The sequence below is a fragment of the Triticum aestivum genome, chromosome 2D (assembly GCF_018294505.1).
Source record: "Triticum aestivum cultivar Chinese Spring chromosome 2D, IWGSC CS RefSeq v2.1, whole genome shotgun sequence".
NCBI classification, from domain to species: Eukaryota; Viridiplantae; Streptophyta; class Magnoliopsida; order Poales; family Poaceae; genus Triticum; species Triticum aestivum.
In genome coordinates, this window is record NC_057799.1 from 541,144,850 (window position 1) to 541,216,938 (window position 72,089).

General features: G+C 43.4%; 2 protein-coding genes across 3 annotated transcripts; both read left to right on the plus strand.

Moving 5' to 3' along the window:
- Positions 1 to 29,537: 29,537 nt before the first annotated feature.
- On the plus strand, positions 29,538 to 34,454 carry LOC123054351 (uncharacterized). 2 transcript variants are annotated; one of them, XM_044478112.1, is made up of 6 exons: positions 29,538 to 30,032; positions 30,240 to 32,204; positions 32,275 to 32,478; positions 32,851 to 32,943; positions 33,030 to 33,489; positions 34,193 to 34,454. In XM_044478112.1, the coding sequence occupies exons 1-5, from the start codon at positions 29,625 to 29,627 to the stop codon at positions 33,459 to 33,461; spliced, it is 3,102 nt and encodes a 1,033-aa protein (XP_044334047.1). In that variant the 5' UTR covers positions 29,538 to 29,624; the 3' UTR covers positions 33,462 to 33,489; positions 34,193 to 34,454. The 2 variants fall into 2 exon arrangements, with proteins under 2 accessions (XP_044334047.1, XP_044334048.1); XM_044478113.1 differs by lacking the exon at positions 34,193 to 34,454 and adding an exon at positions 33,596 to 33,621.
- Positions 34,455 to 37,042: 2,588 nt separating this feature from the next.
- Positions 37,043 to 39,225, plus strand: LOC123049861 (dimethylnonatriene synthase-like). The gene is made up of 2 exons (XM_044472727.1): positions 37,043 to 38,256; positions 38,468 to 39,225. The coding sequence occupies exons 1-2, from the start codon at positions 37,243 to 37,245 to the stop codon at positions 39,101 to 39,103; spliced, it is 1,650 nt and encodes a 549-aa protein (XP_044328662.1). The 5' UTR covers positions 37,043 to 37,242; the 3' UTR covers positions 39,104 to 39,225.
- The last annotated feature ends 32,864 nt before the right edge of the window (positions 39,226 to 72,089 follow it).

Genomic DNA, 72,089 nt, shown 5'->3' on the forward strand with positions numbered 1-72,089 from the left:
AACGTCTGCATCTGCTCCTGCAATAGGTCTGTCACCTAGCGGTGCATCAAGGACATAATTTTTCTGTGCAGCAATGAGGATAATCCTCAGATCACGGATCCAATCCGCATCTTTGCTACTAACATCTTTCAACATAATTTTCTCTAGGAACATATCAAAAATAAACATGGGGAAGCAACAAAGCGAGCTATTGATCTACAACATAATTTGCAAAATACTATCAGGACTAAGTTCATGATAAATTTAAGTTCAATTAATCATATTACTTTAAGAACTCCCACTTAGATAGACATCCCTCTAATCCTCTAAGTGATCACGTGATCCATATCAACTAAACCATGTCCGATCATCACGTGAGATGGAGTAGTTTCAATGGTGAACATCACTATGTTGATCATATCTACTATATGATTCACGCTCGACCTTTCGGTCTCCGTGTTCCGAGGCCATATCTATTATATGCTAGGCTCGTCAAGTTTAACCTGAGTATTCCGTGTGTGCAACTGTTTTGCACCCGTTGTATTTGAACGTAGAGCCTATCACACCCGATCATCACGTGGTGTCTCAGCACGAAGAACTTTCGCAACGGTGCATACTCAGGGAGAACACTTATACTTTGATAATTTAGTGAAGGATCATCTTATAGTGCTACCGTCAAACAAAGCAAGATAAGATGCATAAAGGATTAACATCACATGCAATCAATATAAGTGATATGATATGGCCATCATCATCTTGTGCTTGTGATCTCCATCTCCGAAGCACCGTCATCATCACCATCGTCACCGGCACGACACCTTGATCTCCATCGTAGCATCGTTGTCGTCTCGCCAACTTATGGCTTTTACGACTATCGCTACCGCTTAGTGATAAAGTAAAACTATTACATGGCGATTGCATCTCATACAATAAAGCGACAACCATATGGCTCCTGCCAGTTGCCGATAACTCGGTTACAAAACATGATCATCTCATACAACACATTATATCACATCATGTCTTGACCATATCACATCACAACATGCCCTGCAAAAACAAGTTAGACGTCCTCTACTTTGTTGTTGCATATTTTACGTGGCTGCTACGGGCTTAGCAAGAACCGTTCTTACCTACGCATCAAAACCACAACGATAGTTTGTCAAGTTGGTGCTGTTTTAACCTTCGCAAGGACCGGGCGTAGCCACACTCGGTTCAACTAAAGTGAGAGAGACAGACACCCGCCGGTCACCTTTAAGCAACGAGTGCTCGCAACGGTGAAACCAGTCTCGCGTAAGCGTACGCGTAATGTCGGTCCGGGCCGCTTCATCTCACAATACCGCTGAACCAAAGTATGACATGCTGGTAAGCAGTATGACTTATATCGCCCACAACTCACTTGTGTTCTACTCGTGCATAGCATCAACGCATAAAACCAGGCTCGGATGCCACTGTTGGGGAACGTAGTAATTTCAAAAAAAATCCTACGCACACGCAAGATCATGGTGATGCATAGCAACGAGAGGGGAGAGTGTTTTCCACGTACCCTCGTAGACCGACAGCGGAAGCGTTATCACAACGCGGTTGATGTAGTCGTACGTCTTCACGATCCGACCGATCAAGTACCGAACGTACGGCACCTCCGAGTTCTACACACATTCAGCTCGATGACGTCCCTCGAACTCCGATCCAGCCGAGTGTTGAGGGAGAGTTTCGTCAGCACGATGGCGTGGTGACGATGATGATGTTCCGCCGACGCAGGGCTTCGCCTAAGCTCCACAACGGTATTATCGAGGTGTAATATGGTGGAGGGGGGCACCGCACACGGCTAAGAGATCTCAAGGATCAATTGTTGTGTCTCTGGGGTGCCCCCCTGCCCCCGTATATAAAGGAGCAAGGGGGAGGAGGCCGGCCCTAGGAGGGGGCGCACCAAGTGTGGAGTCCTACTAGGACTCCCTAGTCCTAGTAGGATTCCACCTCCCATATGGAATAGGAAAAGAGGAAGGGAAAAAGAGAAGGAAGGAAGGGGGCGCCCCCCTTCCCTAGTCCAATTCGGACCAGACCAAGGGGAGGGGTGCGGCCACCCTTGAGGCCCTTTTCCTTCTTTCCCGTATGGCCCAATAAGGCCCAATACGTATTCCCGTAACTCTCCGGTACTCCGAAAAATACCCGAATCACTCGGAACCTTTCCGAAGTCCGAATATAGTCGTCCAATATATCGATCTTTACGTCTCGACCATTTAGAGACTCCTCGTCATGTCCCCGATCATATCCGGGACTCCGAACTCCTTCGGTACATCAACATACATAAACTCATAATAAAACTGTCATCGTAACTTTAAGCGTGCGGACCCTACGGGTTCGAGAACTATGTAGACATGACCGAGACACGTCTCCGGTCAATAACCAATAGCGGGACCTGGATGCCCATATTGGCTCCCACATATTTACGAAGATCTTTATCGGTCAGACCGCATAACAACATACGTTGTTCCCTTTGTCATCGGTATGTTACTTGCCCGAGATTCGATCGTCGGTATCTCGATACCTAGTTCAATCTCGTTACCGGCAAGTCTCTTTACTCGTTCCGTAACACATCATCCCGCAACTAACTCATTAGTCACAATGCTTGCAAGGCTTATAGTGATGTGCATTACCGAGTGGGCCCAGAGATACCTCTCCGACAATCGGAGTGACAAATCCTAATCTCGAAATACGCCAACCCAACAAGTACCTTTGGAGACACCTGTAGAGCACCTTTATAATCACCCATTTACGTTGTGACGTTTGGTAGCACACAAAGTGTTCCTCCGGTAAACGGGAGTTGCATAATCTCATAGTCAGAGGAACATGTATAAGTCATGAAGAAAGCAATAGCAATATACTAAACGATCGGGTGCTAAGCTAACGGAATGGGTCAAGTCAATCACGTCATTCTCCTAATGAGGTGATCTCGTTAATCAAATGACAACTTATGTCTATGGCTAGGAAACATAACCATCTTTGATTAACGAGCTAGTCAAGTAGAGGCATACTAGTGACACTCTGTTTGTCTATGTATTCACACATGTATTATGTTTCCGGTTAATACAATTCTAGCATGAATAATAAACATTTATCATGATATAAGGAAATAAATAATAACTTTATTATTGCCTCTAGGGCATATTTCCTTCACCCTCTTCATGTAAACCATGTAAAATAAGAGAGAATAGACATAAGTATTGTGACATAATGTGTAATAACAACCCATAATGCAATAAATATCAATATAAAAGCATGATGCAAAATGGACGTATCAACTCCCCCAAGCTTAGACCTCGCTTGTCCTCAAGCGGAAGCCGATAACAGAAAATATGTCCACATGTTTAGAGATAGAGGTGTCGATAAAATAAAATACGGACATGAGGGCATCATGATCATTCTTATAATAGCAACATATATATATATATATATATATATATATATATATATATATATATATTGTCATATGATTTCTTATGCTAAAGTAACAATCTATTCACAATGTCAAGTATGAATCAGAAACTTCATTGAAAACTAACAAACTATGACCTCGGTCATTGAAGCAATTGCAATTTATCATAACATCGGAAAGAGTCTATGTAAGAGCTTTTCAGCAAGTCCACATACTCAACTATCATTCAATCTTTCACAATTGCTAACACTCACACAATACTTATGTGTATGGAGTTTTAATCGGACACCGAGAAAGATAGGGGCTTATAGTGTTGCCTCCCAACCTTTTTACCTCAAGGGTAATGTCAACAATAATAGTTCATGATAACTTACATCCAACTGGATATATATGTCAGGATCTTTCCAACACAATGTGATTGCCAAAGGATAAAATGTAAAAAGGAAAGGTGAAGATCACCATGACTCTTGTATAAGGTATAAGACAAGAATAAAAGATAGGCCCTTCGCAGAGGGAAGCAGAGGTTGTCATGTGCTTTTATGGTTGGATGCACAAAATCTTAATGCGAAAGAACGTCACTTTATATTGCCACTTGTGATATGGACCTTTATTATGCAGTGCGTCGCTTTTATTTCTTCCAAATCACAAGATCGTATAAAGCTTATTTTCTCCACACTAATAAATCATACATATTTAGAGAGAAATTTTTATTGCTTGCAACAATGACAACTTACTTGAAGGATCTTACTCAATCCATAGGTAGATATGGTGGACTCTCATGGCAAAACTGGGTTTAAGGGTATTCGGAAGCACAAGCAGTATCTCTACTTAGTGCAAAGAATTTGGCTAGAATGAGGGGGAAAGGCAAGCTCAACATGTTGGATGATCCATGACAATATACTTTATTTCGGATATAAGAAAACATAACCCATTACATTGTCTTCCTTGTCCAACATCCACTCTTTAGCATGTCATATTTTAATGAGTGCTCACAATCATAAAAGATGTCCAATATAGTATATTTATATGTGAAAATCTCTCTTTCTTTATTACTTCCTATTAATTGCAACGATGACCAAAACTATGTTTGTCAACTCTCAACAACTTTTATTCATCATACTCTTTATATGTGAAGTCATTACTCTTCATAAGATCAATATGATCTCTTTGTTTCTTCTTACTCTTTCTTTTTCTTTTAATCCCTCAAGATCATAGCAAGATAGCAAAGCCCTGGACTCAACACTACTCTTTATTATATATAGCTCAAGGACTCGATTACATAGAGGGATCACAAAGCAAGACTCAAAACTAAATCATGCTAAAACTTTATTCTACTAGATCAAGATATTACCAAAAGGATCGAACTAAGAAAAATAGTAAAGATAGGAGTGTGATGGTGATACGATACCGGGGCACCTCCCCCAAGCTTGGAAGTTGCCAAGGGGAGTGCCCATACCAGATACTCAATTCCCCTTTGCTGGTGAAGAAGATTGTGGTGATGATGGATAGTCACACATCGAGCATAGGAGATCCTCCAATTTGTGGATAATGCCCTTGAGTGCGGTGATATGCTCCTTCAACAAAATATTTTCACGTGTGAGATACTTGTTTTGTATGCGATCTAACTCAATCATCTTGAAAGGTTCAATCTCAGTTGCGGTAAGAAGATTGTGATGAAGTTGAAGGATGTCTTCTTCTTCTGTTGCCGGAGCTTGATCCTCCATGGCCTTCTTGATCCCTTCATCCTTGTTGATCTCCCCGGGTTCATCTCTCTTCAGCTCCATCTTCATTAGCCAAGCATCGTTGCCCTCATTGTTGGAGGAGGGGGACGACATGATGCCTGACCTTGACAACTCTGGCAAAAAACAGCTCAAAACAAAAATAGAGGATATTTGCGTGATACGAGGTTCAAAAACTGCAAGAGATTATATAATGAATTTTTACCGACCAAAAGAAGTATCGTGCAAGAAAACGGAGTCCGGAGAGCACACGAGGTGCCCACGAGGCAGGGGGCGTGCCCTCCACCCTCGTGGACGCCTCGTGTCCTTCCCGGACTACTTCTTATTTTCCTATTTTCTTAAATATTCCAGAATGGAGAAAAACTGCCATTAGAACTGTTTTGGAGTCGGTTTACTTACCGTACCACATACCTATTCCTTTTCGGAGTCTGAAACATTCTGGAAAATGTCCCTTATGTACTCCTCCGGGGTCATGGTGTCAATAACATTAGTTTCAACATTTATGGAATTACCTGAGATATAATGTTTAATTCTTTGACCGTTCACCACCTTCGGATTTGTGCCTTCGAAGTTGTTGATTTTTATGGCACCAGAACGATAGACCTCCTCGATAACCTGAGGACCTTCCCATTTAGAGAGAAGTTTTCCTGCAAAAAATCTTAAACGAGAGTTGTATAGCAAAACATAATCACCTACATTAAACTCACGCTTTTGTACCCTTTTGTCATGCCATCTTTTAACCTTTTCTTTAAACAGTTTGGCATTCTCATAGGCTTGGTTTCTCCATTCATCAAGTGAGCTAATGTCAAATATCCTCTTCTCACCGGCAAGTTTGAAATCATAGTTGAGCTCTTTAATGGCCCAATATGCCTTATGTTCTAATTCGAGAGGTAAGTGACATGCTTTTCCATAAACCATTTTATATGGAGACATACCCATAGGATTTTTATATGCAGTTCTATAGTCCCATAATGCATCATCAAGTTTCTTGGACCAATTCTTTCTAGATCTATTAACAGTCTTTTGAAAAATTAATTTAATCTCTTTATTACTCAGTTCTACTTGACGACTAGACTGTGGGTGGTATGGAGATGCAATTCTATGATTAACGTCATACTTAGCAAGCATTTTACGAAAAGCACCATGAATAAAATGTGAACCACCATCACTCATTAAGTATCTAGGGACTCCAAACCTCGGAAAAATAACTTCTTTAAGCACCTTAATAGAGGTGTTATGATCAACACTACTAGTTGGAATAGCTTCTACCCACTTAGTAACGTAATCAACAGCAACTAAAATATGTGTATACCCATTAGAGGAAGGAAACGGTCCCATATAACCAAAGCCCCAAACATCAAATGGTTCAATAACAAGTGAATAGTTCATAGGCAGTTCTTGACGTCTACTAATATTACCAATTCTTTGACATTCATCACAAGACAAGACAAACTTACGGGCATCTTTGAAGAGAGTAGGCCAATAAAAACCGGATTGCAATACCTTATGTGCAGTTCTATCTCCAGCGTGGTGTCCTCTGTAAGACTCGGAGTGACACTTGCGGAGGATCTGTTCCTGTTCATGCTCAGGTACACAACGTCTAATAACACCATCTACTCCTTCTTTATAAAGGTGTGGGTCATCCCAGAAGTAATGTCTTAATCATAGAAAAACTTTTTCTTTTGCTGGTATGTGAAACTAGGTGGTATAAATTTAGCAACAATGTAATTAGCATAATCAACATACCATGGAGCAGTACGAGAAGCATTTATGACAGCTAATTGTTCATCAGGAAAGCTATCATCAATAGGTAGTGGGTCATCAAGAACATTCTCTATCCTAGACAAGTTGTCTGCAACGGGGTTCTCAGCTCCCTTTCTATCAATAATATGCAAATCAAATTCTTGTAGCAGGAGAACCCATCTAATAAGTCTAGGTTTAGCATCTTTCTTTTCCATAAGATATTTAATAGCAGCATGATCACTGTGAACAGTTACTTTGGAATCAACAATATAAGGTCTGAACTTATCACAAGCAAATACAACAACTAAAAATTCTTTTTCAGTAGTAGCATAATTTCTCTGGGCACTGTCTAGAGTTTTACTAGCATATTGGATAACATTTAATTTCTTATCAACTCTTTGTCCTAGAACAGCACCTACAGCATAATCACTAGCATCACACATAATTTCAAAGGGTAAATTCCAATCAGGTGGCTGAACAATAGGTGCAGAAAGCAAGGCTTTCTTAAGTATTTCAAATGCTTCTACACAATCATCATCAAAAACAAAAGGAACATCTTTTTGTAAGAGATTAGTCAGAGGCCTATAAATTTTAGAGAATTCCTTAATGAACCTCCTATAAAAACGGACATGACCAAGGAAACTTCTTATACCTTTGATGTCCTTAGGACACGACATCTTTTCAATAGCATCGACTTTAGCTTTATCCACTTCAATACATCTTTCAGAAATTTTATGCCCCAAGACAATACCTTTATTAACCATAAAGTGGCACTTCTCCCAATTCAAGACAAGATTAGTTTCTTCACATCTCTGCAAAACTCGAGCAAGGTTGCTCAAGCAATCATCAAAAGAAGTTCCATATACGGAGAAATCATCCATGAAAACCTCAACAATCTTTTCACAAAAATCAGAGAATATAGCCATCATGCATCTTTGAAAGGTAGCGGGTGCATTGCATAAACCAAAAGGCATACGTCTATAAGCAAAGGTACCGAAAGGGCAAGTAAAAGTGGTCTTTTCTTGATCCTCTTTTGACACAGGTATTTGAGAGAAACCAGAGTAACCATCTAGAAAGCAAAAATGTGTATGTTTGGATAATCTTTCTAGCATTTGATCAATAAAAGGTAAAGGGTAATGATCCCTTTTAGTAGCTTTATTTAGTTTACGAAAGTCAATTACCATTCTATAACCTGTAACAATCCTTTGTGGGATCAATTCATCTTTCATTAGGAACGACAGTAATACCTCCCTTCTTAGGGACACAATGGACAGGACTTACCCACTGACTATCAGCAACGGTATAAATTATACCTGCCTCCAGAAGCCTTAATATTTCTTTTCTTACCACTTCTTTCATCTTAGGATTTAACCGTCGTTGGTGATCAACAACCGGTTTAGCGTCTTTCTCCAATTTTATTTTGTGTTGGCATAGAGTGGGGCTAATGCCCTTAAGATCATCAAGAGTACATCCAATAGCAGCACGATGCTTCTTTAGAGTTTTCAATAATTTCTCTTCTTCCTTCTCTAAAAGATTAGCACTAATAATAACAGGATATATCTTCTTTTCATCAAGATAAGCATATTTAAGAGTATCAGGTAATGGTTTAAGCTCAAACACGGGACCACCCTTGGGTGGAGGGGGATCCCCTAGAATTTCAACAGGCATGTTGTGTTTCAAAATAGGTTCCTGTTTAAAGAATATTTCATCTATTTCCCTTCTTTCATTCATGAACATATTATTTTCATGGTCTAGCAAATATTGTTCTAAAGGATCATTAGGAGGCACGGCAATAGAAGCAAGACCAATAATTTCATCTTTACTAGGCAATTCTTTATCATGGGGTTGTCTACGAAATTTAACAAAATTAAACTCATGAGACATATCCCCCAATCCAATAGTAACAACATCCTTTTTGCAATCTATCTTAGCATTAACAGTATTCAAGAAGGGTCTACCAAATATAATGGGACAAAAGTCATCTTGTGGGGAACCAAGAACAAGAAAATCAGCAGGATATTTAACTTTCCCACACAAGACTTCAACATCTCTAACAATCCCAACTGGTGAAATAGTATCTCTGTTGGCAAGCTTAATTGTAACATCAATTTCTTCTATCTCAGCAGGTGCAATATCATGCATAATTTCTTTGTATAAAGAATGAGGTATTGCACTCGCACTAGCACCCATATCACATAAGCCATGATAGCAATGATCTCCTATTTTAACAGAAATAACAGGCATGCCTACAACAGGTCTATGTTTATTTTTAGTATCGGGTCTAGCAATTCTAGCAGCTTCATCACAGAAGTAAATAACATGCCCATCAATCAGCCAAGAGATCTTTAACCATAGCAATACTAGGTTCAACTTTAATTTGCTCAGGGGTGTAGTTGTTCTAGTATTACTCTTACGAACTACAGTTGAAGCTTTAGCATGATCCTTTATTCAAGTAGGAAAAGGCGGTTTCTCAATATAAGCAGTAGGAACAATAGGATCAACATTATAAGCGATAGTCTTTTCTTCAACTTTAATAGCTGAAACTACTTTTACCTCAATGGGAGGATTATATTTAAACCACTTCTCCTTAGGGAGATCAACATGAGTAGCAAAGGATTCACAGAAAGAAGCTACTATCTCAGAGTCAAGTCCATATTTAGTGCTAAATTCATGGAAAACATCGGTATCCATAAAAGATTTAACACAATCAAACTTAGGTGTTATACCTGACTCCTTACCTTCGTCGAGATCCCAATCTTCAGAGTTGTGTTTAATTCTTTCCAATAAATCCCATTTGAATTCAATAGTCTTCATCATAAAAGAACCAGTACAAGAAGTATCGAGCATGGAGCGATTATTGAGAGAAAGCCGAGCATAAACTTTTTTAATAATAATTTCGCTTGAGAGCTCATGATTGGGGAAAGAATATAACATTGACTTAAGCCTCCACCAATCTTGAGCGATGCTTTCTCCTTCGCGAGGCAAAAAATTATATATATAATTACGATCACGATGAACAAGATGCATAGGATAAAACTTCTGATGAAATTCCAATTTCAATCGGTTGTAGTTCATGATACCATATCATCACATAGCCTAAACCATGTCAATGCCTTTCCCTTCAAAGATAAAGGGAAGACCTTCTTCTTGATAACATCCTCGGGCATACCTGCAAGCTTAAATAATCCACAAACTTCATCCACGTAGATTAGGTGTAAATCGGGATGTAATGTTCCATCTCCTGTAAAAGGATTAGCTAGCAGTTTCTCTATCATACCCGAAGGAATTACAAAGTAGACATTTTCAGTAGGTTCAGTAGGTTGAGGAGCAACTCTTTGCTCTACTGGTCGGGGTGAAGATACCCTGAACAAGCCCCTCAAAGGATTACTTTCCATAGTAACAAGTGACAGTAAATTTCAGCACACTATATAAATTTTTCCTTACCAAAGGCGCTTCACTCCCCGGCAACGGTGCCAGAAAAGAGTCTTGATGACCCACAAGTATAGGGGATCTATCGTAGTCCTTTCAATAAGTAAGAGTGTCGAACCCAACGAGGAGCAGAAGGAAATGACAAGCGGTTTTCAGTAAGGTATTCTCTGCAAGCACTGAAATTATCGGTAACAGATAGTTTTGTGATAAAGTAATTCATAACGGGTAACAAGTAACAAGAGTAAATAAAGTTCAGCAAGGTGGCCCAATCCTTTTTGTAGCAAATGACAAGCCTGGACAAACTCTTATATAAAGGAAAACGCTCCCAAGGACACATGGGAATTATCGTCAAGCTAGTTTTCATCGTGCTCATATGATTCACGTTCGTTACTTTGATAATTTGATATGTGGGTGGACCGGTGCTTGGGTGCTTCCCTTCCTTGGACAAGCATCCCACTTATGATTAACCCCTATTGCAAGCATCCGCAACTACAAAAGAAGTATTAAGGTAAACCTAACCATAGCATGAAACATATGGATCCAAATCAGCCCCTTACGAAGCAACGCATAAACTAGGGTTTAAGCTTCTGTCACTCTAGCAACCCATCATCTACTTATTACTTCCCAATGCCTTCCTCTAGGCCCAAATAATGGTGAAGTGTCATGTAGTCGACGTTCACATAACACCACTAGAGGAAAGACAACATACATCTCATCAAAATATCGAACGGATACCAAATTCACATGACTACTTATAGCAAGACTTCTCCCATGTCCTCAGGAACAAACGTAACTACTCACAAATCATATTCATGTTCATAATCAGAGGGGTATAAATATGCATAAAGGATCTGAACATATGATATTCCACCGAATAAACCAACTAGCATCAACTACAAGGAGTAATCAACACTACTAGCAACCCACAGGTACCAATCTGAGGTTTTGGGACAAAGATTGGATACAAGAGATGAACTAGGGTTTGAGATGAGATGGTGCTGGTGAAGATGTTGATGGAGATTGAACCCCTCCTGCTGAGAGGATCGATGGTGATGACGATGGTGACGATTTCCCCCTCCCGGAGAGATGTTTCCCTGGCAGAATAGCTCCGCCGGAGCCCTAGATTGGTTCTGCCCAGGTTCCGCCTCGAGACGGCGGCACTTCCTCCCGAAAGCTTCCTTCTGATTTTTCCGGGACGAAAGACATCATATAGCCAAAGATGGGCACTAGAGGCCTGCCAGGTGGCCCACGAGACAGGGGGCGCGCCCCCCACCCTCGTGGGTAGGGTGTGGGCCCCCTCTGGTTGATTCTTTTGCAAGTATTTTTTATATATTCCAAAATGTGCCTTCGTGAAGTTTCAAGACTTTTGGAGTTGTGCAGAATAGGTCTCTAATATTTGCTCCTTTTCCAGCCCAGAATTCCAGCTGCCAGCATTCTCCCTCTTCATGTAAACCTTGTAAACTAAGAGAGAATAGACATAAGTATTGTGACATAATGTGTAATAACAGCCCATAATGCAATAAATATCAATATAAAAGCATGATGCAAAATGGACGTATCAGTCCCCTTCCCCACGTATATAAAGGAGCGAGGGGGAGGCCGGCCGGCCCTCATAAACGCGCCAAGGGGGGAGGAATCCTCCTCCTAGTAGGAGTAGGACTCCCCCCTTTCCTAGTCCTACTAGGAGAAGAAGGAAGGAGGGGGCCCCGCCCCTCCCCCAAATCCAATTTGGACTAGGCCCATGGGGGGCGCGCGGCCAGCCCTTGGCAGCCCCTGTCTCTCTCCCCTAGGCCCAATAAGGCCCATTACTTCTCCGGTGGTTCCGATAACCCTTCCGGCACTCCGATATTTATTCGGTGATCCCGGAACTCATCCGGTGTCCTAATAATATAGTCCAATATATCATTCTTTATGTCTCGACCATTTCGAGACTCCTCGTCATGTCCGTGATCACATCCGGGACTCTGAACTACCTTCAGTACATCAAAACACATAAACTCATAATACCGATCGTCATCAAACGTTAAGCGTGCGGACCCTACGGGTTCGAGAACTATGTAGACATGACCAAGACACATCTCTGGTCAATAACCAATAGCGGAACCTGGATGCTCATATTGGCTCCTAGATATTCTACGAAGATATTTATCGGTTAAACCGCATAACAACATACGTTCCCTTTGTCATCGATATGTTACTTGCCCGAGATTCGATCGTCGGTATCACCATACCTAGTTCAATCTCGTTACCAGCAAGTCTCTTTACTCATTCCGTAATGCATCATCCCGCAACTAACTCATTAGTCACATTGCTTGCAAGGCTTATAGTGATGATCATTACCGAGAGGGCCCAGAGATACCTCTCTGATACTCGGAGTGACAAATCCTAATCTCGATCTATGACAACTCAAAAAACACCATTGGAGACACCTGTAGAGCATCTTTATAATCACCCAGTTACGTTGTGACGTTTGATAGCACACTAAGTGTCCCTCCGGTATTCGGGAGTTGCATAATCTCATAGTCATAGGAACATGTATAAGTCATGAAGAAAGTGATAGCAATAAAACTAAACGATCATTATGCCAAGCTAACGGATGGGTCTTGTCCATCACATCATTCTCTAATGATGTGATCCCATTCATCAAATGACAATCACATGTCTATGGTCAGGAAACATAACCATCTTTGATTAACGAGCTAGTCAGGTAGAGGCATACTAGGGACACTCTGTTTGTCTATGTATTCACACATGTACTAAGTTTCCAGTTAATACAATTCTAGCATGAATAAATAAACATTTATCATGATATAAGGAAATATAAATAACAACTTTATTATTACCTCTAGGGCATATTTCCTTCAGTCTCCCACTTGCAGTAGAGTCAATAATCTAGTTCATATCGCCATGTGATTTAACACCAATAGTTCACATCACCATATGATTAATACCAAAAGGGTTTACTAGAGCTAATAATCTAGTTCACATCGCCATGTGATTAACACCCAAAGAGTACTAAGGTGTGATCATGTTTTGCTTGTGAGAGAAGTTTAGTCAACGGGTCTGCCACATTCAGATCCGTATGTATTTTGCAAATTTCTATGTCTACAATGCTCTGCACGGAGCTAATCTAGCTAATTTCTCCCACTTTCAATATGTATCCAGATTGAGACTCAGAGTCATCCAGATCAGTGTCAAAACTTGCATTGACGTAACTCTTTACGACGAACTTTTTGTCCCCTCCATAATCGAGAAACATATCCTTATTCCACTAAGGATAATTTTGACCGTTGTCCAGTGATCCACTCCTGGATCACTATTGTACCCTCTTGCCAAACTCATGGGGAGGTACACAATAGGTCTGGTACACAGCATAGCATACTTGATAGAACCTATGACTGAGGCATAGGGAATGACTTTTCATTCTCTTTCTATTTTCTGTCGTGGTCGGGTTTTGAGTCTTTACTCAACTTCACACCTTGCAACACAGGCAAGAACTCCTTCTTTGACTGATCCATTTTGAACCACTTCAAAATCTTATCAAGGTATGTACTCATTGAAAAAACTTATCAAGCGTCTTGATCTATCTCTATAGATCTTGATGCTCAATATGTAAGCAGCTTCATCGAGGTCTTTCTTCGAAAAACTCCTTTCAAACACTTCTTTATGCTTTACAGAAAATTCTACATCATTTTCGATCAACAATATGTCATTCACATATACTTATTAGAAAGGTTGTAGTGCTCCCACTCACTTTCTTATAAATACAGGCTTCACATAAGTCTATATAAAACCATATGCTTTGATCACACTATCAAAGCATATATTCCAACTCCGAGAGGCTTGCACCAGTCCATAAATGGATCGCTGGAGCTTGCACACTTTGTTAGCACCTTTTGGATTGACAAAACCTTCTCGTTGCATCATATACAACTCTTCTTTAAGATATCCATTAAAGAATGTAGTTTTGACATCCATTTGCCAGATTTCGTAAAATGTGGCAATTGCTAACATGATTCGGACAGACTTTTATGCATCGATACAAGTGAGAAAATCTCATCGTAGTCAACACCTTGAGCTTGTCAAAAACCTTTTTTGACAATTCGAGCTTTGTAGATAGTATCACTACTATCAGCGTCCGTCTTCCTCTTGAAGATCCATTTATTCTTAATGGCTTGCCGATCATCGGGCAAGTCAACCAAAGTCCACACTTTGTTCTCATACATGGATCCCATCTCAGATTTCATGGCCTCAAGCCATTTCGCAGAATCTGGGCTCATCATCGCTTCCTCATAGTTCGTAGGTTCGTCATGGTCAAGTAACATGATCTCCAGAACAGGATTACCGTACTACTCTAGTGTGGATCTTACTCTGGTTGACCTACGAGGTTCGGTAGTAACTTGGCTGAAGTTACATGATCATCATCATTAACTTCCTCACTCATTAGTATAGACGTCACAGGAACCGTTTCTTGTGATGAACTACTTTCCAATAAGGGAGCAGGTACAGTTACCTCATCAAGTTCTACTTTCCTCCCACTCACTTCTTTCTAGAGAAACTCCTTCTCTAGAAAGGATCCATTCTTAGCAACGAATGTCTTGCCTTCGGATCTGTGATAGAAGGTGTACCCAACTGTCTCCTTTGGGTATCCTATGAAGACACATTTCTCCGATTTGGGTTCGAGCTTATCAGGTTGAAACTTTTTCACATAAGCATCGCCGCCCCAAACTTTAAGAAACGACAGCTTAGGTTTCTTGCCAAACCACAGTTCATATGGTGTTATCTCAACGGATTTAGATGGTGCCCATTTAACGTGAATGCAGTTGTCTCTAATGCATAACCCCGAAACGATAGAGGTAAATCAATAAGAGATATCATAGATCGCACCATATCTAATAAAGTACTGTTATGACGTTCGGACACACCATTTCGCTGTGGTGTTCCAAGTGGCGTGAGTTGCGAAACTATTCCACATTGTTTCAAATGAATACCAAACTCATAACTCAAATATTCACCTCCACGATCAGATCGTAGAAACTTTATTTTCTTGTTACGATGATTTTCCACTTCACTCTGAAATTCTTTGAACTTTTCAAATGTTTCAGATTTATGTTTCATCAAGTAGATATACCCATATATGCTCAAATCATCTATGAAGGTCAGAAAATAACGATACCCGCCGCGAGCCTCAACACTCATCGGACCGTATACATCAGTATGTATTATTTCCAACAAGTCAGTTGCTCGCTCCATTGTTCCGGAGAACGGAGTCTTAGTCATCTTGCCCATGAGGCATGGTTCGCAAGCATCAAGTGATTCCAAAAGCCCATCGGCATGGAGTTTCTTCATGCGCTTTACACCAATATGACCTAAACGGCAGTGCCACAAATAAGTTGCACTATCATTGTTAATTTTGAATCTTTTGGCTTCAATATTATGAATATGTGTATCACTACGATCGAGATTCAATAAACCATTTATATTGAGTGTATGACCATAGAAGGTTTTATTCATGTAAATAGAACAACAATTATTTTTGACTTAAATGAATAACCGTATTGCAATAAACATGATCCAATCATATTCATGCTCAATGCAAACACCAAACAACAATTATTTTAGGTTCAACACTAATCCCGAAGGTAAAGGGAGTGTGCGATGGTGATCTTATCAACCTTGGAATCACTTCCAACACACATCATCACCTCGCCCTTAACTAGTCTTTGTTTATTTTTGCAACTCCCGTTTCGAGTTACTACTCTTAGCAACTGAACCAGTATCAAATACCGAGGGGGTGCTATAAACACTAGTAAAGTACACATCAATAACATGTATATCCAATATACCTTTGTTCACTTTGCCATCCTTCTTATTCGCCAAGTATCTAGGGCAGTTCCACTTCCAGTGACCATTTCCTTTGCAGTAGAAGCACTCAGTTTCAGGCTTGGGTCTAGCTTTGGGCTTCTTCATGGGAGTGGCAACTTGCTTGCCGTTCTTTCTTGAAGTTCCCTTTCTTTCCCTTGCCCTTTTACTTGAAACTATCGGTCTTGTGAACCATCAACAGTTGATGCTTTTTCTTGATTTCTACCTTCGCCGATTTCAGCATCGCGAAGTGCTTGGGAATCGTTTTCGTTATCCCTTGCATATTATAGTTCATCATGGAGTTCTAGTAACTTGGTGATAGTGACTAGAGAACTTTGTCAATCACTATCTTATCTGGAAGATTAACTCCCACTTGATTCAAGCGATTGTAGTACTCAGACATTCTGAGCACATGCTCACTAGTTGAGCTATTCTCCTCCATATTGTAGGCTAAGTACTTTGGCAGAGGTCTCATCCTCTCGACTCGGGCATGAGTCTAAAATACCAATTCCAGCTCTTGGAACATCTCATATGCTCCGTGGTGTTCAAAACATTTTTGAAATCCCGGTTCTAAGCCGTAAAGCATGGTGCACTAAACTATCAAGTAGTCATCATGCCGAGCTTTGTCAAATGTTCATAATGTCTGTATCTGCTCCTGCAATAGTTCTGTCACCTAGCGGTGCATCAAGGACATAATTCTTCTGTGCAGCAATGAGGATAATCCTCTGATCACGGACCAAGTCCGCATCATTTCTACTATCATCTTTCAACTTATTTTTCTCTAGGAACATATAAAAAATAAACGGGGAGCTACATCGCGAGCTATTAATCTACAACATAGTTATGCAAATAATATCAGGACTAAGTTCATGATAAATTAAAGTTCATTTTAATCATATTACTTACGAACTCCCACTTAGATAGACATCCCTCTAGTCATCTAAATGATCACATGATCCATATCAACTGAACCATGTCCGATCATCACGTGAGATGGAGTAGTTTTCAATGGTGAGCATCACTATGTTGATCATATCTATTATATGATTCACGCTCGACCTTTCGGTCTCAGTGTTCCGAGGCCATATTTGCATATGCTAGGCTCGTCAAGTTTAACCCGAGTATTCTGCGTGTGCAAAACTGGCTTGCACCCATTGTATGTGAACGTAGTGCTTATCACACCCGATAATCACGTGGTCTATCAGCACAAAGAACTGTCGCAATGGTGCATACTCAGGGAGAACACTTATACCTTGAAATTTTAGTAAGGGATCATCTTATAAAGCTACCGTCGTACTGAGCAAAATAAGATGCATAAAAGATAAACATCACATGCAATCAAAATATGTGACATGATATGGCCATCATCATCTTGTGCCTTTGATCTCCATCTTCAAAGTACCATTATGATCTCCATCGTCACCGGCATGACACCATGATCTCCATCATCTTGATCTTTATCAATGTGTCGTCACATGGTCGTCTCGCCAACTATTGCTTTTGCAACTATTGCTATCGCATAGCGATAAAGTAAAGCAATTATATGGCACTTGCATCTTATGCAATAAAGAGACAACCGTAAGGCTCCTGCCAGTTGTCGATAACTTTAACAAAACATGATCATCTCATACAACAATTTATATCTCATCATGTCTTGACCATATCACATCACAACATGCCCTGCAAAAACAAGTTAGACGTCCTCTACTTTGTTATTGCAAGTTTTACGTGGCTGCTACGGGCTTCTAGCAAGAACCGTTCTTACCTACGCATCAAAACCACAATGATTTTTCGTCAAGTGTGCTGTTTTAACCTTCAACAAGGACCGAGCGTAGTCACACTCGATTCAACTAAAGTTGGAGAAACAGACACCCACTAGCCACCTGTGTGCGAAGCACGGCAGTAGAACCAGTCTCGCGTAAGCGTACGCGTAATGTCGGTCTAAGCCGCTTCATCCAACAATACCGCTGAATCAAAGTATGACATGCTGGTAAGCAGTATGACAATTATCGCCCACAACTCTTTGTGTTCTACTCGTGCATATAACATCTACGCATAAACCTGGCTCTAATACCACTGTTGGGGAACGCAGTATTTCAAAAAATTTACCTACGATCACGCAAGATATATCTATGTGATGCATAGCAACGAGTGGGAGAGTGTGTCCATGTACCCTCGTAGACCGAAAGTGGAAGCGTTAAGTAACGCGGTTGATGTAGTCGAACGTCTTCGCGATCCAACCGATCAAGTACCAAACGCATGGCACCTCCGCGATCTGCACACGTTCAGCTCGGTGACGTCCCTCGAACTCTTGATCCAGCTGAGGTCGAGGGAGAGTTCCGTCAGCATGACAGCGTGGTGACGGTGTTGATGAAATTACCGACGCGGGTATTTGCTAAGCACTACAACGATATGACCGAGGTGGAAATATGTGGAGAGGGGCACCACACACAGCTAAGACAACTGTCAACCTGTGTTCTAGGGTGCCCCTTCCCCACGTATATAAAGGAGGGAGGGGAAGGCCGGCCGACCCTCATAGGTGCGCCAAGGGGGGAGGAATCCTCCTCCTAGTAGGAGTAGGACTCGCCCCTTTCCTAGTCCTACTAGGAGAAGAAGGAAGGAGGGGGCACCGCCCCTCCCCCTAGTCCAATTTGGACTAGGCCCATGGGGGGCGCGCGGCCAGCCCTTGGCAGCCCCTCTCTCTCCCCCTAGGCCCATTACTTCTCCGGTGGTTCTGATAACCCTTCCAGCACTCCGATATTTATCCGGTGACCCCGGAACTCATCCGGTGTCCGAATAATACCGTCCAATATATCATTCTTTATGTCCCGACCATTTCAAGACTCCTCGACATGTCCATGATCACATCCGGGACTCTGAACTACCTTCAGTACATCAAAACACATAAACTCATAATACTGATCATCATCGAACGTTAAGCGTGCGGACCCTACGGGCTCGAGAACTATATAGACATGACCAAGACACATCTCCGGTCAATAACCAATAGCGGAACCTGGATGCTCATATTGGCTCCTGCATATTCTACGAAGAGCTAGATGGCTTCATCTCTCTCTCTCTCTCTCTCTGAATCCACAATACAATGGTCTCTTGGAGATCCATATGATGTAACTCTTTTGCGGTGTGTTTGTTGGGATCGATGAACTTTGAGTTTATGATGTGGCACTAGTCAATGGTGGTTTTGACCTTGGTGGGCCCCTCTTGTCAGGTCGGGCGTGGGCATCCCCGTCGGTCCCTCGTGCTTCATTCCGGCTCAAGCGCGACCTCGCCGATGAGGCGCGCCTCCTCCACCCCGCGTTGGCCCGCCTCCTCCCGCGGCTACGCCGCCCCACCGTTCGCCGTGGCGCTCTTAGTGAGCACCCCGCTCGGCCTCGCCTCGCTCCTCCGTGGCGTTGGCTCCGGCGCCGTCCGTTTCGTCGCCGCTCCGGCCGCGCGCCAGCGCTGCCCCGCCTCCTCCCCGAGCTTGCGCTGTGGACCCCGGCCGCCCTCGCGCGCTGCTCGCGCCGTCGTCCCCGGCCGCCCGCCGGCTCCGACCGCCCTTGCTCTGCCCTCGCCCGCGCGGCCCTGTCCGCGCCCAAGCCGGTCCGCGCCGCTCTACCCTCGCGCACGCAAACCCATCACTGAGCCTGGCCGCGCCCAGCCTCCCCCGCTCGACGCACACCAGCTCCGCTCGCTGGCTCCGACCACGCATGCTCTGCCCTCGCGCGCGCAGCCCAGTCCACGCCCAAGCCGGTTCGTGCCGCTCTGCCCTCATGCACGCGAACCCTTCGCTGCGCCTGGCCGCGCTCGGCCTCCCCCGCTCGGCGCACGCCGGCTCCGCCCGCCATGGCTGCCTGCCGGCTCCGCGCGCACCGGCTGTCGCCGCTGTGGCCGGCTGCTACTGCAGTAGGGGGCCACCCTTTTTTTCTTTTTTAATTTCTTTGTTTTTAAAAAACTGACGAGTGGGACCCACCGGCAGGTCAAATACCACCTTTGACTGTGTCCACGTCATCATCTGGTCTGGGTAAACCACCTAGGGTGCTTTTTTGTCTGGTATGAGATTGTTTAGGGGGGTATAGGAACCAAAAACTAGATCAGGGGGTAAAGTGAACCACCCACTTTATTCAGGGTAGTAAAATGGAATTTTTTTTCTATCCAAAGAGAAACAACCAACTAAGTTTGGGATGCCCCGAGTGGCACCCCCTCTTTCTTCTAACGACCATCGGTATTTTACTTGAAGCTATATTTTTATTTGTCACATATCATGAGTTTTGCTTGGAGCATCTTGTGTTATATGAGTCTTTTCTTGTTTTGCTTTTTAGTTTGTGTCATCTATCCGACACACCTTTTTGAGAGAGCCAAAATTATACTATATTTTGTTAGAATTGCTCTATGTGCTTCACTTAAATTCTTTTGAGCTATGGAATTGCTCTACTTCTTCACTTATATCTTTTTGAGCACGGTGTGCTGTAGTATTTTTGAAGAAATGCTCTCATGCTTCACTTAGATTTATTTGAGAGTTAGTAGATTTTTGAGGAAATTATCTCATGCTTCACTTATATTATTTTGAGAGAAGAAGATTGGTATTCTCATGTTCTTCACTTAGATTTGTTTGAGCTATCAAAAGCAACACATGAAACTAGTCCCAAAGTGATAGATATTCAAGAGGGATATAATAAAAACTTTCATGAAGATCACTGGACAAAATAAACTTGATTCTTTGTAATAGTTTTGTGATATGACGATATAATATGTGAGTCATGTTGGTGAGTAATTATGCTTTAGTAAGAATATTGGTGTTAAGGTTTGTGATTCCCTATGCAAGCACGAAAGTCAATAGTTATGCAATAAAATTACATCCTACTTATATGGTGCATTATTCGATATTAGTTATGCTTAATGCTCGCTTATGAGATTTTTCATTTCTTGGTTGGATGCTTCTCAATCTTTTTGCTAGCCTTCCCTTGCACTAAGTGGGATTACTACTTGTGCATCCAAATTCCTTAAACCCAGTTTGCCATATGAGTCCACCATACCTACCTATATGCAGTATTCTCTTGCCATTCTAAGCAAATTTGTATGTGCCATCTCTAATTTTTAAAATAATTTCCTTTTTGTGTGCTCGTACCGCTCATGAAACGGTAGGGGTGGCTGATATTTTTCCATGCTATATGTGTTATTCTCAAGATGAGTGTTTATTCACTTGTCATTGCACGAGAGTACGACAAAGGTATTAGGGATGCCGTGGATACAGTTAGCCGTGGAATGTGAAAGTATGGTGGAAAAATGAATAAACTTTATTTTCTGTTTGGGAACCGCCTATGATATATCTAGCATGGAAAGTATTGGATACTACCCGATCATTTTCGTTCACAGGAAAAGCATGCACCCAAAAAAAATTTATCTCTATCTTTTTCGCTTTGAGCTCTGGCACCTCTACAAATCCCTACTTCCCTCTGCGAAGGGCCTTTCTATTTACTTTATGCAACTGTTATTTTTACTTGAGTCTTCATCTTCTCTTATAAAGCACCAACTATGGGGCACTATGATCGTACTTGAGCATTGGGTATAGCTAATACGCGAGTGTGTTTCATGAATGGGTTAATGATTGAGCATAATAGTCTAGGGATAACTTGCTTTAGTGTTGATATTTTGAAAGACATGGTTGCTTGTTGATATGCTTGAGTATTGAAATCTTCATGTCAAAACTAGACTATTGCTTTGAACCATATAAAAGTCCAAATGTCCATGCTACAAAAGAAACGAATATGTGATGAACATGTTAGGCAGCATTCCACATCAAAAATTCTGTTTTTATCATTTACCTACTCGAGTACGAGTAGGAATTAAGCTTGGGGATGCTGATACGTCTCCAACGTATCTATAATTTTTGCTTGTTCCATGTTGTTATATTATTATTCTTGCATGTTTTATAATCATTTTATAGAAACTATCATGTTTTGGGACTAACCTATTGATATAGTGCCGAGTGTCAGTTGCTGTTTTTTGCTTGTTTTTTACTTTGCAGAAAATCAATACCAAACGGAGTCCAAACGCAGCGAAAATCCATTGTAGACCTACGGGTCCGTAAGCAGTAGCTAGATGGCTTCCTCTCTCTCTCCTTTTACTATCAATACAATGGTCTCTCGGAGATATATTTGATGTAACTCTTTTTACGGTGTGTTTGTTGGGATCCGATGAACTTTGAGTTTATGATCAGATCTATTTTATCCATGAAAGTTATTTGAGTTTTGATCTTTTATATGGCTGATTGCTTACAGCCTCGTATTTCTTCTTTGAATCTTTGGTTTAGTTAGGCCAACTAGATCGATTTTTCTCGCCATGGGAAGAGGTGCTTTGTGATGGGTTTGATCTTACGATGCTCAATCCCAGTGATAGAAGGGGACATGACACGTATGTATCGTTGCTATTAAGGATAACAAGATGGGGTCTATTCCTACATGAATAGATCTTGTCTACATCATGCCATCATTCTTATTGCATTACTCCGTTTCTCCATGAACTTAATACACTAGATGCATGCTAGATAGCGGTCGATGTGTGGAGTAATAGTAGTAGATGCAGGCAGGAGTCGATCTACTAATCTTGGACGTGATGCCTATATAATGATCATTGCCTGGATATCGTCATAATTATTTAAAGTTCTATCAATTGCCCAACAGTAATTTGTTTACCGTCGTATGCTATTTTTGTCGAGAGAAGCCACTAGTGAAATCTACGGCCCCGGGTCTATTCTTTATCATATTTGCTTTCCGATCTATTATTTGCCTCTTTTATTTTCAGATCTATTATTCCAAAAACCCAAAAATATCTTGTTGCAATTTTTTGTTATTTATTTTATTTCGCGTTTCCGCGAGATATATTTATCCAATCTACTACAAATTTATCTATCTTTTACCCGGGAGGGATTGACGACCCTCTTACACATCGGGTTGCTAGTGTTTGTTCTTTGTGTGCAGGTACCGTTTAGATAGTGTTGCGTGGTTCTCCTACTGGTTCGATAACCTTGGTCTCATCATTGAGGGAAATACCTACCATAGTTGTGCTGCATCATCCCTTCCTCTTCGGGGAAAATACTGACACGGACACGAGCCATCAACGTCCACGTCTAGCACAGCAGTCGATGACACGACCACCCCCTCTTGGCCAGGCGGGAAGTTAGGCGTGGAAGCACCGACAACAGGGTCCCACGTCGGGCTTCACGTTTCAGCCACACCCACAGTAGCAGGGTCCCACATCAGGCTTCATGTTGCAGCCACAACCAGCTGGCATGTCTCTTCATAATTATTCTTTTCAATAACAATTGGGACTACGTATTTCTTTAGTACTTATGTTCCCTCTTGCAGGAGCCTATGGGTATCGGGCGTCTATGTTCGGCCATGAGGCGTCTATGTCCGGATCCGCGTGGGAGAGTGATCGGGAAGGTGAGGAGAACATATATGATTACATGTCGCAACACAACTACTGGATGGAAATGTATTCGACTCCTCCACCAGGGCCCACACATGATACACGCTATGACCAGGACGGGACCGAGATTCCTCTTCGTAACGTTAGGGCACCCCGATGCCTAATACACAGCCTGATCGCCGTGCCAGACGTCTTCAGTGACGCTTCTCTCTATCAGTAGAGACATGACTATCTACTTATGTATGAGAGATATGCCTATTCTATGTATATGAGACAAATGACTATCTACTTATGTATGAGACATATGCCTATTCTATTTTAGTGTTCAGTTAGTTTAGCCAGGATAATTCGGATACTACAAACTAACTATCCAACATCGTGCAACAACTACAACATCAAATTAAGATACAACATAATGCTGCTACAATAAGATAGTACAAACTAATAATTCAAGTGCATCGAAATTAAACGGTAGGACTAAACTTAAAAAATACAGTTTAAAAACTACATGAAGGCATCATCGTCATCCTTCGTCGATGCATAACTCTTGCCCTTCGACGATGCGGTAGTCTTGGCCTTGGTGCTTGGCATGAAGATATCGTCTTCGTTCTCACTGTCGACACTCCATAAAAAATATGTTCTGCTGCATACTTTAGGTATGATTTACTCTTATGCTGTTGCTTCTTCCATCTTCCATGCAACCTAAGAAGTTCTTTTCGTATCTCCTCAAAGGTCATTGAAGGCCACCCGCACCTAGTTAATGCGTGACCCAGCTCATTCAGTAGGGTGTCACTACTGAGGAGTTCGTCCCATGAAACTATTCTATTGTTTATCTTAAAATCGCGAGCTAAACACAGAAGGCATTGGGACATACTAGGGGTGAAAACTCGATCAAAAGGAAAACCGAACATCTTGACGAGACTACGAGACTATACCGGACTGCTTACCCACCTTAGTGTGGAGGGGATTTTATAGGTTGAGAAAAGAAGAATAGGTGGGAACTCAGAAGCGGGAGACAATGGCAGAGATAATGCGGGAAACAGTGGCGCGAGATATACGCGGGAACTCAGGAACGGGAAACTATGACATGAGATATAAGCGGGAAACGCTGCTGCCGCCTGGTCCAGTAGCGGCGGGTGTCACGTGTCGGCTGGCGCGGCTGTAGGCACAGCCAAGGAGGTATTTTTTTATCTGGTCTAGAGGTAGTCTTTTTTGTCAATTATATTAGCCAAGGTGGTATTTTTTAACAAAAATATGGATGCATGCGGCTGTCCACTTGCCAAAGCCGATAGGAACTAATTGGTTTCGGTAAAACCAATTAGCTCTAAATGGTCACACGAAAATCGATTGGAGGTAACCCCTGTAGCCGAGTGGCCAATCGGCTTGGCCGAAACGGATTGGATTCTAATCGGCTTTGCCGAAGCCGATAGGATTCGTCGGCTTCAACGTGACCAACTGAAGCCAATCAACTTTGTTGCTGCCGATGCTGTATTTTTTTGAAAAAAAAATCAAAACAACGTAATAATTCTCCAATTTATTAAAAATATTGTATTATTTAAAAAAAATGTTCCAAATGCAGACTCGATGAGATGGTCATACCATCTCATTATGCCCAAATACGCCTCCTCGAGAGCCGAGCTGTGAAACAAAAAACATTAACACCAAAAGTTTAATTGTATGCGGTTTACGGAAAGCAGCGGAATGCACGTGAGCTCACACGCACCTGTGGTGAACAGTAATATAAACATAACTTAATTGTCAAAAATAGTGAAAAAACACACCGACTGTTGTACTTTCTTCTATGCATGTAAAACTTCATGGGGAAAAGAGCATTTTTTTGCCCTATGGAACAAATTTTGTGGTGACCAGCAAAATTTTATAGCACGAGACTTCTCTTTTGCACGTAGTGCAAAAAAAAAACATTTTCCATGAAATTTACAAGCATAAAAAGGACTAGGGAGTCTACATGCCTCGCTATTGTTCTCTCTTTCAGAAAAGCATTCGGTATTCGGCAAAAAAAAAAATCACATTTGGTGTTTTTGTTTTCAATCTGTGCGCCTTTGACTCATCGGGCTCATTCTTGTTTTGTAGACTGGACCTGATCGACTGATCCCAGTTTTGTCTTTTAGCCGGCAGTAGTGTTCGCCTTTTAGCCGGATCTTAGTTTTTATAGACACCATTTATGGTTTCTCTCGGGTAGAAGTGATCACATTTCATCCATATGATCCCAATCTCTTGTCATGTTTCTTGCACTGTTGTAAGAGGGCAACTAGTTATATATCCTGATATGTAGGACTGAGAAGAGAACCAATCATGTTTTGCTGATGTATGTGATAACAAAGGAGTGTTGCCTGAACATAAGCAAAATTTACCAATGTCATTTAGAAACTTTGTTCAAACTTCACAGCATGTCGCTGAGGTGACTCCATGGCATTTCTTCAGTTGTCAGCCACAACATAGTCAAATAACCTGTCAGAGGGAAATATTAATGCCACAAATCAATTTGTATATGTTATGAAAGGTTATATCTGTTGAAATGGAAGGTCATATTAATAATGAATCCTCGCATGCCTTTAAGCCAATGAAATCATTACTTTTTTATTACTCCCTCCAATATCTAGACGTATTTTAGTGCTAGATACATCCGTTTAAGCGGCAAGTAATATGGATCTGAGGGAGTATTAAGGAACACATTTTTGTTTGAATATGCATAGGCAATGTTGTATGTAGTGTGTAATTTCTGCAAGGGTATATGCATTTTGTATCAGATTGCGAGGAATTTTATTCTTTTGTTCATATAGCATGGTTTCATCCAGGTTTTGATATTCCTCCATTCAATCTATTGGCTTGTTTGCTCTGATGTACACATGTAAAGAAGCTGAAAATGACTCCAACTAAATATGAAGCTGAGCAAGATAGATTTGTTCCTATGTTCTGCCATTTGCTGTATCTTTAAAACCTTGGCATATCTTCCATGACAAATTCTTGAAGCTCAGCCCCAGGCAGAGTGAGATGTGCCCTATAAATGTCTTCAGGAATCACCGCGGTGCTGTCCTAGTTGACCTTCGTCGTAGCATCGTGGCCACTGGATTTGCTCTATCTTATTTAAGCTACAACGTGGTATGTTTTGTTTCGATGAAATGAATTATAAACTTTGCACTCTAACACTCCTACCTAAACTATGAAATCATTTGCAATGATCCTACACGTTTCTAAACCATTTGACATGAACCCCATCCTCGGTAGGATAGTCCTTTTTCATTTCGTACTTTCGGTGCTTGTAAAAAATGTGAAAGATATTCATGGATGTAAGGAATGCTATGAAACGATAACTCACAAAGCTCATAAAAAAGGAGGGATAAATAAATCCATGTTGCCTTTTCTTTGAACAAAACACAAAAAGAAACATAAACTGTCATATATTTGGCATGCATCTTTGTATGGTCACATTTCGCAATATTCGATACATCTGTGAAATATTTCTGAATTTTGTGGAACATTGGAGTTAAGGGCATGTCTAAGGTTCAGAGGGTGGCTTTGTCTCTTAGAGTGCCCAAATAACCTGGAACAATTTCTGAGTGTAAATAATGCTACCATGAGAACAGTAAAGGCATTTGTGTAGTAGAGAAAATAATAAGACAATAGATAAAAGAACTACACATGTTTTGTTCACATGACACCTTCTTTTTTATGATTTTTGTGGGGTAGCGTCTCATGGTGTCTACACCCGATTTTCCTATCAGTTTCGAAAATCCCCAAAGTGCAGAACAATTATACAAAACCAGGATAGGGTTTAAGTTAATTTATTCTAATAAATTCATGATTCATTATAAGACAGATGCATAAGTCACAATTCGTATCGAATCAAATTACCATAGTTCATAAATTTAAAATATCCATTACATACTACCTCATTTCTGAAATGTATGTCGTCAAAACCTTTTACACAAATTGCGGCGTAAGACCTCATTGCATTCACAATCACCATATGACATACAAAAATAAATGAAAGTATTTTCATCTGCAAAGGTGGTGGGAATGAGATGTAAGAAAAACCGGCTTCCGCGCATTAAACTAGATTTGTAAGTTCAGACCCCTCTTTGGATTATTTGTCGTTGCATTTTGGTCATGCTTGGTTGCAAGCCAAAAATTAGCTAGTCAATGCTTTGGCATACCAACATTCTACAACTCCAAAATTTACAAAAAATGCCAAGTATTGTGAGATGACAAAGATAAGTTGATAATTAATCAATTGGTGGCTAAATTTTCCTGGCTTGCTCGTGCATTAGCCACCAACTTTTGGCTAGCCAATGTGTTAGTAAGTTAATCTTTATAATGCCAAAACTTATTGGTAACCCCGAACCACCCTATGGTCGGATGGTTAGGAGGATAGTGATATCTCTAGCTCACCAGAGTTCAAGTCTTAGATTTAACATTAGGGATGAAAATGGAGTATGAACGAACGAAACTGAGTGCTATCATATTTGTTTTCATATATTTTTTATGAAAGCAAAACTTAAAACCCCCTCAAATCGTAGGAAAATACAGAAGCGAACCAACCATAGTTAATCAATTTTTAACATGACTACAAAATATTATGTTGATTATCTTACAAGATATGCATTTATGCATATTTTTTTCAACTTGACAACACAAACACATTTGTGGCAATTAGAAGGACAAGATCATACATGAGCAAAACACGGTGTATCAAGTCACCCTTCTTACAAGTAAAATAAATTATAACATTGCAAAAAATAATACATAAAGGGAAACTTTAGGCTCGACCTCCATTGTAGTTCTAATCAGGGCTAGCTTTCTTATATGGTACTAGAAGGTGGGCTACAGGCAAAATTGACAAATTTGACCTCTGGATAAAATCAAATCACAGAATGAACTACCCGTGAAACTATTTCACGCGGCTGACCTTTTTGTGTGACGCCCGACACGAAGGCGCCACACTACACTGTGCAACGCCTCACAGATAGGCGCTACACGCCTGGCCAGCGTCGCACCCGTGTGATTCAAAAATTACTAAGTCAGTGTGCAGCGCCTGATAGCTAGGTGCCACACTATACAGTGTAGCGCCTAGCTTCTAGGCGTTGCACTAGTGATTGCTTCATTTTGTAGTGCAACCACTAGTGCAATGCCTGAGAGCTAGGCGCCACACTATACAGTGCAGCGCCTAGCTCTTAGGCTCTCCACAATGACTTAGCAATTATTACGCAGTCTGGGGTGCAACGCTGGCCAGTCGTGTAGCGCCTATCTGTGAGGCGTTGCATAGTGTAGTGTGGCGCCTTCGTGTCGGGCGTCACACAAAAAGGTCAGTCACGTGAAATAATTTTACGGGCAGTTCATTTTATGATTTGATTTCGTCCACCGGTCAAATTTGTCAAATTTGCCGTGGGCTACACATGGGCCATTTTGCTCATTATATAATTGTGTGATGTACCGACGTTTGACGATTAGGCTACAAAGCAGGCATAGTAGTAGAAACGAAAAATTTCATATTTACGGAAACGAAAAGTTATACTTTTCATGTCTGTTCCACGGGAAAAAGACATTTCGTTTTTGTTTTTGTTTTTGTTTCCGCATACCGTTTTCATTTTAGTTTTCTAAAATTTCACTTGTGTTTTCATATTTTTCTCTTTGTTCTCCATTTTCTGCTAGAAAGCGAAAGTTTTCATTTTGTTTTCATTCCTACTTGACACGGGTGCTTGTATCTTTTCTGTTTTAATCCGTGTGGCGATGTGCCGGCTATAAAGACGTCTATGACGAATTTATCAATCTTAAAATGATATGCCGGCTCAATCTTTTGGAATTGGATAGTGTGTATGCGTATCCGTTCATAGGGACGAGTGTACGTGTGTGTAGGAGCCTGTGTTAAAATAAAAGACTTATTAGAAACTGTCATGAATGCAAACAAGTGTGTGAGACTGTGACCGTGCCAGCCATCGGCGTTCCTCCCCCCGCCGCCGAAATAGAAATCACGCCCTAGCTCCAAGGCAATGGCGCCACCGCCGCTAGCCACGGCGGCGGCGGACGAGGAGTTCTTGGAGGTGCGCTGCGCGGGGTGCGAGGAGACGTTGGAGGTGGAGCGGGGGCTGACGGAGTTCGTTTGCCCCGACTGCGGCACGGCGCAGTCGCTCCCTCCGGAGCTCATGCCGCCGGCCCGGCGGAGGGCGCTGCCCCTGCCGCGACGCGCCGCGGACGCGCGCGGGGCCAGGCTTCCGTGCGGCGCCTGCGGCGAGCTCCTCAGCGTGCCGGTCGGGCTATCGCGCTGCGCCTGCCCACTCTGCGGCGCCCAGCTGGCCGTCGACTCCGCGCGCCTGCGGAACTACATCCTCTCCTCCGCCGAGGCGGCCGTCGTGCCGCTCGCCGCCGCATCTGTCCCACCGATTGTTGCTGCTCGGGAGGTATATATATACTTGTCGATTATGTTGGGTTGTGGATTTTGGTATTGCACAGTCGAAAAAATTGCAATTCAATTGGAATCTATTATCATCTTCATTTCATGATTTCATATACTCTGTACTGTGTCTAGCTCGGTTGGTCGGAGATCTGGATGACCCATCGACCTTTTTTCCCTAAATAGGGCACACCTTTCTTTTCCTGTGATGCAGAAATGGCAAGAGCGTCCTAGTTATGCAATGCGCGCAGGGCTACCACGAGCAGAACCTGATGAACAACAGGGGTATACTGATCATATGATTGATGGAGAACAAATACATGTGACAAATGAGACCGTTGCAAATAATAGCCTTCAGAGAAATCGACCGCCCCTTGGCCGTCGTATTGTAGGCAACGAGGAGAGACAAGCTTTGCCTCTAAATGAGGTCAGAGATCATGTAAATGATCAGCACCCTAGTTACACTATGCAGCCAAAGCGAGCGAAGCTGGCACGCTTGCATAGAGTCACTCATTCAGAGGAGATGCAGGATGGACTTCTCAGCCATGAAGTTTATGGAGAGGCGGGACATAGTGAACTGATAGATGAGGCTACTGCAACTCATAAAAACCAGAGAGTCGGATGCTCCGTTAGCCCCCAAACTGTAAGTATAGGGGAGAGGCATATGGAGACTCCTGCTCAGATCATACAGCAGGTGCACAAACAGCCTTTTCATGATGCGGTGGTTCATGCAGAAGGCAGTCAGTTATACTGTCTGGATCTTGATGGGGTGGTTCATCCACCTGTCGACCAAGCAGAACATGGAGAAGAGGCATCTCCTGAGATGATCAATAAAACAGTTTTGAGGGAGAGCATTCGGCCAACTGGATGCGCTGTTGAACCCAACTCTGTTAATGTAGAGAAGAGAAAGGCATCGGCCACAAATCAGGCAATTCATGAGTGTCTCAATCCTGCAACTAATAGAGAAGCCATGTGCTCTCTTCCTATAAAGGAGACTACTGCATCATGTAGTAGCAAGCAGAAAAAATCAAAGTTAGCTAATGCTAAGACTATTGGCAAGAAGAGACATATAGAACCACTGAACCACATTATACAGCAGGCAGAAGGACAGACCTCTGATAGCGGTAGTCATGGAATCCAGGTCGACTTTGAGCGTCAAAGTAAGGCTAATGAGAGGCCTGGCAACAGCTCGACTCTTAAGGAGCGGGAACAGGTTGCGCCTCCAAATAAGATGGCTGATCTAAAACAGAAAAATGTACGCACTAATGATGAAACCCAGAAGGGGCAGATTGAAGTTAATGTTTCCAAGCAGACTACTGGTTGGACTCAGAAGAAGAATAGAAAAGGCTCAATAGCTTCATCAAGTGCAGGGCTTCTGCTTAGACGTAGTAAACGTTTGGCCAAAGATTCAGCTGCTGCTATAGAAAATGAACCTCTAGAAAGTGACCCTGGTGACCTGCAGGATTTTGGTCCTAATGTCCAAGTGCCAGCAGATGCTATGAATAACGAATCAATTGACTGGGAGCCTCTTCAGCAGTGTCCTGCCTCTCCAGATTGTGAAGTGTCAATTGCCATGATAGACACTGAATCTGTAGAAAGTGAGAACGATGATGCTGTATCTCCAGATGAAAGCATGTCTGATCCTGACTATCCGGACACTGATAGAATGAGCGCTGGTCTTTACCCTAGCACACCGTCTGCGCATAAGTTGCCTCAAGAAATCTCTGATGAACTAGATGACCTTGATTTAACAAGAACTCCTTCAAATACTGATATGTCTGAACCTGAGCATTTCGCGCGGAATTATTGTCGGTTATTACCTCTAGAGGTCAGAAGGGCCCTTGCCAAGAAGAAATATAATGCGTTTCATGACCGTCTGCTGCCTGAGGGTTCCAATAAGGTATTCCTGCACGATATAACTGATTCTGAGGAGCAGCAACAAGGTAAAAAGGGACACAAAGCAGGAGGTAATCTTTGTGTCAAAATGTGGACCTTGCCTGAGGGTGTACGGGTGCCAATCTCCTTGAACACTTCGGGCCTGCCAATTGGAGAAAATGCAAACATGTTGATTAACTTTCTAGGCGCACTAGCACGAGATGGAATATTGGCACCTCTCACGTATATAAGTTGGAAAAATATTCCAAAGGAGAACAAGGATGTTATGTGGCACATTGTTAAGGTATTCATTGCTAATGTTGGTCTTTTCCCTGCCTGTTAACTTTTTTCACACTCCTTGTTCTTCGGTATAGCTTAAATTTGATGTTGATCGACCTCACGAGTTGTCGGTCCTGAGGTCAATAAGAAACAAGTGGCGGGTTTGGAAATCTTATTTAAAACGGAAACACTATGATTCTCATACAACCGAAGAGGAACGCCTTGCTGATCGAGATCCTCGTGTCACAAAAGAACAATGGCGAGTCCTTGTTGCATATTGGAATACCGAGAAGGCAAAGGTAGTGCTGTGCATTCTCTTTCATTTGTTTCAACAATGTACTACTACCTCCATTTCAAAATAGATGCCCTTTTTGCCTCCATTTTTTCTCAAAATACTTGTACTTCTACACTTCCAATGCAATTTAAGTCATTGTGTTTCTACTTTGCCCTTAATCAATGTCAGCAGAAAAGAGATAGTTAACTCCTCTTGTGCTTGCATACCTTGCTTTGGTGGAAAAATGGTAATTAATGGAGGAAAAAAGATATGGGCAATATAGACATTTCACCAAAACTTAATTCTTTGCCCAACTCTGAAAAGACATCTATTTTGAAACGGGAGGGAGTAAACATTTTGGATAATTTGGATGATTGATATATGCTTTTAAACACAGGCCAGAAGTGCTGCATCTAAAGCTTCTCGAGCCAAATCAACCTATATCAATAAAACCGGATCCAAGAGCTTTGCGCGGATGCGTCAGGAAGAGGTCTCTTATTTATTTGTTTTCTATCTGGATGATTTATTCATACATTACTTGAATGAAAAAACAATCTGCCCTTGCTCACTGTGCAGTCACGATCTGGTGACCCATCTCTTGAGGGTCCAGAAGGCTCAGGAGACGGCTATGCACCTGCCATCGGTGCAAACAGGAGGGTTAGTGCACGCAGGCATACACCTGGGCCCTCCCCCAAAGACCTGCAGGAAAGGTCAGACACGCAAGCTGCGAGGGCCAAACGAAAGGCTGGAGATGAAGTCTCCACACTGAGAAATAAGGTGGTAGTAACAGAGGAAAGTCGCCCGAAGAACTCCCAGGAAAGTGCAGTCTTGGAATCTGCGAGGGATAAAAGAAGGGCTGAAGATGAGGCAGCCGCTCTAAGGAAGAAGGTGATAGCGATGGAGGAAAGTCAGAGAAAGCTTCAGGAGGACTTGGCAAGAGTGACGAATGCAATGAGTGCTATGCAGAAGATGATGGCAACTGGTGGCTTACCAAATCGAAATGGGTGAACCAGCAATGCTACCAAGTTTCCAACAGGTAATATCATTTCAGTAGACTGATTTGGCTGTGGGAGATATGTAGCTGCTATTGACTTGTGACCATGTATCTGAACCCGGGCTTTTCTTGTTACATGCCATGCCAGGAACGAAATGAAGCGAGCTTTGATGATGTTTTGCAGCTGTAAATTGTTTACTCATGGCTATGTCACCCTTCCCCGCATAATGAACTGACTCAGTGAGATGGTAATGCCATCTGAAATGCGCAAATATGCCTCCTTGAGAGCCGAGATGTGAAATTAAAAAAATAACTTTTTTTTCAAGAGTATGCCATTTACTGAAAGCAGCGAAATGGCACCTGAGCTCACGTGCTCCTGTGGTAAACAGTATAATAATAATAATTAAATGTCAAAAAATCCTGGAATAAATGGTATGCACATGACTGTTGTAGTTTCTATATGCCTGTAGATTTTATGCGTAAAAGAGCATTTGTTAGCTCTAAATGAATAAATTTTGTGGTGTAAACCAGCAACATTTTATAGCACTGAACATCTCTTTTTGCACCCGGCGCAAAAATAATCCTTTCTATGAAATTTACAAGCATAAAAAGGACTCAAGAGTCAAAAACTCTACATGCATCGGTGTTTCTTTCCCCCAAAAAGCACATTCAACGTTTCTTTTTTCACTCTGCACCTTTTGAATTATTGGGCATTTATTTTCTTTGACTTATTCTTGTTTTGCAGATTGGACCTGATTGGCTGATTCTTGGAGTACATAGCTGCAATTGTTTCCGCCTTCTAGCTCTCCGATCCTGCAATCGTATCTATGGATCCTAGTTTTAGATGTGCAATCTCTTGTCATGCTTTTTCTGTCGTCGTAAGAGGGTAACTAGTTATTCATCCTGATATGTAGGACTGAGAACTTAAGCTTGTTTTGCCTATGTATATGTGATGACAATGGGATGTTACCCGAATTTTAGCAAATCTTACCGATGTTGGCAAGAAATTTCGTTCAACCTTCACAGTATGTTGCTGAAATGACATCACGGCATTTCTTCAGTTGCCAGCCATATCCTAGTTAAAAAATTTAACAGAGGGAATTATTAATGCCATAGCCTATTTCTATATGCCTGCATTATCTAAGTTGAGATTGCGACGTATGTTAACGAGATGATTTCTAAAACACCAGTGTAAGATTTTGAGAACACCTTAACTGTATCTGCATTTTATCTTCAAGTTTTATGATGTACAGTACTAAACTACATCACACTTCTAATATTTGCTCGCAGGTAGAAGTGGAAGTTCACATTAAGAATGAATCCTCTCACGTCCTAAGGCCAACAGTGATTCGTCCTCTGACAGCAAGGTAACACGATGCTATTTTATTTAGGAACACATGCTTCTGTGCTAATTTACAGCCGCAGCGTAACACAACCCTTCTATATCATGTATGTAGAGGAAATAGCGTATGTTGTATATATATTGTTGAACTTCTGCAAAGGTATGAGACGTGGAGTTCCTGCTCTCGAGTTCAAATGCACCCAACTCTTACATGCTCCCGTGTTATCAATTAAAAAAATTCAAATTTAAGATTTTCAAAAACCTCAAAAAACATTCGTGAATTTTTACAACACTAGCAAAAGAGCCCGTGCGTTGCAATGGGAGAGAAAACATAACACACGCTCTTAACTCAACAACCATCACTCAAGACCACAATAGGTCCATCTCCTTTATTTTTGCGAGGCATCATATTTGTGTTGCCGCTTATCCTCCTTCTCACCCTCGCCGGCGATGGCCTCGGTGTTCACACAAAACAACAACAAAAAGTGTGTTGAATATGGTTAATCTTAAGGCGTCTCTCTCTCTCTCTCTCTCGCTCGCTTTCTCTCACTCTCGCGATGAGAAATCTGTTGTTTTCCCCTGCGACATTTTTCAGAGGTATGCATGTGTAGTTATCGATGTTTTCTTCTCCGTATATGGTTATAGTGGGGTGTTTATTTGCAATCCGAATCGCCGCCGGTATGAAAAAAAAGGATCTTGCGCTATAAATTATAAGTTTGCTTCCATAACAATATTTTAAAAATATTTAACAAGTAAAATTAACATCATATTTAGATTCCACACATTTTTCTAATAAAATTTCATATATAATATGTTAAAATCAAAGTTACGGTTTAAAAGATACAGATAATTTAAAAAATCATTTGGTTTGACTCAAATTTATTCCAAAATAATATTTAAAAATACTTAACAGGTAAAAATAATCTCATATTCATATTCTACATATTTTTCTAATCAAATTTCATATATAACATGTTTAAATCGGAGTTACGGTTTAAAAGATATGGATGATTTTAAAAAGCATTTGTTTGACTTAAATATGATCCGTGGATTAATTACCTAAAACATCAGGGGGTTCGAAAAACGTAAAATAACGGTTCGGGTGTGATTTAAATCCGGACGGCGGGTTGGTTTCAAGAAAAGACAGGGACTTTTATATAAAATACGAAAATAACGATTCGTTTTAACTTAAAACAGGCCTGCGGGTTGAATTCTCTGAAATAGAGGGACTTTTCTGAAAAATTCCATGACGGACGAAAGAAACCCAATTTGCTTTATTATTAGGTAAAGATAAAGATATGTGTCCACAACACCTAAAAATTCAAAACCAAACTCAAAATACACATTGAGAAACAAAAATGAGAAGTCCAAATGTGAATAGTATCAGAAAAGACGAATTCAAGCCGTTAGAGATATTCAGTGATGATGCATGATGCGTCCTTGTCTGTTGCATCATGCGTGATACATCATCTAATTCTTTTAGAAGGAAACTAACACAAGACTAACACGGCGCCCTCCACCTCAACGCTTCCTCCCTCCACCTCAACGCTTCCTCCCTCCATCTCCTCAACATCTTCCTCCTACTCCGAGGAGCTCGGCTCGGCGCAAGCGGCGATGCCCCGCAACCACCTCCATCGTGATTTGTGCCTGATGGGCGGCGAAGAGCTTGGTGTAGTATGTTGGGCGGCTGCGCACCATGGTATGGATGGCGGGGTGTTCGTTGGTGCTCGCGGGCCGCGTGGGTTGGGGGATAATCCGAAGGAAAATAGGGTGGCGCGCCTAGGGTTTGGCTCTGGCGTGGCGGCGTGCTGCCTTTATAGCCGGGCGGGTCTAATCGGGGCGGCGCGCCGGTGGCTGCACCATAAATACGGCTGAGATGAAGAGAAAGGGATTTGAGGATAATTCATTTCTTTTTGCTCCAATTTATTTGACCCGAATGGGTAAGCTATGAGGGATAACTTTTCAAATATTTGAGGGATTATAGGTTTGGGAGAAGGACTAGTTGGGTTAGTTTCCTAAACGATCTTTTTTTGCGGGAATCCTTCCAATCAGTTCATCATCTGTCATAGTACAAGGAACACTAAATATAAGAAATTACATCCAAATTCACAAACCACCTAACGACGACTACAAACACTAAGCGATCCGAAGCCGCATTGCCTTCATCACCCCTCCCTTATAAGTGGTGGAAGAAATTGCTCTTAGACCTCGTTAGCGTTAACCTATCACAAGAACACAACTAATTACGTCAGAACCTGCAGCGGACATATGGTGATTGATGCTTTTGCGCATAGGCAGACGTATTACACGATGACATAGGAAGCGTCCTTGTCTGATGAGTCATGTGCTTGGGACTTCATCTAATTTTTAGAAGTAAACTGACACAAGACTAACAAGTCCAGTTTCTTTTTGACTAAGAGAGCGTAGTTATTAACTTATTATTATACTCCGCGATGGCTCGTCAGCGGTTGATCGGTCACTTGGCCAGCCACTTAATAATAGGAAGTCAGAAGCTCAGGAATTGCTCGGACGCCACCCACTCTCAAATCTCAATGGAGCTACCACCATGGGCGCCCTTCCTCGCCGTCGTGCTCGCCACCATTCTCTTCTTGAAGGCCGTCTTCCGCCGCAAAGGCACGTGCAACCTCCCGCCTGGCCCCAAACCATGGCCGATCATCGGCAACCTCAACCTCATCGGCACGCTCCCGCACCGCTCCATCCACGCGCTCTCCAGGCAGTACGGCCCGCTCATGCAGCTCCGTTTCGGGTCCTTCCCCGTCGTCGTCGGCGCCTCAGCCGAGATGGCCAAGCTCTTCCTCAAGACCCACGACGTGGTGTTCACCGACCGGCCCAGGACCGCCGCCGGCAAGTACACCGGCTACGATAACAGCACCATCACATGGTCCCCGTACAACGCGCACTGGCGCCAGGCGCGCAGGGTGTGCCTCGCCGAGCTCTTCAGCGCCAAGCGGCTCGAGTCGTATGCTTACATCCGCCGCGAGGAGATGTGCGCCCTCCTGTGCGGCCTGCACGAGACCTCCGGGCGCGTCGTGCTGCTCAAGGACCACTTGTCGACCTTGAGCCTGAACGTGATCTCGCGCATGGTGCTGGGCAGGAAGTACCTGGAGAAGCAGGCGGTGGGCGAGGATGGCCCGGCGATCATGGCGCCGGAGGAGTTCAAGTGCATGATAGACGAGCTGTTCTTCCTCAACGGCGTGCTCAACATCGGCGACTCCATCCCATGGCTCGACTGGATGGACCTTCAGGGGTACGTCAGGAGGATGAAGAAGCTGAGCAAGAAGTTCGATCAGTTCCTGGAACATGTCTTGGACGACCACAACGAGCGCCGACGCCTCCAGGGTGAGAGCTTCGTGTCACGGGACATGGTTGACGTGCTGCTGGAGATAGCCAGCGACCCAAATCTTGAGGTCAAGCTCCACCGGAATGGCGTCAAAGCGTTCATTCAGGTCAGTCCATCCATCTTTCCGTTATTCAGTATACGAGCCAGAAGAGCAGATTGGAGGCCAGGAAGCTCTCGGAGACCGGGTTACCCCGCTGACCTTTACAGTTAAAACAAAAAAAACTTTACAGTTAGAGAGGTTCCACAAAAATGCATATTAAAGGAACTTATCAGGTTATGAACCATTAATTGCACTAAACTACTTTAATCACATGCAGGACCTCATCGCTGGCGGCACGGAAACCACGGCGATCACGGTGGAGTGGGCCATGTCGCAGATGCTCAAAAAACCCGAGGTGTTCTCCAAGGCCACAGAGGAGCTGGACCGCGTGGTGGGGCGAGAACGATGGGTGACGGAGGACGACATCCCCAACCTTCCCTATGTGGAGGCCATCGTCAAAGAAACCATGCGGATGCACCCGGTGGCACCCATGCTGGCACCCCGTCTGGCCCGTGAGGACGCTTCCGTCGGTGGCTACAACATCCCCGTTGGTACGCGCGTGCTCATCAACGTGTGGTCCATCGGCCGCGACCCGGCAGTGTGGGATTCACCGGAGGAGTTCATACCAGAACGGTTCGTCGGCAGCAAGATCGACATCAAGGGGCATGACTTCGAGCTGCTGCCATTTGGGTCCGGACGGCGGATGTGCCCCGGATATAGTCTGGGACTGAAGGTGATCCATGTGAGCCTCGCCAACCTGCTGCACGGCTTTGTGTGCAAGCTCCCCGATGGCGTGGCGACGGATCAGCTGAGCATGGAGGAGATCTTCGGCCTGTCGACCCCGCGCAAGTTCCCGCTACAGGTCGTTATGAAACCCAAGCTCCAGGGCCACCTCTACGCAAGGGGTCATTAGTGTATTGCTGTCCACTTGTTGTGCTTCCCAAGTCTCTTATTGTGTTCTTGTGTTGCGTACAGTCATGTGGGAAAATAAAAATGGGAAGATTCGATGGATGCTTGTCCATAAGATGCTTGCTAATTAAGGGCATTTAACTTTTATATAATCCTCCCATTTGCATTTGTTTTATCTCGTTTTGATGCTTTCGGTGCAGTGCTTAACACAAAAGGGTGTGGCTAGCTCTAATCTAGATGAGAATCAACTAAGTCTCATCTAACTTCTACATCATTTGATTATATATGGAGACTTGTATGCGTTTTCCATTTTCTTTTTTAATTAATAAAATCTTATAGGTTTTAGATGCGACTTTGTTGAGAATTAGCAAATGAGTCATGAACTCGTTTGGCTTCATTCTGGTAATGAAGCCGGGGAGAGCCTCCTTGTTTAAAAAAATAATAATTACTAGCAAATGTACATAACAGAAAATGTGCCACCTTATTCACACCACTAGGCTAACCGCTGCAGCCAACAAAGACCAATGACTTCCATCGGACCATCACAAACCTTCACTGGTTCCTTCCGTGTTGCTCCTCCTCTCTACCTAGACAACCTTGATCAAGGTGTATTTGTGTGTTCCCATCAAATGAGGCCCGCACGTAGAGGAATAGTCCTATGTTAGTCCGCGTTGCTCAAAATTCCAACTAATCTTTATTACTATATGGAGCATGCTACGTGTCCGCTAGCGGATACTTCTAAAAGATCCGCCGCCTCGCCATCTGTTAGATCTGGTGTCACCCAGTGGCCTAGCCTCGTCCTCACCATTGCAAGAGCACATGTTGCACACACCCTTTTGCAACATAGGTGTTGTTGCAGAATTTTTTTCCTTCCTCACTTTTCTGCTATATGAGTGTTGTTGTGGAAGAAACTTTTGCAACATTGATGATGTTGGAGAAAAAAAATCTTCACTTTCCTGCAGCATGAGTGTTGTTGCGGAAGGAACTTTTGCAACATGCAATATAGATGGTCAAGGTTCAAAACTCTATTAAATCTTGCGGTTGGGGATGATGTCAAAATCGAATTTTCTCGACAAAGAGAGCTGGTTCTAATCAACTTTGAAATTCTTCAGTAGCAGCACACAACTGTCGAACTGATCTATCCTCCGAGAGCTTTTGATGTAATATGGCATGGTGAAACAAGTGTCCTTTGTGTATAAGTAGTACTACAGTATTATTTATCACGTAGGATATCGTGAAAGAATTTCAACTCTGATTGTTGGTTAGGAATTGTCGTTCGGTTTCATTCTAACAGTTGTCGTGCTTTATTTAATTTTCTGTATTCGCCTTACGACAGCATCTAAAACCAGCGCCGTACCGATCGTACGCAAAATTTACCGGATGAAATGCGCCGAGTTAGAACACATGGCCCCCAAACGTGCAGGCCCACCGGCCTGTGGCCCAAAGTCCAGACCCGTCAGCCTATCTGAGTATTTTATTCTCATATGAACCCCTTAATATGTTATATATATCCCCCTTGATTTTCCTTATGTATAAAGGTGTGATATAAAGGATTTTTATATTTCTTTACAGATGGAGTATCCCTCCATCAAAAATATATTTATGTGCAACTACTTACTCCTGCCTTTCTACTTCCTTTTGTTGATATGCGGGGCATTCGGCAACGGGATCCACGTGCCATGCACCAAATTAGAGTGCACAACTGCACGATAGACTCACCCCGTTCGTAGCGCCACAGTAATGCCCAATGAGCCGTCAAATCACAAAAAAAATCCACCTTTCCAGCAGTAGCAGTAAGTTGGACGGACAAAGCAGCAATATTTCACTCGGCCTGAATCCCCTTCTCCCTCGTCTGCTTGTTCAGAGAAAACCTTTCCTCAACGATTGCTTAGGGTTTTCTCATGGAGAACCAGGTATGAATTCTTCATCCATCCCTGATAAATCGCAGTCCCTTGGTCGCCGGTAATCCTAGATGGCAACCGCCACCGTTGATGGATTTTTCTTCTTACTGAATCTAGTGTGTTTCTTTTACAGTGCACAAAGTGCAAGGACCCCACAGGTTTTTGCACCCTTGGCGAGACGCCAGACTTGTTTCTTCTCATCCTAACACATGATTTTTAAATGAGCACAGTATGTTTCTAGAATCCTTTTTTCTATCTGGGAGGGTTGGGGTTTTTGAACATGCTGTCGACTAATTTGAAAATTTGGATTGCTATATTTGGATAAAAGGTACTAGTACCATGGTCAACACTGACATGAAAGAGGAAATTATTTCTATATTTGGATAGCAAATAAATTGTGTTCTCATATTATTTTTCCTGCCAGAACACATGTACTCAAGAAGGCCGGCCTTGCCATAACTGAATACATCAGTTTAATGGTCATATTGGATATAAGTTCACAGTTGGGTTCATGAACCAAGAAGATAGCTCCTTTTTTATGTCCAAACTTGGATAAACTTTCTCAAGTGTTACGGACTGAAAGTTGGCACACGAATGTTGATGGAAATAGCAGAACTTGGTCTCATCTTCTCTGTGACCTTCCACCCCGACGTCGTTCCAGTAGTTCATCCATGTTAGTTTTGTATCTGGTTCTTGCATGTTGCCCCGATTACTTCTTAATCCACCTATTCTGTCTAACTAATCACAATTTGACTTTAGAAGTAGCAACAATTTGTGATTCCCTTCTCTCAGGAAGATGCTACTTCTAACTAATATTTCTTATAATTGGTGGCACATGTAGGTTATTACAAAGTGTAGGACACTACTCATTTGTTATTTGATAAGAACTCGACTGTTACTGATGCCACTGAAGTTGACTGGGACGACATCCATCAGTTCCTACACTTTATTGATTGTCTTGAGGTCCTTGTGGGGCGTTTCAATGATGGAAGGCCACATGGGTTATGTGTGCCACTGGTGCATACATTGAACATGTCCAACTATGTCAAAAAACTGATGGTACGAGCTATTTTTTGTTATATATGTTGTTCATAAACTCTTAATTATACATAGTTTTACAGTTGTGATCTTCTTGAAACGGAAACTGCCCAGTTTTATTGTTCCTATACAGATGCATGACCATGGTCGGGTCAGACTTGCGCTTGGTCACAACATGATGTTTATGTCGACCTACTCCATTTCTCTTAGAGGTGAAAAGATACTTATTCATGGGTGGTCTCAAATAAGGAAGGCCCGTCGATCTTGGAGAATAGGACAGAAGGTTATGTTCACGCTTTTCCATGGCTCTGAAGCGAATATCCTATTTATTGACCACATTGCGAGATGAAGCCGCTTTCAGAAAGTTGTGAATGCGCGGGGTGGCGCCTGGGCCTTGTCCTGAGGCTTGGTAACTCACCCTTGGTTAACTGTAGGCAAAGTAGCACTGTTCGAGGTGTGCTTTGTATGGTTGAACCTGTATAAGTACTCATACTGCTTTCAGCTATGGTTGTTAAGTGCCCCTGCTGCTTTTACAGTTTGTCGTGTTTCTTCAGTCGCGTCTTCCTCCAGCCGCCAAAATCAAACCAGCACCGGCGAGGCCACCTGCTCCCGCCTCCCACAGCTGGTTGCGCCTCAGCGCACGCATCGCCGCCCCACTGTCTCCTAAATCGTTAACGCCGACGTCATCCCCACCCTGTAGCCGAACCAGTCAACTCTTGTACTCTTGTTCACCCGCATTTCACCGTCGCATCTTCCCCGACTCCTGTTTGTTCCTGTCTGAGGCCTCGCCGTCGTCCTCCGCGCGCCTTGGTGCGCTCGCCGCGGCGCCGCCCTCTCGCATTGTCAACATGGTCAACAAATAAGAGGAATAGGGAGAGGACTGTACATGGAGAGGATGACAGTAGGGACCCACCATGTCCATGGCCATACGCAAGCAAGTTCCTCAGTTTTGTTATATACAAGCAAAAAAGAAATGCTTCCTCCTAGTGGTTGCTGACATCTGGAACCCACGACATTGTCAGCCTATAGTCAATAGACAAGAGAACTTCACAAGAGCGGCTGACACTTGGGACGTAGCTGCTCAAGCAGTATTTTTTTGTTATTGTTGAGACGGAGCAGGGTTTCAACTGGGTTGTGGCCCGTCTAGCCCAGAATTCTATTTTACGTTCACCACATGACCAGCCCAGCTATTTTTTCTTTGTGAAAATGGCTAGCCCAGTTTATTTTTCTGAAGAATACCCAATCCATGCATACCCAACCCAAGCCTACTTATTTTTCTCCGCCCTGCTGGGCTGCAACTCTTTTAAGACGGCTGCAAATCTTAAAAGTAATATGAAATGGGCTGTAAATATAAAAAACACACGACAAATTGGACTTTCAAATTTCTGAATTTTTTTTCACATTTTTAGATTCCAATTTCATTCGGTTTTAACCTAATTTAAATATATTTTGAAAGTACTTTAAATCTGGCTCGACATTTCGGTATTAAAAATAGTTTGGACCACACCGAAATATGCGAAATTTCATTTAAATTTTTAACCCTGGCCCTGGCCAACAAAAAGAAAATGGATTGCAATAAATTGCATAAGAAGTTGCAAATGAGCTGTAAATTATTAAAAAAATAGGAAATGGGCTGACTTGTGGGCCTATTAGTCAACAAACGATTCTAGCAGAAGTGACCGTTCGATGTCAATCCAACGACCGTCGTGCTTCTTCAATTTATGATCTTCTTGCTCCAGCCGCCAAATCCAGCGTCGGCGGGACCCTCTGCTCCTGCCTCCCGTGGCCGGTTGTGCTGCCACACAGGCCTCACCGTCCCCTCCTACTCCCACCGCTGGCCAAGCCATCCCTCTACTCACCCACATCCCTACACAGCTATGGCTTCGCCGCCTCCGGGTCATTCCCTTCCTGGGTCTAGCCATTGTCCACCGCGTTTCTGTTCTCGGCTGATACGTCTCCAACGTATCTATAATTTCTGATTGTTCCATGCTATTATATTATCCGTTTTGAATGTTTAATGGGCTTTACTATACACTTTTATATTATTTTTGGGACTAACCTACTAACCCAAGGCCCAGTGCAAATTGCAGTTTTTTGCCTATTTCAGTGTTTCGCAGAAAAGGAATATCAAACGGAGTCCAAACGGAATGAAACCTTCGGGAGCATGATTTTTGGAACAAACGTGATCCAGAGGACTTGGAGTGGACGTCAAGAAATCAACGAGGAGGCCACGAGGCAGGGAGGGCGCCTGCCCCCTTGGGCGCGCCCCCCACCCTCGTGGGCCCCTCGTGGCTCCACCGACCTACTTGTTCCTCCTATATATACCCATGTACCCCGAAACCAACCAGGAGCACCACGAAACCCTATTTCCACCGCCGCAACCTTCTGTACCCGTGAGATCCCATCTTGGGGCCTTTTCCGGTGCTCTGCCGGAGGGGGAATCGATCATGGAGGGCTTCTACATCAACACCATAGCCTCTCCAATGATGTGTGAGTAGTTTACCACAGACCTTCGGGTCCATAGTTATTAGCTAGATGGCTTCTTCTCTCTCTCCGGATCTCAATACAAAGTTCTCCTTGATCTTCTTGGAGATCTATTTGATATAACTCTTTTTGCGGTGTGTTTGTCGAGATCCGATGAATTGTGGGTTTATGATCAAGATTATCTATGAACAATATTTGAATCTTCTCTGAATTCTTTTATGTATGATTGGTTATCTTTGCAAGTCTCTTCGAATTATCAGTTTGGTTTGGCCTACTAGATTGATCTTTCTTGCAATGGGAGAAGTGCTTAGCTTTGGGTTCAATCTTGCGTTGCTCGATCCCAGTGAAAGAAAGGGAAACGACATGTATTGTATTGTTGCCATCGAGGATAACAAGATGGGGTTTATATCATATTGCTTGAGTTTATCCCTCTACATCATGTCATCTCGCCTAATGCGTTACTCCATTCTTATGAACTTAATACTCTAGATGCATGCTGGATAGCGGTCGATGTGTGATAACCCACAAGTATAGGGGATCGCAACAGTTTTCGAGGGTAGAGTATTCAACCCAAATTTATTGATTTGACACAAGGGGAGCCAAAGAATATTCTCAAGTATTAGCAGTTGAGTTGTCAATTCAACCACACCTGGATAACTTAGTATCTGCAGCAAAGTATTTAGTAGCAAAGTAGTATGGAAGTAACGGTAACGGTGGCAAAAGTAACAGTGATAGTTTTGTAGTGATTGTAACAGTAGCAACGGAAAAGTAAATAAGCGAAGATCAATATGTGAAAAGCTCGTAGGCATTGGATCGGTGATGGAGAATTATGCTGATACGTCCATTTTGCATCATGCTTTTATATCGACATTTATTGCATTATGGGCTGTTATTACATGTTATGTCACAATACTTATGCCTATTCTCTCTTATTTTACAAGGTTTACATGAAGAGGGAGAATGCCGGCAGCTGGAATTCTGGGTTGGAAAAGGAGCAAATATTAGATACCTATTCTGCACAGCTCCAAAAGTCCTGAAACTTCACGGAAGTCATTTTTGGAATTAATAAAAAATACTGAGCGAAGAAACTACCAAAGGGGGGCCACACCCGGGCCACGAGGGTAGGAGGCGCGCCCCCTGCCTCATGGGCCCCCCTGGTGGCCCTCTGATGCCCATCTTCTGCTATATGAAGTCTTTCGTCCGAGAAAAAATCATAAGCAAGCTTTCGGGAAGAAACTCCGCCGCCACGAGGCGGAATCTTGGCGGAACCAATCTAGGGCTCCAGCGGAGCTGTTCTGCCGGGGAAACTTCCCTCCGGGAAGGGGAAATCATCGCCATCGTCATCACCAACGATCCTCTCATCGGGAGGGGCTCAATCTCCATCAACATCTTCACCAGCACCATCTCCTCTCAAACCCTAGTTCATCTCTTGTATCCAATCTTTGTCCCAAAGCCTCATATTGGTACCTGCGGGTTGCTAGTAGTGTTGATTACTCCTTGTAGTTGATGCTAGTTGGTTTATTTGGTGGAAGATCATATGTTTAGATCCATTATGCATATTAATACCCCTCTGATTATGAACATGAATATGATTTGTGAGTAGTTATGTTTGTTCCTGAGGACATGGGAGAAGTCTTGCTATTAGTAGTCATGTGAATTTGGTATTCGTTCGATATTTTGATGAGATGTATGTTGTCTTTCCTCTAGTGGTGTTATGTGAATGTCAACCACATGACACTTCATGTTTGGGCCTAGAGGAAGGCATTGGGAAGTAATAAGTAGATGATGGGTTGCTAGAGTGACAGAAGCTTAAACCCTAGTTTATGAGTTGCTTCGTAAGGGGCTGATTTGGATCCATATGTTTCATGCTATGGTTAGGTTTACCTTAATACTTCTTTTGTATATGCGGATGCTTGCAATAGGGGTTAATCATAAGTGGGATGCTTGTCCAAGTAAGGGCAGCACCCAAGCACCGGTCCACTCACATACCAAATTATCAAAGTAACGAACGCGAATCACATGAGTGTGATGAAAACTAGCTTGACGATAATTCCCATGTGTCCTCGGGAGCGCTTTTCTCTATATAAGAGTTTGTCCAGGCTTTTTCTTTGCTACAAAAAGGATTGGGCCACCTTGCTGCACTTTATTTACTTTCACTACTTGTTACTCGTTACAAATTACCTTATCACAAAACTGTTGGAAATATGCCCTAGAGGCAATAATAAATGGTTATTATTATATTTCTTTGTTCATGATAATCGTCTATTGTTCATGCTATAATTGTATTGTCCGGAAATCGTAATACATGTGTGAACACATAGACCACAACGTGTCCCTAGTAAGCCTCTAGTTGACTAGCTCGTTGATCAACAGATAGTCATGGTTTCCTGACTATGGACATTGGATGTCATTGATAACGGGATCACATCATTAGGAGAATGATGTGATGGACAAGACCCAATCCTAAGCATAGCATAAAAGATCGTGTAGTTTCGTTTGCTAGAGCTTTTCCAGTGTCAAGTATCTTTTCCTTAGACCATGAGATCGTGCAACTCCCGGATACCGTAGGAGTGCTTTGGGTGTGCCAAACGTCACAACGTAACTGGGTGACTATAAAGGTGCACTACGGGTATCTCCGAAAGTGTCTGTTGGGTTGGCACGGATCGAGACTGGGATTTGTCACTCCGTATGACGGAGAGGTATCTCTGGGCCCACTCGGTAATGCATCATCATAATGAGCTCAATGTGACTAAGGCGTTAGTCACGGGATCATGCATTGCGGTACGAGTAAAGAGACTTGCCGGTAACGAGATTGAACAAGGTATTGGGATACCGACGATCGAATCTCGGGCAAGTAACATACCGATTGACAAAGGGAATTGTATACGGGATTGATTGAATCCTCGACACCGTGGTTCATCCAATGAGATCATCGTGGAACATGTGGGAGCCAACATGGGTATCCAGATCCCGCTGTTGGTTATTGACCGGAGAGGCGTCTCGGTCATGTCTGCATGTCTCTCGAACCCGTAGGGTCTACACACTTAAGGTCCGGTGACGCTAGGGTTGTAGAGATATATGTATGCGGAAACCCGAAAGTTGTTCGGAGTCCCGGATGAGATCCCGGACGTCACGAGAGGTTCCGGAATGGTCCGGAGGTGAAGAATTATATATAGGAAGTCCAGTTTCGGCCACCGGGAAAGTTTCGGGGGTTATCGGTATTGTACCGGGACCACCGGAAGGGTCCCGGGGGTCCACCGGGTGGGCCACCTGTCCCGGAGGGCCCCGTGGGCTGAAAGTGGAAGGGAACCAGCCCCTAGTGGGATGGGGCGCCCCCCTTGGGCCTCCCCCCATGCGCCTAGGGTTGGGAACCCTAGGGGGGAGTTCCCCCTTGCCTTGGGGGGCAAGGCAACCCCTTCCCCCCCTTGTGGCCGCCGCCCCCCTTGAGATCCCATCTCTTGGGGTTGGCGCACCCCCCCAGGGGCCTATATAAAGGGGGGGAGGGAGGGCAGCACACAATAGCCTTGGGCGCCTCCCTCCTCCCCTGCAACACCTCTCTCTCTCTCGTAGAAGCTCGGCGAAGCCCTGCACGAGACCCGCTACATCCACCACCACGCCGTCGTGCTGCTGGATCTCCATCAACCTCTCCTTCCCCCTTGCTGGATCAAGAAGGAGGAGACGTCGCTGCACCGTACGTGTGTTGAACGCGGAGGTGCCGTCCGTTCGGCACTCGGTCATCGGTGATTTGGATCACGGCGAGTACGACTCCGTCATCCACGTTCATTGGAACGCTTCCGCTCGCGATCTACAAGGGTATGTAGATGCACTACTTTCCCCTCGTTGCTAGTAGACTCCATAGATGCATCTTGGTGAGCGTAGGAAAATTTTAAAATTATGCTACGATTCCCAACAAAAACTATCTGTTACCGATAATTTCAGTGCTTGCAGAGAATACCTTGCTGAAAACCGCTTATCATTTCCTCCTGCTCCTCGTTGGGTTCGACACTCTTACTTATCGAAAGGACTACGATAGATCCCCTATACTTGTGGGTCATCAAGACTCTTTTCTGGCGCCGTTGCCGGGGAGTGAAGCGCCTTTGGTAGGTGGAATTTGGTAAGGAAAAATTTATATAGTGTGCTGATATTTACTGTCACTTGCTACTATGGAAAGTAATCCTCTGAGGGGCTTGTTCGGGGTATCTTCACCCTGACCAGTAGAGCAAAGAGTTGCTCCTCAACCTACTGAACCTACTGAAAATGTTTACTTTGAAATTCCTTTGGGTATGATAGAGAAACTGCTAGCTAATCCTTTTGCAGGAGATGGAACATTGCATCCTGATTTACACTTAATCTATGTGGATGAAGTTTGTGGATTATTTAAGCTTGCAGGTATGCCCGATGATGTTATCAAGAAGAAGGTCTTCCCTTTATCTTTGAAGGGAGAGGCATTGACATGGTATAGGCTATGTGATGATATGGGATCATGGAACTACAAACGATTGAAATTGGAATTTCATCAGAAGTTTATCCTATGCATCTTGTTCATCGTGATCGTAATTATATATATAATTTTTGGCCTCGCGAAAGAGAAAGCATTGCTCAAGCTTGGGGGAGGCTTAAGTCAATGTTATATTCATGCCCCAATCATGATCTCTCAAGAGAAATGATTATTCAGAATTTTTATGATCGGCTTTCTCGTAATAATCAATCCATGCTCGATACTTCTTGTACTGGCTCCTTTATGATGAAGAGTATTGAATTCAAATGGGATTTATTGGAAAGAATTAAACGCAACTCTGAAGATTGGGACCTCGACAAAGGTAAAGAGTCAGGTATAACACATAAGTTTGATTGTGTTAAATCTTTTATGGATACCGATGCTTTCCGTGAATTTAGCACTAAATATGGACTTGACTCTGAGATAGTAGCTTCTTTCTGTGAATCTTTTGCTACTCATGTTGATCTCCCTAAGGAGAAGTGGTTTAAATATAATCCTCCCATTGAAGTAAAAGTAGTTGCACCTATTAAAGTTGAAGAAAAGACTATCACTTATAATGATCCTATTGTTCCTACTACTTATGTTGAGAAACCACCTTTCCCTGTTAGAATAAAGGATCATGCTAAAGCTTCAACTTTAGTCAACAAAAGTAATATTAGGACACACAAACCTCCGGAACAAGTTAAAGTTGAACCTAATATTGCCATGGTTAAGGATCTCTTGGCTGATAATATTGATGGGCATGTTATTTACTTCTGTGAAGAGACTGCTAGAATTGCTAAACCTGGTGCTAAAGATAAACATAGACCTGTGGTAGGCATGCCTGTTATTTCTGTTAAAATAGGAGATCATTGTTATCATGGCTTATGTGATATGGGTGCTAGTGCTAGTGCAATACCTCATTCCTTATACAAAGAAATTATGCATGATATTGCACCTGCTGAGATAGAAGAAATTGATGTTACAATTAAGCTTGCCAATAGAGATACTATTTCACCGATTGGGATTGTTAGAGATGTTGAAGTATTGTGTGGGGAAGTTAAATATCCTGCTGATTTTCTTGTTCTTGGCTCCCCACAAGATAGCTTTTGTCCCATTATATTTGGTAGACCCTTCTTGAACACTGTTAATGCTAAGATAGATTGCGAAAAGGATGTTGTTACTATTGGTTTGGGTGATATGTCTCATGAGTTTAATTTTTCTAAATTTCGTAGACAACCCCGTGATGTGGAATTGCCTAGTAAGGATGAAATTATTGGTCTTGCTTCTATTGCCGTGCCCCCTAGTGATCCTTTAGAACAATATTTGCTTGACCATGAAAATGATATGTTCATGAATGAAAGAAGGGAAATAGATGAAGTATTCTTTAAACAGGGACCTATTCTGAAACACAACTTGCCTGTTGAAATCCTGGGGGATCCTCCTCCACCCAAGGGTGATCCCGTGTTCGAACTTAAACCATTACCTGATACTATTCAATATGCTGCTATTGGATATGCTCTTGATGATCTTAAGGGCATTAGTCCCACTCTATGTCAACACAAAATAAATTCGAAGAAAGACGCCAAACCAGTTATTGATCATCAACGACGGCTGAATCCTAAGATGAAAGAAGTGGTAAGAAAGGAAATATTAAAGCTCCTTGAAGCAGGTATAATTTATCCCGTTGCTGATAGTCAGTGGGTAAGTCCTGTTTATTGTGTCCCTAATAAGGGAGGTATTACTGTCGTTCCTAATGATAAATATGAATTGATTCCTCAAAGAATTATTACAGGTTATAGGATGGTAATTGATTTTCGCAAATTAAATAAAGCTACCAAAAAGGATCATTACCCCTTGCATACACATTTCTGCTTTCTAGATGGTTACTCTGGTTTCTCTCAAATACCTGTGTAAGCTGATGATCAAGCAAAGACCACTTTTACTTGCCCTTTTGGTACTTTTGCTTATAGACGTATGCCTTTTGGTTTATGTAATGCACCTGCTACCTTTCAAAGATGCATGATGGCTATATTCTATGATTTTTGTGAAAAGATTTGTGAGGTTTTCATGGATGATTTCTCCGTTTATGGATCCTCTTTTGATGATTGCTTGAGCAACCTTGATCGAGTTTTGCAGAGATGTGAAGAAACTAACCTTGTCTTGAATTGGGAGAAATGCCACTTTATGGTTAATGAAGGTATGGTCTTGGGGCATAAAATTTCTGAAAGAGGTATTGAAGTTGATAAAGCTAAAGTTGATGCTATTGAAAAGATGTCGTGTCCCAAGGACATCAAAGGTATAAGAAGTTTCCTTGGTCATGCCAGTTTTTATAGGAGGTTCATTAAGGACTTCTCAAAAAATTATCGGCCTCTGACTAATCTATTACAAAAAGATATACCTTTTGTCTTTGATGATGATTGTGTAGAAGCATTTGAAATACTTAAGAAAGCATTGATTTCTGCACCTGTTGTTCAGCCACCTGATTGGAATTTACCTTTTGAAATTATGTGTGATGCTAGTGATTATGCTGTAGGTGCTGTTCTAGGGCAAAGAGTTGATAAGAAATTAAATGTTATTCAATATGCTAGTAAAACTCTAGACAATGCCCAGAGAAATTATGCTACTACTGAAAAAGAATTCTTAGCAGTTGTATTTGCTTGTGATAAGTTTAGACCTTATATTGTTGATTCTAAAGTAACTATTCACACTGATCATGCTGCTATTAAATATCTTATGGAAAATAAAGATGCTAAACCTAGACTTATTAGATGGGTTCTCTTGCTACAAGAATTTGATTTGCATATTATTGAAAGAAAGGGAGCCGAGAACCCCGTTGCAGACAACTTGTCTAGGTTAGAGAATGTTCTTGATGACCCACTACCTATTGATGATAGCTTTCCTGATGAACAATTAGCTGTCATAAATGCTTCTCGTACTACTCCATGGTATGCTGATTATGCTAATTACATTGTTGCTAAATTTATACCACCTAGTTTCACATACTAGCAAAAGAAAAAGTTTTTCTATGATTTAAGACACTACTTCTGGGATGATCCATATCTTTATAAAGAAGGAGTAGATGGTGTTATTAGGCGTTGTATACCTGAGCATGAACAGGAACAGATCCTACGCAAGTGTCACTCCGAAGCTTATGGAGGACATCACGCTGGAGATAGAACTGCACATAAGGTATTGCAATCCGGTTTTTATTGACCTACTCTCTTCAAGGATGCCCGTAAGTTTGTCTTATCTTGTGATGAATGTCAAAGAATTGGTAATATTAGTAGACGTCAAGAAATTCCTATGAATTATTCACTTGTTATTGAACCATTTGATGTTTGGGGCTTTGATTATATGGGACCGTTGAGGGAGTCCTGGACTAAGGGGTCCTCGGGCGTCCGGCCTGTTATCTGTTGGGCCGGACTGATGGGCTATGAAGACATGAAGGCCGAAGACTATACCCTTGTCCGGATTGGACTCTACTTGGCGTGGAAGGCAAGATAGGTGATCGATTTATGAAGATTTCCTCCTATGTAACCAACTCCATGTAACCCTAGATCTCTCCGGTGTCTATATAAACCGGAGGGCATAGTCCGGATAGGACAGATTCATTACCATATACTCATAGGCTAGACTTCTAGGGTTTAGCCATTACGATCTCGTGGTAGGTCAAATCTTGTAACACTCATATTCATCAAGATCAATCAAGCAGGAAGTAGGGTATTACCTCCATAGAGAGGGCCCGAACCTGGGTAAACATTGTGTCCCCCGTCTCCTGTTACCATCGATCCTAGACGCACAGTTCGGGACCCCTTACCCAAGATCCGCCGGTTTTGACACCGACATTGGTGCTTTCATTGAGAGTTCCACTGTGCCGTCGACGAAAGGTTCGATGGCTCCTTCGATCGTCAGTCATGACGTGGTCCAGGGAGAAACCTTCCTCCCTGGACAGATCTTCGTATTCGGCGGCTTCGTACTGCGGGCCAACTAGCTCGGCCACCTGGAGCAGATCGACAGCTACGCCCTGGCCATCAGGTCCGATTCGGAAGTTTGAACTACGTCGCGGACATCCGTGGGGACTTGATCTTCGACGGATTTGAGACCGCGACAACCGCTCCCCTTCACCCCGTTGAACATGGCTTAAACCTGTCCTCGGGCCGCATCCAGGAGATAGCTCCTGCAACAACTCTGGCCTTAGATCCGGAGCAGATCAAGACGTCCGAAGGTGGGAGGCTCAACCCCATCACAGGGGCCACCGAGTCCGTGGCGTTGGGGCCACGTGCAGATCCCTCTTCATACGATACCTGCACCAACGGAACCCCGGACTCGTCCGATATCGAGTTCTGAACCCTGCGAGCCCGTGGATACCGAACTCGATCGGTTATCGATCTTCAAGTTCAGCGCCGCGGACATCTTCCAACACTCACCCATGGGCGACCTACTAAACTCACTAAAAAACCTATCCCTGGTAGACGGCTCATCGCCGAACTATGTTCGGTTCGACCTTACGGCGGATGATGGAGAATTTTGCTTCCCACCCACCACCCACTTCATAGCCACTGTCGAAGACCCAACCAACACGCCTGGCCTCCGCTCCGAAGACATCGACGGTCTAGACGACGATGAGGGGCAGGGCCAGAGCTTACTATCTGCTAGACGCGGGACGACCACTTCCTGGTATGACGTGTGCATGGTAGACACACCCAACGACGATCTCGACGATGACAAGGAGGATCCAGTCGAGGATAAGCCTCCTGGTATACAGTCCGAACACCTGCACCCCCCGCGCCACTCTCAGTCATGCCACTCAAGAGAAAACAATACTAGCACCGGAGGTGATAATACACCAGACAACGAAGACCCTGTTGAGGCAGGATCCGAACAGGAGGACCAGGAAAGCGGGCAAGATAGCCCCGATGAATAGGTCATGTACGGAGACTCGGAGGATAGTAATTATCTTCCCCTCTCCGAGGAGGAGGAGAGCCTTGACAACGAAGAATTCATCGTGCCGGATGAACCTCTCGAGCAGGAGCGCTTCAAACGCCGGCTAATTGCCACAGCAAGGAATTTAAGAATAAAACAGCTGCAGCTTCAAGCAAGCCAAGATCTGCTCAATGATAAATGGACCGAGGTCCTAGCCGCCATAGAATATGGCCCTAGTGGCCCAGACAAAAGCCACCCCAAGAACAGGTGGCTCCCTCCACATGATGGCAAGGCGTTGGAGCCCATTCCACCATTGAACAATGCGGCAGGCCGACCACAGTTCGGTCTGGATAAAGCAGCAGCCCAAGCAGAACAACATACTAACCAATACGGCCGTAAGAACAACACGGTTTGGGAAAACAATCACGACATCCGCCAAAGCTTAGTGGGCGGAGCAGGAGAGACAAGATCGACGTACAGATCGAGGGGATATGCCCCGACCGGTGATGATGGTCAATCAGCCGGACTCAACCGAGCCAACCACGCCCGAGGCTGCCAACGGCATCCAACGGAGGCGCTTCACGGTGTGGCCCAACATAGAGGAGCCGCACACCCTTTTGCTTCACCAACGAGGTAATGGAGCACGAATTTCCAGATGGGTTTAAACCCATCAACATCGCATCATACGACGGAACAACAGATCCCGCGGTATGGATTGAGGATTACCTCCTCCATATCCACCTGGCTCGCGGAGACGACCTTCATGCCATTAAGTACTGCCTCTCAAGCTTAAGGGTCCAGCGCGGTACTGGCTAAATAGTTTTCCAGAAAATTCTATTGGCAGCTGGGAAGATTTGGAAGACGCCTTTCGTGACAACTTCCAAGGAACATATGTCCGGCCATCCGATGCCGATGACCTAAGTCACATTGTCCAACAGCCCGACGAGTCAGCCAGGGAACTCTGGACTAGGTTCTTAGTCAAAAAGAACCAAACTGTCGACTGTCCGGACGCAGAAGCCCTTGCGGCCTTCAAATATAGCGTCCGGGACGAATGGCTAGCACGTCACCTCGGCCAGGAAGGACCTAAATCCATGACAGCCCTTACCGCTCTAATGACTCGCTTTTGTGTGGGAGAAGACAACTGGCTCGCTCATAAAAGCAACTACGCCAGCGACCCGGGCACTTCCGAAATCCGAGACGGCAACGGCAAGCCACGACTAAACGAACACAACAGTCGCAGCAATAGTGAAAGACTGTGCGACACAGCGGTCAACACCGGATTTCACAATCCGAAAACCGGTAAACGGAAGAAGCCATTTAAGGCAAACCAGGATGGACCATCCACCCTCGACAGGATATTGGACCGACCTTGTCAAATTCACGGCCACCCTGATAAGCCAGCTAATCACACCAACAGAAACTGTTGGGTCTTTAAGCAGGCAGGCAAGCTTAACGCCGAACACAATGGGAGGAGGCCACCAGGCGATAAAGACGACGGATCGGCTCGCCAGCCAAACACCAGGGGCCAGAAACAGTTCCCCTCCGAAGTTCGACCACTCCCGGAACGGAAGTAGCAGTTCGGCTTCCGCCACCCACCCGCTATACCGAAAAGATTCACACCACGCATACATCACTATGCGCTCAAGATACCATGGGCACCGGCGGAAGCACAATACGGGCAACCCTGCAAACATTCCCGTAACGTTTTTTATCTGTCTTTCATATTTTTCTTTATTATCTCTTAAAAACAGGTGACCATCAGGTAGGTGATAACCCACAAGTATAGGGGATCGCAACAGTTTTCGAGGGTAGAGTATTCAACCCAAATTTATTGATTCGACACAAGGGGAGCCAAAGAATATTCTCAAGTATTAGCAGCTGAGTTGTCAATTCAACCACACCTGGAAACTTAATATCTGCAGCAAAGTATTTAGTAGCAAAGTAATATGGAAGTAACGGTAACGATAGCAAAAGTAATATTTTTGGGTTTTGTAGTAATTGTAAGAGTAGCAACGGAAAAGTAAATAAGCAGAGAACAATATGTGAAAAGCTCGTAGGCATTGGATAGGTGATGGAGAATTATGCCGGATGCGGTTCATCATGTAATAGTCATAACATAGGGTGACACAGAACTGGCTCCAATTCATCAATGTAATGTAGGCATGTATTCCGAATATAGTCATACGTGCTTATGGAAAAGAACTTGCATGAAATCTTTTGTCCTACCCTCCCGTGGCAGCGGGGTCCTAGCGGAAACTAAGGGATATTAAGGCCTCCTTTTAATAGAGTACCGGAACAAAGCATTAACACATAGTGAATACATGAACTCCTCAAACTATGGTCATCACCGGGAGTGTGTCCCGATTATTGTCACTTCGGGGTTGCCGGATCATAACACATAGTAGGTGACTATAGACTTGCAAGATAGGATCAAGAACTCACATATATTCATGAAAACATAATAGGTTCAGATCTGAAATCATGGCACTCGGGCCCTAGTGACAAGCATTAAGCATAGCAAAGTCATAGCAACATCAATCTCAGAACATAGTGGATACTAGGGATCAAACCCTAACAAAACTAACTCGATTACATGATAGATCTCATCCAACCCATCACCGTCCAGCAAGCCTACAATGGTATTACTCACGCACGGCGGTGAGCATCATGAAATTGGTGATGGAGGATGGTTGATGATGACGACGGCGACGGATTCCCCTCTCCGGAGCCCCGAATGGACTCCAGATCAGCCCTCCCGAGAGGTTTTAGGGCTTGGCGACGGCTCCGTATCGTAAAACGCGATGAATCCTTCTCTCTGATTTTTTTCTCCCCGAAAGTGAATATATGGAGTTGGAGTTGAGGTCGGTGGAGCGTCAGGGGGCCCACGAGGTAGGGGGCGCGCCCGCCACCCTCGTGGACAGGGTGTGGGCCCCCTGACATGGATTTTTCTTCCAGTATTTTTCTTATTTTCCAAATAGATGTTCCGTGGAGTTTCAGGTCATTCCGAGAACTTTTGTTTCTGCACATAAATAACACCATGGAAAGTCTGCTGAAAACAGCGTCAGTCCGGGTTAGTTCCATTCAAATCATGCAAGTTAGAGTCCAAAACAAGGGCAAAAGTGTTCGGAAAAGTAGATACGACAGAGATGTATCAACTCCCCCAAGCTTAAACCTTTGCTTGTCCTCAAGCAATTCAGTTGATAAACTGAAAGTGATAAAGAAAAACTTTTACAAACTCTGTTTGCTCTTGTTGTTGTAAATATGTAAAGCCAGCATTCAAGTTTTCAGCAAAGATTATGATTAACCATATTCACAATAACACTTAGGTCTCATGTTTACTCATATCAATGGCATAATCAACTAGCGAGCAATAATAATAAATCTCGGATGACAACACTTTCTCAAAACAATCATGATATAATATAACAAGATGGTATCTCGCTAGCCTTTTCTGAGACCGCAAAACATAAATGCAGAGCACCTTTAAAGATCAAGTACTGACTAGACATTGTAATTCATGGTAAAAGAGATCCAGTCATAGTCATACCCAATACAAATTAATAGTAATGGATGCAAATGACAGCTGCGCTCTCCAGCTAGTGCTTTTTAATAAGAGGGTGATGACTCAACATGAAAGTAAATAGATAGGCCCTTCGCAGAGGGAAGAAAGGATTTGTAGAGGTGCCAGAGCTCGGTTTTGAAATAGAGATAAATAATATTTTGAGCGGCATACTTTCATTGTCAACATAACAACCAAGAGATGGCGATATCTTCCATGCTACACACATTATAGGCGGTTCCCAAACAGAATGGTAAAGTTTATACTCCCCCTCCACCAACAAGCATCAATCCATGGCTTGCTCGAAACAACGAGTGCCTCCAACTAGCAACAGTCCCAGGGGGAGTTTTGTTTGCAATTATTTTGATTTAGTTTGCATAAAGCATGGGACTGGGCATCCCGGTGACCAGCCATTTTCTCGTGAGTGAGGAGCGGAGTCCACTCCTCTTGAGAATAACCTGCCTAGCATGGAAGATAGGACAGCCCGAGTTGATACATGAGCTATTCGAGCATACAAAACAAAATTTCATTTGAAGGTTTAGAGTTTGGCACATGCAAATTTACTTGGAACGGCAGGTAGATACCGTATATAGGAAGGTATAGTGGACTCATATGGAATAACTTTGGGGTTTAAGTGATTGGATGCACAAGCAGTATTCCCGCTTAGTACAAGTGAAGGCTAGCAACAGACTGGGAAGCGACCAACTAGAGAGCGACAACAATCATGAACATGCATTAAAATTAATAGACATTGAGTACGAGCATGAGTAGAATATAATCCACCATGAACATAAATATCATGAAGGCTATGTTTATTTGTTTCAACTACATGTGTGAACATGTGCCAAGTCAAGTCACTTAAATCATTCAAAAGAGGATACCACCCCACTATATCACATCACAACCATTTTAATAGCATGTTGGCACGGAAGGTAAACCATTATAACTCATAGCTAATCAAGCATGGCATAAGCAACTATGATCTCTAATTGTCATTGCAAACATGTTAATTCATAATAGGCTGAATCAGGAACGATGAACTCATCGTATTTACAAAAACAAGAGAGGTCGAGTTCATACCAGCTTCTCTCATCTCAGTCAGTCCATCATGTATCGTATAATTAATTGCCTTTTACTTGCACGACCGAACGATGTGAAAATAATAAGAGTGCACGTGCATTGGACTAAGCTGGAATCTGTGAGCATTCAATAAACAGGAGAAGACAAGGCAATATGGGCTCTTGGTTAAATCAACAATAATGCATATAAGAGACACTTCAACAATTTAATCATGGTCTTCTCCCATCGACCCCCAAAGAAAAGAAAAGAAATAAAACTATTTACACGGGAAAGCTCCCAACAAGCAAAAGAAGAACGGGAAATATTTTTGGGTTTTCTTTTTAATTATTACTACTATAGCAAGAAAAGTAAACTAAATAAAAGCTACACTAATTTTTTTTGGTTTTTCTTAAAGTTTATCAAACACACAAGAAGAAAGCAAGAAAAAGAAAATAAACTAGCATGGATATTACAGTGAAAAAGTATGAGCACCGACATCTAGCAATGAGTGTGTGAACATAAATGTAATGTCGGTGAGAAATACGTACTCCCCCAAGCTTAGGCTTTTGGCCTAAGTTGGTTTATTGCCACGGATGGCCTGGCGGATATCCATAGTTGTAGCCGGGGTCGTACTGAGATGCAGCGGCTATCGCCTCCTGAGCTGCGGCGTGGCAGCGAGCTGCCTCCGCACTCCTCTCGTACTCATCTGCCTCCTCTCTGGTAATAACATATCTTCCTTTTTCTTGATAATCAAAGAAGGCCGGAGCAGGGAGAGTAATACGGACAGCACGACGTCTGTCAAAGATTAAGCGATACCGGAGAGGTGATTCATTCCTCTCGACAAACTGGTGGTGAACCATAGCATTAAAGTCTAAATAAGTAGGAGGCAACTCAATATCATCCTCACGTATGTCCACACCAAGAAAATCAGCTAAGCGGGTTGCATAAATTCCTCCAAAGAAATCTCCATTAAATCTATTATGATGCAACCTACGTGCAACAATGGCTCCCAAATTATAAGATTTGTCTCCTAACACAACACTCCTAAGAATACTGAGATCAGGGACACACATATGACATGCTTCATCTTTACCATTTATTCACCTACCTATGAAGAGAGCAAAATAATGTATAGCAGGAAAATGGATGCTCCCTATGGTAGCTTGTGCTATATCTCTAGATTCCCCCACGGTTATACTAGCAAGAAAATTTCTAAATTCAGATTTGCGGGGTTCACTAGCACTACCCCATTGTGGAAGTTTGCAAGCAGTGGTAAAATCCTCTAAGTCCATCGTATAAGATTTTTCATAATCAAACAGGACAGTTGGAGAATTACGTGAAGATGAAAATTCAAACCTCCTCACAAATGAACTAGTGAGATAGTGGTATTGGCGGCACTTCTCTGCCTCGAAGCTCACAAGATCAGCGTTACGCAAATATGCATTAAATTCTTCCTTGATTCCCGCTCGATCCATAAAGTTCTCTGAAGGCCATTCACAAGGCCGCACTGGAGCATCCCTTGATGGCTCATCGTCAGCATCACGCATTGCAAGCCTGGGTCCTTGCTTCCTTGAAGAACCACCTTGGAACATTTTCCTAAGCATATTTCTTCCTCTGATTTTTTTTTGAAATTTTTAGTAACTTCAAATAAAAGTGAACCAAACTCAACAAAATTGATAGCAACTACTCCTACAAGTGCCTAGAGCCTTTATCATGCATTAGAACTACTTGGAACCATATAGATTTAACATGCAAGCTCAAGAACATGGTCACCTAGGCAGCACAAATTTGCAATGAATAGCACTAGAACAAAAAATAATTGGACCAATGGAGGAGTCACATACCAAGGAACAATCTCCCCAAGCAGTTTTGTGAGAGGTGCTTTGAGCAAGAAGATCGAAAACCGCAGCAAAATGAGCTAGAACTCATGCTTGAGCTGGATGGTGATTTTTTTGGGAGGAAGAAGAAGTGTGGGGGGGCAGGAATAAGTGGAGGGGAGCCACCATGGGCCCACGAGGCAGGGGGCGCGCCCAGGGGGTAGGGCGCGCCCTCCACCCTCGTGGCCAGGTGCTTGCCCCTCCTGCTATGTTCTCAGTGCTAGATATTCTCAAAAATTCCAGAAAAAATCATATTTCATTTTCAGGGCATTTGGAGAACTTTTATTTTGGGTATTTTTATATTGCACGGATAAATCAGAAAACACATAGGAAAATACTATTTTTACTTTATTTCAACTAAATAACAGAAAGTAGAAAGAGAGTACAGAAGGTTGTGCCTTCTAGTTTCATCCATCTCATGCTCATCAAAAGGAATCCACAAACAAGGTTGATCAAGTCTTGTTAACAAACTCATTCCGAATAACATGGAACCGGAGAAATCTCGAATGACACTATGTTACCTCAACGGGGATATGCACATCCCCAATAATAAGAATATCATATTTCTTCTTGACAGTAGGAAGAGGAAATTCAAAACCTCCAAAAATAATCGATGGAATTTTTCCAATAGAATTAATACTATGAACTTGAGGTTGTTTCCTCGGAAAGTGTACCGTATACTCATTACCATTAACATGAAAAGTGACATTTCCTTTGTTGCAATAAATAACAGCCCCTGCAGTATTCAAAAAAGGTCTTCCAAGAATAATAGACATACTATCGTCCTCGGGAATATCAAGAATAACAAAGTCTGTTAAAATAGTAACGTTTGCAACCACAACAGGCACATCCTCACAAATACCAACAGGTATAGCAGTTGATTTATCGATCATTTGCAAAGATATTTCAGTAGGTGTCAACTTATTCAAATCAAGTCTACGATATAAAGAGAGAGGCATAACACTAACACCGGCTCCAAGATCACACAAAGCAGTTTTAACATAGTTTCTTTTAATGGAGCATGGTATAGTAGGTACTCCTGGATCTCCAAGTTTCTTTGGCATTCCACCCTTAAAAGTGTAATTAGCAAGCATGGTGGAAATTTCAGCTTCCGGTATCTTTCTCTTATTAGTGACAATTTCTTTCATATACTTAGAATAAGGATTCATTTTGAGCATATCAGTTAATCGCATACGCAAAAAGATAGGTCTAATCATTTCAGCAAAGCGGTCAAAATCCTCTTCATCCTTTTTCTTGGATGGTTTGGGAGGAAAAGGCATGGGTTTCTGAACTCATGGTTCCCTTTCTTTACCGTGCTTCCTAGCAACAAAGTCTCTCTTATCATAACGTTGATTCTTTGATTGTGGGTTATCAAGATCAACAGCAGGTTCAATTTCTACATCATTATCGTTACTAGGTTGAGCATCATCATTAACATTTTCATTAGGTTCATGTTCATTACCGGATTGTGTTTCAGCATCAGAAATAGAAATATCATTTGGATTCTCAGGTGGTTCAGCAATAGGTTCACTAGAAGCATGCAAAGTCCTATCATTTTTCTTTTTCTTCTTTTTAGAAGGACTAGGTGCATCAATATTATTCCTCTGACAATCTTGCTCAATTCGCTTAGGATGGCCTTCGGGATACAAAGGTTCCTGAGTCATTTTACCAGTTCTAGTAGCCACTCTAACAGCATAATCATTATTCTTACTATTCAATTCATTGAGAAAATCATTTTTAGCTTTAAGTACTTGTTCCACTTGAGTGGTAACCATAGAAGCATGTTTAGTAATGAGTTTAAGTTCACCTTTAACTCTAGACATATAATCACCCAAGTGTTCAAGCGTATTGGAATTGTATTTCAATTGTCTACCAAAATAAGCATTGAAGTTTTCTTGTTTGACAATAAAATTATCAAACTCTTCTAAGCATTGTCTAGCAGACTTATAGTGAGGAATATCACCTTCATCAAATCTATAGAGAGAATTTACCTTTACTACCTGTGTCGGGTTATCAAGACCATGAGTTTCTTCAATAGGTGATGAATTAAGATCATATGTTTCTTCAACAGGCGGTAAATTTAGACCATGTATTTCTTCAATAGGAGGTAAATTCTTAACATCTTCAGCTTTAATACCCTTTTCTTTCATATATTTCTTTGCCTCTTGCATATCTTCAGGACTGAGAAATAGAACACCTCTCTTCTTCGGAGTTGGTTTAGGAACTGGCTCAGGAACTGGCTCCGGAAGTGTCCAATTATTTTCATTTGTCAACATATTATTCAATAGAATTTCAGCTTCATCCGGTGTTCTTTCCCTGAAAACAGAACCAGCACAACTATCCAGGTAATCTCTGGAAGCATCGGTTAGTCCATTATAAAAGATATCAAGTATTTCATTTTTCTTAAGAGGATGATCATGCAAAGCATTAAGTAATCGGAGAAGCCTCCCCCAAGCTTGTGGGAGACTCTCTTCTTTAATTTGCACAAAATTATATATTTCCCTTAAAGCAGCTTGTTTCTTATGAGCGGGGAAATATTTAGCAGAGAAGTAATAAATCATATCCTGGGGACTACGCACACAACCAGGATCAAGAGAATTGAACCATATCTTAGCATCACCCTTTAATGAGAACGGAAATATTTTAAGGATATAAAGGTAGCGAGATTTCTCATCATTAGTGAACAGGGTGGCTATATCATTTAATTTAGTAAGATGTGCCACAACAGTTTCAGATTCATAGCCATGAAAAGGATCAGATTCAACCAAAGTAATTATATCTGGATCAACAGAGAATTCATAATCCTTATCAGTAACACATATAGGTGAAGTAGCAAAAGCAGGGTCAGGTTTCATTCTAGAATTAAGAGAATGTTGCTTCCATTTAGCTAATAACCTCTTGAGCTCGTATCTATCTTTGCAAGCTAAAATAGCTAAAGCAGCTTCCTTTTCAAAAACATAACCCTCAGGAATAACAGGCGATTCATATTTATTAGGGGGAGAGTCTTCATCATCACTTTGATCAATGTTATCAGTTTCAATAATTTCTTTCTCTCTAACCCTAGCAAGTTGTTCATCAAGAAATTCACCAAGTGGCACAGTAGTATCAAGCATAGAAGTAGTTTCATCATAAGTATCATGCATAGCAGAAGTGGCACCATCAATAACATGCGACATATCAGAATGAATAGCAGAAGCAGGTTTAGGTGTCACAAGCTTACTCAAAACAGAAGGTGAATCAAGTGCAGAGCTAGATGGCAGTTCCTTACCTCCCCTCGTAGTTGAGGGATAAATTGTTGTCTTAGCGTCTTTCAAGTTCTTCATAGTGACCAGCAGATATAAATCCCAAGTGACTCGAAGAATAGAGCTATGCTCCCCGGCAACGGCGCCAGAAAATAGTCTTGATAACCCACAAGTATAGGGGATCGCAACAGTTTTCGAGGGTAGAGTATTCAACCCAAATTTATTGATTCGACACAAGGAGAGCCAAAGAATATTCTCAAGTATTAGCAGCTGAGTTGTCAATTCAACCACACCTCGGAACTTAATATCTGCAGGAAAGTATTTAGTAGCAAAGTAATATGGAAGTAACGGTAACGATAGCAAAAGTAATATTTTTGGGTTTTGTAGTAATTGTAACAGTAGCAACGGAAAAGTAAATAAGCGGAGAACAATATGTGAAAAGCTCGCAGGCATTGGATCGGTGATGGAGAATTATGCCGGATGCGGTTCATCATGTAACAGTCATAACATAGGGTGACACAGAACTAGCTCTAATTCATCAATGTAATGTAGGCATGTATTCCGAATATAGTCATACGTGCTTATGGAAAAGAACTTGCATGACATCTTTTGTCCTACCCTCCCGTGGCAGTGGGGTCCTAGCGGAAACTAAGGGATATTAAGGCCTCCTTTAAATAGAGTACCGGAACAAAGCATTAACACATAGTGAATACATGAACTCCTCAAACTATCATCACCGGGAGTGGTCCCGATTATTGTCACTTCGGGGTTGCCGGATCATAACACATAGTAGGTGACTATAGACTTGCAAGATAGGATCAAGAACTCACATATATGCATGAAAACATAATAGGTTCAGATCTGAAATCATGGCACTCGGGCCCTAGTGACAAGCATTAAGCATAGCAAAGTCATAGCAACATCAATCTCAGAACATAGTGGATACTAGGGATCAAACCCTAACAAAACTAACTCGATTACATGATAGATCTCATCCAACCCATCACCGTCCAACAAGCCTACGATGGAATTACTCACGCACGGCGGTGAGCATCATGAAATTGGTGATGGAGGATGGTTGATGATGACGACGGCGACGGATTCCCCTCTCCGGAGCCCCGAACGGACTCCAGATCAGCCCTCCCGAGAGGTTTAGGGCTTGGCGATGGCTCCGTATCGTAAAACACGATGAATCCTTCTCTCTGATTTTTTTCTCCCTGAAAGTGAATATATGGAGTTGGAGTTGAGGTCGGTGGAGCATCAGGGGGCCCACGAGGTAGGGGGCACGCCCGCCACCCTCGTGGACAGGGTGTGGGCCCCCTGACGTGGATTTTTCTTCAAGTATTTTTCTTATTTTCCAAATAGATGTTCCGTGGAGTTTCAGGTCATTCCGAGAACTTTTGTTTCTGCACATAAATAACACCATGGAAAGTCTGCTGAAAACAGCGTCAGTCCGGGTTAGTTCCATTCAAATCATGCAAGTTAGAGTCCAAAACAAGGGCAAAAGTGTTTGGAAAAGTAGATACGACGGAGACGTATCAGACAGCATCTAGTCGGACTCTATCGGAGTTCGGACCCGTGCGCTCACCTAAGGGGCTACTTTCATTAAGAACTCCCCTCCCAGAGGACGGGCGGCGCAGACGTGCAACAGGAGGTCCAAAATAGCTTTTTGTAGACCGCACTCGTTATTTTGAACCTGTACTATGCCCTTTTCCTCCGTTCCCGACCCCGAGCATGTCAAATAGCCGGGTTGTGGTTCTTCCTTTTATACGAATTTATCATTGGCATATTGCTCCACTCCTAGTAAACTTTATCCGAGCTAATCTTAAAAACTCTGTATACAATGAGTACAGCTGCAACGGCTGTGTTGCAAGACGCACCTTGGCATAACCTGCCAGGGGCTCGGTATGGGAACAAATGAGTCGCCAATAAAAGTCCGAACAACTCTATAGCGTACTTCGGCGTCGCAAGTTTGGCCTTATATGCATCAGCTCCGAATCATTGTCTTTGGTCAATAGTTGGGTTGCCCGGCTCCTATGCTTGCTACCCTACGTTCGGCTCTATCGGCTAGGGTAGTAAAGGGAGAACTACTGCGATTGTGCCCTGGCTTTGACCGGATGAGCGCCTCAGTAGAGAAAGCCGAAAACTGACTGTCATGATGCGGCGAGAGCTGGTCAACCACTTGACGACTTATTCGAATCTTTAGCGATTCTCTGTGTTACACGAAGGATCTTTTTCAGATCAAAACATGTAAGGCACAATATTAGGATACGCCGCATACATACCAGGGGCTATGTCGTAGCCCCACCATAAAACTCCTATGGCTAAGTGAAAGTGTTAACGCCCTATAGTCCGATTGCCTGGTTCGACGCATTATCACCTCCTTTATGGACCAAGACATTGGATAAAGAGTGATTCAATGCTTTTCCGAACACCCCCGTATTTCCTACGAGGGGGTTGAAGCCGACGACTGGAAAACTTTCAATTTATATTAAAACGGCCGCACAGGAGGAATACAAGCTCTCGAGCAAAACATAAAAATAGATTAACTATAAAGTTGTCTGTTACAACCCTTGTACACATCACTCGAATATTATGTTTTTCGAGCACTGACCCTCTATTAAGCGGGCGGCCTCAAGAACGTCTTCAAAATAACGCTCCGGTTCCGGACGGTCCTTGCCTTTGGGTGGACTCCTCGTCGCAACATCGATGGCCTTCATCTTCCCCCAGCATGTCTTGACACGGGCGAAGGCCATCTGTGCACCTTCAATGCACGCCGACCGCTTCCCAGCATCGATACGCGGCACTGCGTCAGCAAGCCGCTGAACCAGGCTGAAGTAACTACTAGGAACAGGTTCAGTCAGCCACAACCGGGCTATGACGTCCTTCATGGCCGCGCCGGATATCCTATGCAGCTTGGCCCACTGGGACATCTGTTCATTCAGCAACAGAGGGCGCTTCGACGCGCCAAATTGTGACCAAAAAAGCTTCTCCCTTGCATACCCCTCTTGCGCCTGGTAAAACTGCGCCGCATCGTAAGAACTCTTCGACAAATCTAAAAAATTGTCCGGAGAACTCCATACTTGGTTAAGCTGAGCATAGTTCAGATCGCCGAACCTAGCCTGTAGCAAAAAGGGCTTGCCAGCCACAATCTCCCAAGCTTGCCGGATCTCCTCACGGGCTACTCTGGATTCAGACCGCGCTTCTCTCGCTTGTCGTAAGGCCTTGTCAAATTCAGCCGTTCTGGCTTCATTTTCCTTCTCAAGAAGTTTATAGCGGCTAGCCGCATTTTCTAACTCGTGCGCCATGGTGGACATCGTCTCCTGGTCTTGATGCCGCGCGGCTTGTTCGGCCTTCAATTCAGCCGATGCCTTTTCGGCAGCCGCATTACTAAACCGGGCCTGCTCCTTGGCCTGGGCTAGCTCCGCCCGAAGGGCTTCCACGATGGCAGCACCATCTGCATTCATGCACATTTCATATCAAACTCTTTTCAGAGTCAGGATTAAATTACAGACACATTGGTATACGGAATACTCGAAATATATACCTTGTGAGTCGTCAAGACGCATGTTGATCAAAGCAATGTCATCCTCCGTAATATCCAGCTTTCGCTGCAGTTCGATCACCTCCAAATTTCGGGCAGTGGCGGGAGGGGAGACAACCTACATTCCAAATTAAACCAAGGTTAGCACCTGAAAATATCTTTTCGATCCTCCGATCGCTTCCTTCGGAAGGCGACCCGAGTCTCAGGGGCTACTGCATACACAACAGGTGCATTCTGCCAATATTATTCAATTGGCAACATTACATCACAAACCTCAAAACCCCTCAGAAGGCTTGTAAAGGCCTCGTTCAACCCGCTCTTCGCAGATAAAACCTTTTCGACCACCGTAACCATTAAGGCATGGTGCTCCTCTGAAACGGACGCTCGACGCAGCATGTCCGTCAGCGTCTCCGGCACTCCTGGGTCTTCGGACACCGCTGCCGGAGCACGACATTCCTTTGGAGGAATTCGCTTACCCGCCTCCAGCATTGTCTTCGGCTGTAAACCAGACAGTTCAGGGTCGTCATTCTTGATCCCCGAACCCTGATCGACAGAGGCACCACCTTCGGGTACCTCCTTCCTCGTTTCCTGCACTACCTGCTGGTTGGGTGGAGCCCTCTGGGACGACACCTCGAGATTATCCGCCCTGTCGGGCGAAGAGGCCGGAGAAGGCGTGTCACTCTCCATCATCTCCAGAAGAAGGTCTCCCGAAGAGGAGGACGATTGAGAAACACCAGGTGTTAACCTGCGAGGATGCACGCATGTCGGTGGATTATTTCAGTAAAGAATGAGGTATGGTTGAAGTGCCCTGCTTCACTTACGGTCTGGCCGGAGGTTCGTCCTCATCATCAAGCTCTATGACGGCATCGCTTGCCCGGCCCAAGCCGCCCGACGATGGCATTTTCCCTTTCTTGGAAGGTTTCCCCTCTTGACCTCCAGAAGCAGCCCTCTTCTTGCCACACCTTTGCCCCTAGGCAAAAGGGTTTCGGTTTCCCCGAACACAGAGCTTAAATCGCCCTCAGGATGGGCATCGCCTCTGGGCTCCCTACTCTCGCCCCCCTCTGCAGACACCAGGTACGGTGTCGGAGTCAACATCTGTGTCAGTAGGGCGGACGCAGGGTCTTCGGGAAGGGCCGCCAGACACCAGATTAACACCGCTTTCTTTATCCAGTCCTGTATAAGGATGAATTGCTCAGTGTCTTGTCAAGAGATGCTTGGATGAAAGGTGTACGACAATTGAATACTTACCAGAGTGTCCGGATGATCGCAGTCGAGGCCAACGTCTTCGGTGGTGTCCGGCCATTGCTCTCGCTCCCCGAAATATAATTTCCACATTCCTTCGTGTGTAGTGCCGAAGAAGTGCTGAAGAGTCCGCCGCCCTTCTGGGTTGAACTCCCACATAAGGAGAGGCCGCAGCTGACACGGCAGAATCCGGCGGACCAGCATTACTTGAACGACATTCACAAGATCGATGCCCTTCTCGGTAAGGCTTCGGATGCGGCCTTGCAGAGTCTGCACCTCATTGACGGATCCCCAGTCCGATCCCTTGTTGATCCATGAAGCAAGCTGAGTTGGAGGGCCGGGTCGGAACGCAGGAGTAGCCACCCACTTGGAGCCCCGCGGCTCATTGACATAAAACCACCCCTGCTGCCATAATTCGGAAGACTCGGCGAAGGATCCTTCAAACCAAACCATGTTGGCGAGCTTGCTTATTACAACCCTGCCGCACTCCGCCTGCTCCTCCTCCATCACCCGCGGTCTCACATCGAAAGTCTTGAGCCACAAACCAAAGTGTGGAGGAGTCCGGAGGAAGGCCTCACACGTGACGATAAATGCCGAGATAAGAAGAAAAGAGTCCAGGGCCAGATCGTGAAAATCTAGCCCATAGTAGAACATGAGCCCCCGGACGAAGGGGTTAAGCGCGTGATACGTCTCCAACGTATCTATAATTTCTGATTGCTCCATGCTATATTATCTTCTGTTTTGGACATTATTGGGCTTTATTATTCACTTTTATATTATTTTTGGGACTAACCTACTAACCGGAGGCCCATCCCAGAATTGTTGTTTTTTGCCTATTTCAGAGTTTCGCAGAAAAAGAATATCAAACGGAGTCCAAACGGAATGAAACCTTCGGGAACGTGATTTTCGGAACGAACATGATCCAGGAGACTTGGACCCTACGTCAAGAGATCAAGCAGGAAGCCACGAGGTAGGGGGCGCGCCCTCCACCCTCGTGGGCCCCACGTTGCTCCACCGACGTACTCCTTCCTCCTATATATACCTACGTACCCCCAAACGATCAGATACGGAGCCAAAAACCTAATTCCACCACCGCAACCTTGTACCCACGAGATCCCATCTTGGGGCCTATTCCGGAGCTCCGCCGGAGGGGGCATCCATCACGGAGGGCTTCTACATCAACACCATAGCCCCTCCGATGAAGTGTGAGTAGTTTACCTCAGACCTTCGGGTCCATAGTTATTAGCTAGATGGCTTCCTCTCTCTTTTTGGATCTCAATACAATGTTCTCCCCCTCTCTCGTGGAGATCTATTCGATGTAATCTTCTTTTGCGGTGTGTTTGTTGAGACCGATGAATTATGGGTTTATGATCAAGTTTATCTATGAACAATATTTGAATCTTCTGAATTCTTTTATGTATGATTGGTTATCTTTGCAAGTCTCTTCGAATTATTAGTTTGGTTTGGCCTACTAGATTGATCTTTCTTGCAATGGGAGAAGTGCTTAGCTTTGGGTTCAATCTTGCGGTGTCCTTTCCAAGTGACAGTAGGGGCAGCAAGGCACGTATTGTATTGTTGCCATCGAGGATAACAATATGGTTTTTTTTATCATATTGCATGAATTTATCCCTCTACATCATGTCATCTTGCTTAAGGCGTTACTCTGTTCTTATGAACTTAGTACTCTAGATGCATGCTGGATAGCGGTCGATGTGTGGAGTAATAGTAGTAGATGCAAGCAGGAGTCGGTCTACTTGTCTCGTACGTGATGCCTATATACATGATCATACCTAGATATTCTCATAACTATGCTCAATTCTGTCAATTGCTCAACAGTAATTTGTTCACCCACCGTAAAATACTTATGCTCTTGAGAGAAGCCACTAGTGAAACCTATGGCCCCCGGGTCTATCTTCATCATATTAATCTTCCAACACTTAGTTATTTTCCTTTGCCTTTTATTTTACTTTGCATCCTTATCATAAAAATACCAAAAATATTATCCTATCATATCTATCAGATCTCACTCTCGTAAGTGACCGTGTAGGGATTGACAACCCCTTATCGCGTTGGTTGCGAGGATTTATTTGTTTTGTGTAGGTGCGAGGGACTCGCACGTAGCCTCCTAATGGATTGATACCTTGGTTCTCAAAAACTGAGGGAAATACTTACGCTACTTTGCTGCATCACCCTTTCCTCTTCAAGGGAAAACTAACGCAGTGCTCAAGAGGTAGCAGCGCGAACCCTAACCCGTGGAGGAAGTGAGACACAAATGCTACCCTCTCATCGGACTTGGGGGTGGGAATAATCTGCCCCTCAGCAGGAAGCCGATGAAGGATTTCTGGAGTCAGGTACCTCGCTACACGGAGCTTCACAATATCCTCCTCCGTGACGGAAGAGGCCACCCACCAGCCTGAACGGCTGGACCCGGACATGATTAGGGCTGGTGGTGGTTGGAACTCGAGGAGGCTGGGGTTGAGGAAGAAGCAAGCGCAGAAGAGAAAGACAAGTCTGGGTCCCTATATAAAGGCCCAGAATATCGAGCATCCCCTCCTGGGTCTTGAAACTTACCTATCCTCGAAGAGTTGTACTATGACACCCAAGTTTTTATTTGGATTTTTCAAAAGATTTTATTTGACTTGAGGGGAGTGATTTAAATTTTTCTTCAAGAGAACTCTCCCTCTCATATATTTTTCTTTATGGCAAAAGTTTTGTTTGGATTCACCCAAGATCTGCCTTTGGTCTTGGAGGTTCTTGCCTTTCACTTGGACTCAAGACAAAATATTTTCACTTGGGAAATGACTTTTGAAAATCTCCTTGAAAATTTGCACTATGGCTTTTGGAAAGTCCTTTGCCACTTTCAACAAATTCCTTCTTGCCATGGCATTAGTGCAAATCCTCTCTCCTAACCATTTCCTCACCTTTGGATCATGATTTGCATCAAATCCAGCAAGTTGAACCTCCCCATGTGATTATTTCCATTCAAATTCTATTCAAATAAATTTCTGCCTTCTTTTCTAGCACTTGGAGATTTCCAAAGGAACTCCACTTTCTGTCTTGATTTTTGCCACCAAACCTTTTTCCCCTCCTAGTCCTTTGAACCCTCAACCTAGAACCATGAAGATCCACTGGTCTTCAGTTCAAAATTTTCAAACTACACCTGCTGCAAGTTTGGACCAGATTTGACAAATTTGGTGAAATTCATTCAAAACCTTCTCCAAAAATTCGAAGTAAAATCAGGCAGCCCCTGGGTGCTTTGAGTGGTCATCTCACCAAGTTACAGCTCCAGAAAAATTTATCTCATAGCCAAAACCTTCTGTCGAACACCTGCAGTGCACTGTCTATGTCAAGTTCAGAAAGTTCAGAGAACACTGCAGTGGCTGCTGTCGTTTTCTTCAGAGAAGGACGTCGATCTCGCCAGTGCCACCGCGTCGCCTTGCTCCTCATCCCCGCCCTCTTGTTCCTGCACCGCACGAACGCCTGGCGCCTTGCGGGCGTTGGCGACGAGCAGCAGAAGGTGCGCCGCCCCGTGACCGACGCCGGCGGCGGCTTTGCGGGCGCCAGCGGGAGACACGGCGCCGACGACGCCACCCAGCGCCGCCCAAACCACCGGAGCCCGCCGCGTGGCCTTCCACTCCCCC

Bases quoted from the DNA above. Each gene is read 5' to 3' on its own strand.
- LOC123054351 (XM_044478112.1), top strand. From the start codon at position 29,625: ATGGCGCCACCGCCGCTAGCCACGGCGGCGGCGGACGAGGAGTTCTTG. The intron at 30,033-30,239 runs GTATATATATAC...CCTGTGATGCAG, and splicing joins CGATTGTTGCTGCTCGGGAG to AAATGGCAAGAGCGTCCTAG. The intron at 32,944-33,029 runs GTCTCTTATTTA...CTCACTGTGCAG, and splicing joins CGCGGATGCGTCAGGAAGAG to TCACGATCTGGTGACCCATC.
- LOC123049861 (XM_044472727.1), top strand. From the start codon at position 37,243: ATGGCTCGTCAGCGGTTGATCGGTCACTTGGCCAGCCACTTAATAATA. The intron at 38,257-38,467 runs GTCAGTCCATCC...AATCACATGCAG, and splicing joins GCGTCAAAGCGTTCATTCAG to GACCTCATCGCTGGCGGCAC.